This window comes from Aricia agestis, chromosome 1, assembly GCF_905147365.1.
Source record: "Aricia agestis chromosome 1, ilAriAges1.1, whole genome shotgun sequence".
In the NCBI taxonomy this organism is placed as follows: domain Eukaryota; kingdom Metazoa; phylum Arthropoda; class Insecta; order Lepidoptera; family Lycaenidae; genus Aricia; species Aricia agestis.
In genome coordinates, this window is record NC_056406.1 from 3,180,203 (window position 1) to 3,252,291 (window position 72,089).

The 72,089-nt window shown below is 35.7% G+C and overlaps 2 protein-coding genes across 2 annotated transcripts; both read right to left on the reverse strand.

Moving 5' to 3' along the window:
* Positions 1-10,247: 10,247 nt before the first annotated feature.
* Positions 10,248-11,238, reverse strand: LOC121730756 (KRAB-A domain-containing protein 2-like). Its single transcript, XM_042119923.1, is given in 2 exon segments — positions 10,248-10,660; positions 10,663-11,238. Coding segments are annotated over 2 exon segments (918 nt in total). The 5' UTR covers positions 11,168-11,238.
* A 13,735-nt stretch (positions 11,239-24,973) lies between these two features.
* LOC121730765 lies at positions 24,974-26,609 on the reverse strand. Its single transcript, XM_042119936.1, has 2 exons — positions 26,513-26,609; positions 24,974-26,428 (listed from the first exon to the last, which is right to left on the reverse strand). The coding sequence occupies exon 2, from the start codon at positions 26,411-26,413 to the stop codon at positions 24,974-24,976; it is 1,440 nt and encodes a 479-aa protein (XP_041975870.1). The 5' UTR covers positions 26,414-26,428; positions 26,513-26,609.
* Positions 26,610-72,089: the final 45,480 nt, after the last annotated feature.

Sequence of the window (72,089 nt, forward strand, 5' to 3'; positions counted from 1 at the left end):
TTGGATTGTCTTTTGGTCAAAGTGCATACTGATTTGTACTCTGAATCATCGTATGAAGTCTTAAAGAAAAACTTGTTTAGGTTTTCTCTGTCAACTTTTAAAACTTTTATATCTGACCATCTCAACTTTTGTCCATCGTCTGTAACGGCGTAGTTGCCAACACCAAGGGGTTTTAAATCAAAGAAATTGTCGTGTGTCAGCTCTATAACAGTATAAGGTGGGCCTTTTTTCTTGGCCGTTTTTATAAGTGTAACGTACTGATGAGGTAGGATTGGTGTACCAGTCCCAACCAGTTAAGAACAATTTTGTCTTTGAAATGCTCTGACCTTGCATTTAGTAGTTAAAAACTGGAAAATAATATATAAAATTGTTTATAATTTACTAACGTTGTATTATTTACAAATGATTTGGAGCCAAATAATTTATTTTTTTGTATAATTTATAAACAATCCCACAAATATGAATTAGCCTAAATTTGACCAGTACGCTCCAATAAATGACCACTTTTGCCCTGATAGTTGACCCACTTTAAAAAAATAAAGAAAAGGAATCAGAAACAAAAACAAATCACATTTTTTATTAATAATTGACTTTCATATATTTATTTACTTAAAAGTTTATCTTAAAGTATTTTCAATAGTTCAGTCATGGTTACTTCCTAACTGATAAAGATACTATATTAAAATTAGAACTTTATTTCAAAGAGAAACATAACTTTGCATTAAATTATTATCATTAATTAACGAGTATATCACAATTGAGTAGGAACTTAAATCAAATTAATCAGTCTCAACGCTATCTCTGATAAAACTTTATTAGCCTAATAAAAAAAATTGGGCTAATAAAGTTTTATTAAATAATCTTCAAAATCACAAGAAAAGATGACCTGACCAGATAGCAATACAACCAGATCTATGCCCACTGTAAAAATTTGCCCATCTCTTCAACCTTGTAAGAACCTCTGCTGTTTAAAGCAACAGGTTGTTTTATTACCTCCACTATACTGTCACGGTTATACCATATAGTGTCTTCTCTTTCAGGTCATTTGAAAGTGTTTGCTGATGATAACACCATTGTAGACACTTGAGCGTTACATCCATCAATGTCTTTGACTTTCCTAGGGAAGTATTCGCCCTCATACTTCACGATTACGTAATATCCCTTCTCTAAGTTACCTTCAAGGCATGCAGGTGTTTCGGCAAACAAATTTAATGGTATATCATCATCTGACTCAGATTCTATGCTAACATTTTTCTTAATCCGTTTCCGTTTAGGCTGCTCTTTTTTTTCTTTATCCTTTAACATTTTCTTCTCTGCTCGAGCCATTTTTTTCTTTTCCTTTTCTTCCTTTTCTTCTTTTTTTTCATTCCAATACTTCACCCACTCAGCCGCACCAATAGCATTCGGTAATCGCTGCTTTAATGACTTTTTCTTACTAGCTTTTTTTATTGGAGATTCGGTAGGCCACAAAATTGCGTTGGAAAATGCAGGGCTTATTGGCATTTTTGTCAAGTCGGGTCTAGAGTCCAGTTGTTTTGTGGTACCCTTATCTTTTAATGGTGTTACTTCAAGGTAATTCTGTAGGAATACTTCTCTTTCTTTTGGCTGTTGATTTGATGGGCCTGGAACAGAATCAGCTAAATATATTTCCTCTAATAAATTTGGAGAAATAGGACTCGGTGTTCGATGTTCTCTTAAATCTGCACGACTGCACAGAGTATCATTTTCAAGATTGTTCTCATGTTCTTCAGCCCGGTCATTTTCAATAGGTAATGAAACAATGCTGAGGCTATAGATTAGTAAAATCTATAGCCTCAGCATTGAATGGATACAATCCGCATTTGCGAAATCCATTACGTATTATTTCAGGAGTTGCAGATTTCATTGCGATTCTTAGTAACTCTATTTCCAGTCTCGCTTTTCCACTTGTGAACTTCCTTTTTCCATGAATTTTTCAACGGTCTAAAAACAGATACATCAGCTGGTTGAATAATGTGTGTCGCATTAGGATGAAGGGCATACAAAATAATTCGATTTTCAGTACAAATTTCGCTAACTTCGTAGGTAATATGCGACTTGTGACCGTCGATAAGAAACAAAACAGGAAATTTAACATTGGATTTTCGTAGTGCTGGTAGTAATGTATTGGCAATGTAACCATGAAAAACTCTGGATGTCATCCATCCTGTTGGTGATTTTCCGATGGCCCAGCCTTCTGGTATACTTCGCGCTATTTCAAGAGGAACTCTTTCATAAGGGTAAATTATAAGGACGGGTAAAATTTTCCCGGCTGCCGAAAAAGTCTCCAAGACAGTAATGCTTTCTTTTTCCTTATCTTGAATTTCGTATAAATTAGGCATTCCTTTAGGACCCAGCACCAAACCTGAAGATGGACAAATATTGAATCCTGATTCATCAGCATTTATAATTCGATCAGGATCGTCTAGAATATTTACGGCATTTTGGCAAATTAAGAATTCTCTTAATTCAGAGTGCCATTTTCTTAGGCTTTCTTCTGTAACCCTGCTCCGCGCTGTGTTTATAAATTCAGCATGTCGCTGACTTATATCGGAATGCCTTTTCAGAAAACTTTGGAACCATTTTCTTCCAGGTGTCCCATTTTTAAAAGGATTTTTTCGACCGTCTTCTTTTATTATTTGGCTAACAGTTTCCAATAAACGATCCTTTGTGAAAGGAATTCCTTTTTTAGCGTTAGCATTGATCCATCTGGTCAATAGTAATTCTTCTTGTGGAGTCAAAATTGTTGGTGGTCCCATTTTACGCTGCACAGGATGTCTCATTTTCAGTTTGTTTATAACTGTCGAGTGAGGGATTTGATATTTTCGACATGTTGGCCTTATTTTATCGCCTTTACTAATGTCTTCGAGACACTTATGTAAATCTTCCTCACTATATTTGAAAAAGTGTTTTTTAGGCGGCATCTTTCATCTAAAACAATAAAAACTAAAGTTAAACTAAAATCTGGTCATCCTTAGGAGCCACTACATTGTACCAATAGCAAACCAGTGATCAATTACTGGCACACTACAAATGATTTCAATGATAGGCGAGTACAAATCTTTAAATCGTTAAACCAAAGCATCGTTACGAAAAAAATATGAAAAAAATAATAATAACCATAGACCACCAGTCGCAAACCAGCTGGTCAACAATAGGAACCCAAAACAAGTAGAGTTCCAGTAGTTATTGTTACCAACTTCCGGTAATGGTAGGCGGAACTAAGGAGAACTATGGACGTCAATGATTACATTTTAATTATTAATTAATAAGTATGATTAATTTAAACTGGTAATTTAATAAGTTATATCTATCTAAGCTTATATATTTTTTTTGTAGTCTGATTCATTTATGTTATTCTAATAATTTGTTACCAACTTCCGGTAATGGTAAGCGGAACTATTTGCAGTCTGATTCATTTATGTTATTCTAATAATTATTTTTAGAGGATGTTAAATGGTCAATTGATCACTTTTCTAGTATTTAAGAGCTTGCTGTCATGAATTATCGACATTATTGTAACGACTGTTAATGAGAAGTTACTCTGTTCAAATAAATATTGAAATAGTAAAGTACTGTTGTTTAATAATTCAGAAGTGGTGATTTGAAAATGTCCGGACCTTACGCTACCGGTTTGGGTAAGAGGAAAGTGGACAACTATGATGATACTAGTTCGTCAGACGAAAATAGCGATTTTTTTTTCTCAGGTCATAATCAATCGAGGAAGGTGAGAAGGAGACACGTTACTGCTATCGATGCAGAAATAATACCGAAATATCGATCCGAGGACATCGATAGCAATGTGATTGGATGGCTTCACAAGATCGACCAATTAGGAGACATTTACGGTTGGGACGATACTGATCGTATATTTATTATGCAACTCCGACTACGTGGCTCAGCAAGAGATTGGTATGATGACTTAGAAAGCTATGACATGTCATGGGAATCATGGAAGCAAACATTACAACTAGCTTTTCCCCGATCAAGTGATTATGTTGATAAATTAGAGCGAATGCTGGCAAGGAAGAAGGAAGATGCAGAAACCATGACTAAATACTATCACGACAAGTCATCGCTTCTTAAGAAATGTAAAATTGAAGGTCAAAATGCTCTTTCATGCATAATACGTGGCTTACCAGTTGAGCTTAGAGCCAACGCCAAGGCATACAAATGCGAGACCCCGGAGCAGTTGTACTATGGCTACTTATCGGCGCTCGGAGACGTTAAGAAGACTGATCAAAACACTTTGTTGCAAAAATCGACTTGGAGAAGAGGTAACGGCACTCCGAGGAATACTTCAACACAATATCAGTTGCAGCCGAAAATTTGTTATCTCTGTCGTCGGTCGGGCCATGAATCCAAGGATTGCAGACAGCAACTACACTGCGAGTTTTGCCGACGCAACGGTCATACAGCTGCAACGTGCTGGTTTGGTGCGAGCAACGGTACGAGCAGCTCACAACAGCAACAAAAGGTTAGTCGTACTATGCACATAACATACAATATATATGTTGACACTTATAAACGAACGGTGCTGATAAATGGACAACAAATACTAGCATACATAGATACGGGCAGTAAACTCAATATCATTTCTGATTTACGTGCAAAAGATTTGAAACTTATTAGGAAACCTAGCACTACAATTATGAAAGGATTTGGCGGTAGTTGTGTAAACTCTCTTGGTGTATGTCAGCTGTTAGTAGAAATCGATAATATAGAATTAAGAGGTTTAGCTGAAATTGTAAACTGTCTTCCGTCTGATATTGATTTAATTATTGGACAAGCCATGATAAACAGTGAGAATAATAGCTTAGTTACATTTTCATCTACAGTTTGTTTTGTTCACAGTCATAAAATACAAGACTTACTTTGTGACATCAAATTAAGTTCGTCCGATTTTGTTTATAAATATTCAGTGTATCTTAAGAATTCTATAACCATACCCAAACAAAGTCAGGTGTTTACTGAGGTATATATTAATTGTGACTCAGAGGAGTTAATATTTTTGACACATACAGTGTGGATGCAATTAGGTAACGTTACGTATTTTATACCGTCTGCTGTAATTAGGTGTTATAGATCGTATCTGAAAATTCTTAATATGGGCAATACAGACTTTTTGTGGCCTGCTAATAAACTCATAGCTAGAGCCGAGTTAGTGACACTACCCGATTTAGAAAATGAGGCTAGAATCTTGTGCATTAATGAGGCTAAAACTGTCCAAAAACGAATAACTCTTTCAGATATTAATGTAGGTCATCTCCGTGATGATGAAAATAGTGAATTACTAGAACTTTTGAATAAATACTCTCATTCATTTGCTAGTTGTACCAGGGATCTAGGGTGCACCAACCTCATTAAGATGCATATAAGTACTGAAAATAATAAACCTGTGTATTGCAAACCATATAGATTGTCGATTAAGGAAAGTCAAATAGTCAACGATAAAGTGAAGGATTTGTTAGAAGCTGGAATAATAAGGGAGTCGATGTCTGATTATGCGAGCCCTGTAGTATTAGTTAAAAAGAAAGGGGGTGATTATCGACTTTGCGTTGATTATAGGGCTTTAAACTCTATTACTATTAAGGACCGTTATCCATTGCCTCATATAGAGGATCAAGTGAATAAGCTTTCTAATAAATTTTTTTTTACAACGCTAGATCTAGCTCAGGGCTATTATCAGGTAGCACTAGATGATGACTCGATACATAAAACCGCTTTTGTTACCCCGTCTGGGCAATACGAATTCCTAAAAATGCCTTTTGGGCTGGCGAATGCTCCGGCTGTATTTTCTCGACTGATTCAAAAGACATTAGTTAGGGTAGATCAAAGTATTGCATTGTATTTAGATGATATTTTATTACCGACTATATCTGTAGAGGATGGTTTAAGATTACTTGAGAAAGTTTTGAATTTATTAACGAATGCGAACTTAAAATTAAATTTGAGCAAATGTACATTTTTAAAAGATTCTACTACTTATCTCGGTCACGAAATTTCGGCAGGAACGATACAACCGGGCTTAGCTAAAGTTAAATGCGTTTCCGAATATAAAAGGCCCACAAATGTGCATGAAATTAGGCAGTTCATAGGCTTGACGTCTTACTTTAGAAAATTTATTAAAAACTTCGCACTGATAGCACGTCCTTTGACAGAGTTAACCAAAAAAAATGTAGCTTGGCAATGGGGTGATGACCAAGAAAAAAGTTTTGAAAGCCTCAAGCAACGACTAGTAGATAGACCCGTTTTGGCTATATACGATTCGGAAGCCAAAACTGAACTACATACAGATGCATGTAAGATAGGGTTAGGTGGTATTTTATTGCAATATCAAAAAGATAACGTTTTGAAACCTGTAGCATATTTTAGCAGGGTTACAAGTAAGGAGGAACAATACTATCATAGTTACGAGCTTGGAACTCTCGCTGTAGTCGAGTCTCTTAAACGTTTTAGAATTTATTTAATAGGTGTCCCTATTAAGGTAGTGACTGATTGTGCGGCATTAAGAACTACACTTATTAAAAAAGAGTTAATCCCTCGTATTGTACACTAATAAAACACACTTTTCTTGCACTTTTTCACTATATTAAGATATTGTTATAACTTTTAACAAATAACACGACCGGTTTCGAAATTATTCATCATCAGGTGTATATGTTACAGTCAAAACTCATAGCCGGTCAAAACCACTTTTGACTGCAAAAATCAGTCAATAATGGTTTTGACCGATGTCGTTAGTCAAAAACAGTTTTGACTGATTTTGGCAGTCAAAAGTGATTTTAACTGAAGACATTGGTCAAAACCACTTATGACTGCAAAAATATTGGGTAATAGTTATTTTGACTAAGATGTATCGGTCAAAAGTGGTTTTAACCAAAAATGTAAGTCAAAACTACTTGTAACTGAGAATATTAAATAAAAAAATCATAGAAAATGTTTTCGAAATCGTTTATTATTAAAAAATGTAATGAACATTTTAACTAATTGTTAAGAATATTATCTTGAAATAAAACAAATTAGACAAAGCTTTATTTGTCTACTACAACACAAGTAAGAAAATTAAAAGACAAAATAAAAAAAATTATAACTTATAACTGGTGGACTTCGGAACCTATTTGTTTGCACATCCAGAACTGTTATGACACTTCGAATTGCACAGCAAACCTTTTTTCTTGCACAGACATCTGCTGCTCTTACAACCCTTAGAGCACACACATCGTGCAAAACCCTGCCCGGTTCCAATAGCAGATTTCCTTGCAGCAGTTCTTAATGTGATGTTGACGTTTGGCACTTCGTCCAGGCAGATGAATTTTTCACTACATCCGTCAAATTCAGACCTGTAATAAAATATAAAATAAATGTTGTGCTTTTACACCTTCACTTACACTTAAACTCACTCAAACACCTACACACGGGCTCTCTCTCACGCTCCCAAGACTCGCACCCGCACACGTACCCGCATATCCACACACGCACACACACACATCCACACACGCACCTTCATACTCACCCACGCACGCGCTCACACTCACCTACACACCCACACACGCATACACACGCACAAATACGCATCCGCGCCCCACACTCCCATCTTACCCACATACATACACAACACACTACAAAACACACACGCACCCGCTCACTCTGACACACGCTCACACGCACATACACACATCCACACACGCACCTTCATACTCACCCACGCACGCGCTCACACTCACCTACACACCCACACACGCATACACACGCACAAATACGCATCCGCGCGCCACACTCCCATCTTACCCACATACATACACAACACACTACAAAACACACACGCACCCGCTCACTCTGACACACGCTCACACGCACATACACATACTATCATACACCTTGATATAATAATAGGTATTTACCTGCAGTATAATTTATCCAATATGCCGTTCCTTGTTCCAATCTTATATAATTGCTCAGAAGTGATTTCTAGTACTACTCCAAGAATATTACGTAGATCAGCTTTTATTTATTTATTTATAAGGCATGTCAACAAAATGAATACAAGCTTCCTTAAATAACTAACATTTAGGTCCATATTCAGTATTCATGTCAATTAAAGACATGCACAACATTATTTTTTAAAACACAACGCAACATTAGTCAAGACTTAACAACTAGAAAAGTTAATTTACAATTAATTATTACATGAGAGAATGAAAATTTCAAGAAAAATTAGACAATGTCAGAAAAAATTTAATTTACACACAAAAAAAAAAAATGTCCAAAAAATATAAAATGTCCAAATTCACATGTCAATAAATTGCAATTATAATTACAATAGATACTTAAAAAAAATACGTTATTACTCAATAGTTACATACATCAATTAAAGAAATGTCAAATGTCAAAAAAAATAAAATAATAATAAGTATACAATTATTTATAAATTAAAAATGCAATGAATATTTAATAATTTAGCAACATAAAATTTTCTTCCTAAAGGTTGTGGAGCGATCATGAAAAATGTCTAAATCATATACTTTATGCCAGATGTTATATGAATTGATCATTCTTATTATAGGAGCATTCTTGCCGACATTAGTTTTATGCCTGGGAATATTGAAGAAAGGCTTCTGCCTTATCCTAGTATTGGGCCTGGGTACTACTAGTCCTATGGTTTGTAACAGTTCCTGGCAAGGGGTGGAACCTGTGACAAGATCTCTCAGGAATACCAGATCAAGCATGCGTCTACGATCTGATAATTTATCAATTTTAAAAACTGAAAGTCTGCCATTGTATTGCAATTTATTGTTGATCTGCGGGGTTACATATGCCAAGTGTCTCGTAAAAGATCTCTGAATCGATTCGATACGTTGGGAATGGACTTCATAACAGGGGTTCCAAACAATACTCCCGAATTCTAATATGCTGCGTACGAAGTTATTATACAATAGAATTCTAGTGTCAGTGCGCCTAAAGTCCTTTGAGTTACGCTTGACAAACCCTAACATCTTCGATGCTTTCTTTATCATGTCGTCAAAATGTGGCACAAAAGTTAGTTTGGAGTCAATTAGTATTCCTAAGTCGTGAATTTCCGGTGTTTGTGCAATTGAGCAATTGTCTATGTGGTAGCAAGTTGGCAAAACTTTCTTTTTCTTTGAGAATTTGATGTGGCGACATTTGGAGGCATTTAATTCCATTTTGTTGTCAAGACACCACTGGTGGATACGGTCAAGATCTAATTGAATTAAAAAGGAATCGGATGAAGATTTAATAACTCTTGAAATCTTCATATCATCAGCGAACAAAGAACACCGGCAGTGGTGTATACAAGATGCAATATCGTTGATGAACAATAAAAACAATATTGGTCCTAAATGCGAACCTTGAGGAACGCCAGAAGTTGCAAAATATTTTAGAGATTCATGTCCGTTTACCACTACGGTTTGTTCTCTTCCGCCAAGGTAAGAAACGAACCAGTCGAGTAGCCTGCCCCGAATGCCATATTGTTTTTTCAACTTGCAACACAGTAACGCATGATCAACCAAATCAAACGCACTCGCAAAATCGGTATAAACAGAGTCGACTTCGTTCTTATTGTCAATAGCCTCGAAAATGGGTGTCAAATATTCGACTAGGTTGGTAATCACTGATTTTTTCTTTTGGAACCCATGTTGGTAGTCATTGATTAAATTTTTACAATGGTTTGTCAGAAAATCGCAGACCAGAGACTCGAAGATCTTAGCAAATGAAGACAAGATAGCTACAGGCCTATAATTTTTAACGTTTGCCTTTATCTACGTCTGGGATTGGTACGATGACACTATCTCCAACTTTCAATGGCGGATGTGACTGATCACTTATCTTTTTCATTCGTTTCGCCTGTTTTGCCAAATTATAGTGCGCATTTTGTCTGGCGGTCAGTATCAATGATTCCTTGTTATCAAGGATTTTTTCTTGGTCAACGTTGTTCTTCCCTTCATTTCTTTCTTTTTCTACTTTACTCCTTTCATTTTCATCTTTTTCTGCTTGGTTTTCTTCATTTTCATCTTTTTCTGCTTGATTTTCTTCATTTTCATATTCTTCTGGTTCGTGTTCTTCATTATTGTTTTCGTTTTCATTTTGCTCTTGCTCACTTAGGTTGTCTCTATCTTCAAAATTATGACGCATCTCTTTGATTGCTTTTTCCAAGTCCTCCTCATTATTTAGTTTTGTAAGTAATTCAAATGGCAGATTCGATGTTGTCAACCCCTTGCTTGATACGGAGATTGCTTTATTCCTGAGTGCAATGCTCTATTTTTCATGAATTGAACGAACCTCAAGCCATCTGACCATTTAGTTGTTTTGTTATCCTGCATCCAGGAAGCCAGCATCTTTTCCACGTCTTGATTCGCCCTTTCCACCGAACCTTGGCTCTGGCTGTGACGCGGCTTTCCATTTACAAGTTTCAGTTCAGGCCAATAAGATGCTAACTCTTTTATTACCGAATTCACGAATTCCCTTCCATTATCGGAATGAAGAATACATGGGGCTCCAAAAGTTAAAAAAATATCCATCAAATGATACGCCACTTTCGTGGCTCTTTTTGTGGTAAGAGCTCTTAGAATCACAAACTTGGTGAGGTGGTCCTGATACACCATGATGAATTTATGTTCCGATCATCTTGAGACTGCATGTCTATGAGGTCGACTTGGCATCGACTATTCATTTCAGTGTGCAAGATTGGCTTTGAAACCAACCCTCTCCTTTTTTTGCTTTTATTTCTTTGACACACTTCACACATGGAAAGAAAAATATTTATCATTTCTTTTGTGATGTTGGCATATTTCTTTGATGTTTCATTTTTGAGTCTGTCACGGCCTCCATGACCAATCGAAATATGAGCAGCATCAATAATATCGTAGATTTCTTCAGCGGGTACGTAATATTTCATTGGCTCGGTATTCGTAACTAATTTCTTGATACCACATACTTCAATGACATTAAAGCGTTTTAGTCTATTATATTGTACTGGTGTCTTTTTTGCCGCGAATTTTGCCTCTTCCACTTCAGTTAGAAACTTTTCAAATTCTTCTTTCACCATCACATTGTAGTGACTATTTTTCATATCTTCTATAGTACGAAGTCTCAATAAAAAGCGTTCATTCTTTTCATTTCCACTCATTTTGTTTATATTTTTATATCACAAGTCTAAAATTCACTGATCAAATTTAAGAGTCTGATTCTTTTGCTAAAATAAAATAACTTTTATTACACCTACATCAAAATCTCAAAAAAAAAGAAGCCATTGTTTAATTTTGATGTAGATGTATAAAAAGTTATTTTATTTTAGGAACAGAATCAGATCCTCAAGTTTGATTGATGAATTTTGGACCACCCTTTAAGATAAAGGGTGGTTCAAAACTCATCTAACATTAAAGCGTTTTAGTCTATTATATTGTACTGGTGTCTTTTTTGCCGCGAATTTTGCCTCTTCCACTTCAGTTAGAAACTTTTCAAATTCTTCTTTCACCATCACATTGTAGTGACTATTTTTCATATCTTCTATAGTACGAAGTCTCAATAAAAAGCGTTCATTCTTTTCATTTCCACTCATTTTGTTTATATTTTTATATCACAAGTCTAAAATTCACTGATCAAATTTAAGAGTCTGATTCTTTTGCTAAAATAAAATAACTTTTATTACACCTACATCAAAATCTCAAAAAAAAAAGAAGCCATTGTTTAATTTTGATGTAGATGTATAAAAAGTTATTTTATTTTAGGAACAGAATCAGATCCTCAAGTTTGATTGATGAATTTTGGACCACCCTTTAAGATAAAGGGTGGTTCAAAACTCATCTAACATTAAAGCGTTTTAGTCTATTATATTGTACTGGTGTCTTTTTGCCGCGAATTTTGCCTCTTCCACTTCAGTTAGAAACTTTTCAAATTCTTCTTTCACCATCACATTGTAGTGACTATTTTTCATATCTTCTATAGTACGAAGTCTCAATAAAAAGCGTTCATTCTTTTCATTTCCACTCATTTTGTTTATATTTTTATATCACAAGTCTAAAATTCACTGATCAAATTTAAGAGTCTGATTCTTTTGCTAAAATAAAATAACTTTTATTACACCTACATCAAAATCTCAAAAAAAAAGAAGCCATTGTTTAATTTTGATGTAGATGTATAAAAAGTTATTTTATTTTAGGAACAGAATCAGATCCTCAAGTTTGATTGATGAATTTTGGACCACCCTTTAAGATAAAGGGTGGTTCAAAACTCATCTACAGTATCCATGTGAATGGCTAAGGCTACTTAAACGCATTTTCTCTGATGTCAGGGGAAACACGTTTAAGTAGCCATAGTCATTCTCCTGATGTGGACCTGGGCGATACGAAGCGGTATTTTCATACATTTCACAAAAAAACATTTAAGCTTACATTTATCAGAACATACAGGTCCCATTTTTTTAGCTTCAAAAATTTTTTTTAGATTTTGATAAAGAAGTATATGCTTTACCGGAGTATTGTGCGATAGCTCACTGCGGACGCGCGTGTTGTTCTCCGCTCAACTTGTTTTTGTATCTCAGTGCCTACGGACGACGCGATATAAACAAAACATCGGAAACGTAAGAAGGGTATCTCCTGGTAACAGGAGACCCTTTTATTCATTATGTCCTCAAACCCAACGTACTTAAGCAACTCAATGTCACAAACATCCACATCGTCAAACTTACCTACAATGTCCCAGAAAACATCAAGCTATGCAAATGTAACTTCTTCAATGTGCTATCCCAAAAAAGACCAAGCTGTAATATTAGATGCGATTGAGGGAATACCTCTAAGGGATTACATCATGAGCTTATCTTCCGTTACACCTGCTGCGTCTATTAGATTTGTGTCACGAATTTCCAACGCTCGAGTTTGTATTTATCTCGACACCAAGAAAACAGCCGATAACCTAATTGAAGATAAGAAAACAATTAATGTAAAAAACCATATCTTAGCTATAAAACCCTTGGTGACCAAGAATAAAAGAATTGTTTTGTCAAACGTATGTCCCGTTATACCGAATTGTGTGTTACAAAACAAATTTGAAGAATTTGATATTAAATTAATGTCCGAAATATCTGTTATGAAAATTGGTGCCACTGAACCAGGTTTCTCACATATATTGAGCTTCCGAAGACAGCTGTTTATCAGCCCAGAAGACGAAGTTAAACTGCCCGAGTCCTTCCAAGTTACTTTTGAAGACACTAATTATTGGATATATGTGTCAACGGACGCTTTAAAGTGCTTCACCTGCAACAAGATGGGTCATTTAGCCAAAAATTGCACCAAAATTTCTTCCAATATGCAACCCCTAGATATGGAAACCGAAACTGAAAATTATGAAAGTAGAAATCCCGAGAATCTTCTTTTTAGTCCTCCTGTTGTCACATCTCCTATGCCAGAATTAACTCAACTCTCTTCAAATGCTCAACCACCTAACATAAGAAGTGCTAATCAAGAAAGTAGTATCCGTGGCGATCTTTCATTTAGTACTAAGTTTATTACACCACAAGTTCCTGAATCATTTCAGCTCCCGGAAGAAAACCTGAAAGGAATAAAACGAATCCATTCTCCATCAACAAGCGAAATATCTACATTACAAAATAAGAAAAAAGATAATAAAGACGAAGAGAGTGATTATATGGAAGGAGAAACTGATGAATCTAGTTGCAGTAATATTTCAACAGATAAAGAAAAAAAGAAAAGTAAGAAGAAGTTAAAAAGATCCGATTCTAAGAATGAAGAAGATGTTTGGAGAAGTATTGGAAACGATTTTGATGAAATAAAGAAAGACAGTGAGTTTCCTAGTAACCTAGACCAATTCATTAGTTTATTAGACAATTCAAGAGGTAAACAAAATGTTAAAGATCTAGTTCTTTCGTATACTGATAACATAAAAGATCTCATTTATATGTGCAACACATTACACTGTAAAATTAATAAAAGTTTAAAAAATAGATGCTCTAGACTTACAAAAAAACTACATCAAATGTTAGGTAATTCATAGATTATTAAAAAAAAATCAGTTGATACGCTTTTTATTCTTTCTATAAATTTAAAATGAATAATATGGACATTTTACAGTGGAATGTTAACGGCTACTATAGACGATTGGAAAATATACAATTACTTAAAAAAAGATTACTTCCAACTTACATTTGCTTACAAGAGACGAATTTCACAGGAGATCATTGTTCTAATATCAAAGAATACGATTCATTTTACAAAAATAGGGTTACAGGTAACAGGGCTAGTGGTGGAGTCGCAATATTTGTTAAAACTTACACAATTCCAGAAAAAATTAATTTAGTTACAAACCTGGAAGCAGTAGCTATTAAAGTTAAATTGCCTTTCCCTATAACAATATGTAATATATACCTCCCAAATAGTAGAATTCTCAATTTACAAGAATTAAATGATTTACTTGAACAGCTTCCTATTCCTTACATTATAGTAGGCGATTTTAATAGCCACCATTTTTACTGGGGTTCTGAAAAATGTGACTATAGAGGTAAATTAATAGCTGATTGGATTGATGAACATACAGATATGTTAATTTTAAACAACGGCCAACCCACTCATTTTGATTGCAATACTGGTCGCACAAGTAATATAGACTTATCGCTGGCTTCACAAAATATAGTGCCATATTTTGAATGGAATGCTTTGGACGATTTATATGACAGCGACCATTTCCCAATAAGTATTAAAAGTCAAACGACAGTTGATGAATTATCATCTCAAAATATAAAATTTCCATTAAAGTGGAAATTTGATAAAGGTGACTGGGATATGTTTCGTAATGAAATTGATCAAAAGATTAACAATTAAGTATCTCCAAATGGGTTAAGTGAATTTTCTATTAATGAAATTGTTGACAAATTTAACAAATTAGTATACGAAGCAGCAATAAAGGCCATTCCCACAACATCTGGAATATTTAATAAAAAATACTTACCTTGGTGGACAGAAGACTGTAAAATAGCCGTGAAAGAAGCTAAGAAAGCAGTTAGACTTTACAAAAAACATTCCAATAAAGATCAAATTTCAGTTAAATACCAAATAGATTATAAGAAAAAGAGAGCAAAAAGCAGAAGAATTCTTAAGGAACACAGAAAAAAGTATTGGGAAGATTGGGTGTCATCTATTAACTACAGTGCGCCTCTAGCAGATATGTGGAAAAAGATAAACTGTCTTAATAATAGAACCAGAAGAAATAATGGCATATCTTTAGAGAAAGATGATGAATCTTATACATGTAATCCTATCGAAGTCTCTAATATTTTAGCTCGTACTTTTGCCAATAATTCTAACTCGAATAATTATTGCGATGAATTTAGAAATTTAATAAAAAATAATCAATTACAAAATTACAGTTTTGATACATTAGATAATTCTAATTCGATTAATAGTGAAATTTACATGCATGAACTTTTGCTAGTTCTATCAGAAGTAGGAAATTCTAGTCCAGGGCCCGATAATTTACCGAATATTATAATTTAAAACCTACCAAATAGTGGTCTTAATTACTTGCTTTGCATATATAACTTTATATGGAAACAGCAAGTATTCCCGGATATTTGGAAGGAGGCCATAGTTATTCCAATATTAAAACCAGGAAAAATACAATCTTTACCTTCAAGTTATAGACCAATATCGTTAACATGTAATTTATGCAAAATATTAGAAAAAATCATAAGCAAAAGACTTAAGTGGTATCTAGAAGGCATTAATTACCTCTCTCCTAATCAATTTGGTTTTCGGCAGCATCGATCAACCATGGATCATTTAATAAATATAGAAACAGAGGTGCTCGACAATTTTGCAAATGAAAATTATGTAATTATTGTAGCTTTAGATATTGAAAAAGCATATGAAATGGTTTGGAAACCCAGAGTGCTAAAAATACTTCAGGACATAGGTATTAAGGGAAACGTTTTAGGCTTTATTAAAAATTTTCTTTCAAACCGATTTATTAGAGTGCGAATTAATGATATCCTTTCTGACAAAATGTTTATAGAAAATGGCGTTCCTCAAGGCTCCGTGCTTAGTGTAATTTTGTTTTTGTTAACAATAAATAATGTTCTTTCACATATTATTAAACCTGTAAAAGGGTTTCTATTTGCTGATGATTTAACTTTAACTTGCAGTGGTAGAACTTTAAAACCAACTTTAAAATTGTTACAAAATACATTAGATAATCTTTACGAGTGGTCAAATAAGTCAGGATTTAAATTTTCAAAAACCTAAACTGAATTTATGATACTTACCAGAAAAAGAGCTAAAATTAAGAATGCACAGTTAAATTTAAACGGACATAATATAAACGAAGCTAAAAACTTAAAGATATTGGGGCTCATTTTTGATAAAAAGATGTCGTGGATAGATCATATCAATAAACTAAAATCTGAGTGCTATAAGAGGTTAAATATATTAAAAGTATTATCTTCTACTAAATGGGGTGCTGACAGTAGGTGCTTATTAAATTCTTATCGTGCTTTAATTAGACAGAAACTTGATTATGGATCGATTTTATATGATTCTGCAAAAAAACGCACACTTAATTCTCTGGACCCAATACAAAATCAAGCACTTAGACTTTGTATAGGTGCTTTTAGGACTAGCCCAATAATGAGCATCTTGGCAGAAGCTAATGAAGCACCATTAGAGTACAGAAGGAGGGAGTTAGTTTTATCGTATGGCTTTAAATTTACATCTCGGACTGATAGCCCTTTTAAAATTTACTCCCAGTCACTAGCTGTTGATTCCGAATATTTACAACAACCTAAATTATCCCAACCAATACGTATTCGAGCCGCTAAATATATAAAAGATTTAAATATTATTTCACCTCCAATTTTTACTGAACGTTTATCACCTTTTTGCCCGTGGCATAATTATGAGATTCCAGTAAGTTTTGAATTAGTAAACAATGAAGAAATAGCATCTAAAGATTTATTTCATGAATTTATGAATACCTTTTCTGATTACGAAAAGATATATACTTATGGCTTCACCATAAATAGTCAACCAAGCTGTTCTGTTTTAATAAAAAACAAAAAATATATATACAAACTTTTGGACATTTTTTCAGTTTTTAGTTCGGATGCAATGGGTTTGATTAAAACTTTTCAAATCATTTCTGAAAGTTCCTCTCAACAAAAATATATTATTTTTACCACATCAAAATCATGTTTAACTGCTATTTTAAACCTTAAAAACAAGGATCCTATCATCATGGATTTAAAATTTAGGATTATAAGCCTTTTGCAAAATAATTACAATTTTAAAATTATATGGATTCCAAAGTATCTAAAAGTAGAATTAAATTTATATTATAACACAACTAATGAAATAAATATTGAATGTACAAATAAAGTTACATATTCAGACATAAAGAAATATATAAAGTACAAAATTAAAATCAATTGGGACATTAATTGGAAATCAGGCAATGTCTCTAAATTATTTTCTATTAGAAATTCTATATTTGATAAAGTTCCTGCCCACTTTTCGTGTAGAAATGATCAAGTAGTTATAACCAGATTGCGAATTGGACATACAAACATCACCCATATTCACAATATTACTAAGACTGAAAAAAGCAAATGCAAATGTGGATGTTTTCTTTCTGTTTTTCACCTCCTTGTTGAATGTTTATCCTATAATGTTGAAAGAAGCTATTGTAAATTACCTACCGATCTAAAAGAATGTTTAAATGATGAAAATGGATGTATTAAAACTCTACAATTTTTGAAAATGATAAATTTATACAAATGTATTTAAGTCTTCTGTAATGTATTCTTTGTTGTGGTCGCTAATGACCCTGATGTTAAAGCGACCTTAAATAAATAAATAAAAAAAAAATATATGCTTTACCACTATTTTTTAAAAACTTTGTGCGATTTTTTTTCCATAGTTCTGGGTTAGCTCTCCTTTTGCGGTTATTGCTGCTGCACTGAAAACCAGAAGTAACGCAGGGAGATTGTGCATCGACGCTTGATACCTGGATATCGACGTTAACTGGCTGCGAATCTACGATGAGCAACTGACTATCGACGCTGGTGGGTTGGATATCGACATTGGCTGACTGAGCATCTACGTTAAGTTAGTAAGTATCGAGGACGCTGGGTGATTGAATGTCGTTATTGGATTGTTGGAGATCGAAAAAGGTTGCACTATTATTGACTTCACAAAGTTTGTTAATCATGTCGTGTGGTTGTTTGCCAGACGTGAGTGCTTCTCTATCAATGTTGTCTGAAAAAGAAAATAATTACAATTGTAATATTTTAGTACCTACATTTTTTAACGAAATTAGGGGGCAAAAAAGCCATCACCTGCTGGAAATTTTGATGATCTACTGAACGTTGTTGCTTACCTAATCGCGATGACTGTTTAAAAAGAGCTCCAGAAGTCGCAGGTTTTGGCGAAAAATTATCTGAATCTGACTCAATTGAAGAGTTATGTTGGTAGTCGGGATCTTTCGCTGTCTTCTGATGAAAAATCATCGTCTTTTTGACCCAGGCTGCTGCTAGAATCACTCTCTGAACTTGTTTGAGAATCTTTATCAGAGTCTGAGCTACTTTCTTCGATAACTAGATTTGGTTTCTTCAAATTGTCCAACTCAGTTTCAATGTCATCATCAAAAGAGAAGTTAATATCAAGGCCTATCTGACTATCTGGTATAGAATCAGTATCAAACGAATCGTCATGTAAGTTAGTAGGTTCAGAGCCAATAATCACAGAAGAATCATGATTCAGCAAGTGCTGATCACTTGGTAAATTGTGATTTTGAATATGAGAGTCTTCTTCTCATTTTTCCTTTTCAGGTAAAATCATGTTTAAAATCCTGCTACTGCGGCTCATCCTGAAAGTAAAAATGAATACAATGCTCGAGTGGACGTGTGAGTATAATAATAAGTAATCTCATAAATCTCTAAGTATCATGTTATAAAGTTGAGGGAATAATTTCAAGTAAGTCACAGTGGTGTAAGTACTAATATATAAAATTTACAATATTCAAGCTTAGTTATTGCTTTTTATTTCATAAGCTAAATAAAACCCTAAATAAACCTTTTTAAAAATTACATAATAATATATTAACTATATCTTTCACTATAATTTCGATGAATTTTATTCATTTTACTCTTAAATTGACAAGATTAAATAATAGGGCCCCAAGGGCTAATGATTGCTATTAGTACTCAAAAATATTAAGTATAATAATAATTGGTCGCGTAGGTTTGAACGAAGCAAATATGAATACTATAAATAATCAAAATTTAAGAATAAAATTAAAATATATTACTAAGCTTTTTAGCTTAAAAATAAGTCGGGACAATTACTCTAATGTTTTATGCAAAAGAGAAGTTTCGCAGAAACAACTCTTTGGCTTATCACGAAATAATCATATCAAGCATGTTTTAATTGCTAAACAGCCATATTTCAAAACCTGGCACTTTGTCAAAAAAAATTACTTACTTGCATTTGTTATATGCAAAACGGACGTATTCCAAAATGTGGCTCTGTCGCACATAAAACTAATTACAACACCAGTTACTTTTCGCGATGTGGCCTTTTCGCATAGTGAAGACGTGCGCTCGCGCTGACGTTTGGGTCGCAACTAAAATATGGCCGTTTCGCGCCAAACTTCTGCGTCAAAGTTCGAAAATGCCAAAAGGGCGCTTATGTAAATAAGCAATTCAGAGGCCAAATTTGACAGGTGTCTTCGTGAAATATAAAAAAAGGCCTATTTCGGGAACATTTTTCAATTAAAAACGTTTTCAGACTTTTTTGATTTGTGGCGCTTTAGTTTATAAGCAGCGATATAAGTGCACCATTGTGAGGTTGTTTACATTATGCATTCCTTAATCTCAAGTAAGTCCAATCATAGGGTCCAATATAGTTAAAAATGCGAATAAAAATTAAAATAAATGACAGATTTCGGAAAAAACCTACCTTTCCATAAATTCTATTAGCAAACTAAATTGTTCGGGACTCGCACGAAGTCTAGACTCCATAGCACAGTCGTTTAACTAACTTTTTTGTAATAAAACACTTCAATAACTTTCAACAACACTTCTGAGTTTTGAATAATATTCTAAGCGCGCGTTTGCTTTTGACAGTGACAGCTACTGACTCTTTGACAGTTGACATTTGATACACACTATTCCATAGACTAATTATAGAGTGTTTCGGGTAACGCTGCGGAATGGGCGTTCAGCGTTCCATGTGTCACATGTCTACCAATTTCAACACGCTAACGTCAAGTCCTTAGCGTGAGCGGAAAACGCTTCCACTGAAAACGCTTGGATTTTGTCTAGGCCCGCTGTATGCACGAGATACACGGAAGCGTGTACATAGGCAGCGGAAACGTTGACCCACGTAGTCAAATAAATAAATCCGTGCACGTCCACGAGTGCGCCGCGGTGAGTTGGCGCCTTAATCCACATGCCACAATAACAGCTTCATCCATATTATGCTGAATAAATTTATTATTAACCACCGAGTGTGATTTTAAAAGTTTAAATAGTCTTACTCTCCTGATTACCCTCTCAACATGAATACGCAGGCTGGCTACTGCCTTACTTTTTATTGCTTCCTGTTTGGTCATTTTGTTACCGTTTGACAAAATAGGTGGGCGAAGAAGTGCAATGTGCTTTCTGCTCAACAAAGTTTCTATATGTTTATTTATTTATTTTATTTATTTATTTAAATCAGGCATCTTGGCCCATATTATGTATACCTTATAGACTAACTAACATACATAACATATAAACTAAAGCTAACACCATATTATGTATACCTTATAGACTAACTAACATACATAACATATAAACTAAAGCTAACACTAAACACGTATTGTCTGCGACGTGGGGCGCGACGTGTTCGGAAGTCGTCCTCGGAACCTCCTGTAGACGACTCCAATCGGCCAGAATTCCTCCTTCTCCAAGGTCGGTAGATGATGCGTCGGGACCCTCACCACAAAGGAGCTAAAATTGACTTTGTGGCGGGACTCCAAACGCTCAACCCTCAAGACGAAGTGGGTCTTACTCCTGATGTAGTCCACGACCTGCTCGACCGTCGTGGACCAGTGCAGCCTGGACACGTACAGCGGCGTCGCGGGAGTCTCACGCCGCAACAGCTGCTCGGGTCTTTCGGGTGCGGTGCCGCGATGGTTGCGGACGACGGGTTTCTTCTTCTTCCTCTCCACTCTTATAAACCCGTCATCATCGCACTTTCGGTCCTTTTTGGAGAGAGGACACTCTTCTGCGGGGGCCTTCTTTTTCCCTTTGTTTTTTTAACGCGGGGGAGAAGGCGGGGGGCAAGCGGCGACACTTGCGTAGTTCGGCCTCGGCTCCGTTGCAGGCGGGGAGCGAACGGCGGGGGCAGCGGCGGTGGCGGCGATGACGTGCTCGTGCATTCACCCGTCTGAAAGTGCTGACGGGCTGAACGTGACCGCTTGCGCACCACGACGGCGAGTTACGAACGCGGCATCAGGTGACCTACATATTGAATTACCACTCTGTAATTGTGATAATTCATTACGTAGATCGCTGATCGTAGACTCTGATGCCTGCAGTCTACCTCGAACTTCGGCCAACTCTTCTTTCAGGAACCTGATGTCCTTTAAGAGGGTGACGACGTCGACGTGGTCCAGCGTCACGGGGGGCAGCTTGTGCAGTTTTTTCGCCACAAAAGCCGGCACCTCATCCGGATCCGTCTGCTTCAGCAAGGATATTATATCCTGCACGCTTCTTTCAGTTCCATCCCTCCGTCGCGATGGCATATTCGCGCTTTGACCGAGCGTCTCGTACAGCAACTGCTTTCCTTGGGCAATCTCCTCGCTGGTGAACAAGGACTTGCAGATCTGCAGTATACTGATCTCGTCTATTGTGTCGATGGCGTGCTGGATGAACGCCAGCAACTCATTCGCCACGAGCGCCATGGTGACGTGCAGCGGCAATCAGCCGCGCGATTCGCGAAAATATTAATTGATAATTAATATTAGCTGCGTGTGCATAACGTGGAGCGTGACCGTACTCTAGCTCGACACATTACACAATTTAAACCCCCTGTCTGCCAAAAGTGTACAGTTTTCAGGTAGGACTTCCAAAAAACCGCTCTTCTCTACTACTTTTGCATCAGAAATACGACCACCAAATCCAATAGATACAAAGTTAATAAAACCATCTGGAGTTGTGGCTATTAAGTACTTTAGAGTGTTTGCATTCTTGTATTGAGACCATATAAGGGACTGTTGTATTGAATTTGATGGTTTTTCTATTTCTATCTCGAAACAATCTATAATGCAAAACACATTTGAATATTCTTTACTGGTTGTAAAAGATGACGGTAAATGTCTTTTAATGTCCTGTATTTGTGGACAATAAATAAATTGTTGAAAAAACTGTGATAAAATACACAATGTTTTAAAAAATATTCTCCATAATATTGTTGATAACGATACCTGAAACATATAGGCTATTTGATAAAAAGGTATGTTATTTTTAATTTTATACAAGGTTATAATGGTATCTAAAGACATTACTTTAAGTTGTGATTCAAAAAACATTATCAACCAATAATAATTTTCCGGTACACCTATATAAATATGTGTTTTTTTTTTCAATTAATCCGAGCATAAAGCTTTTCCCATGCAGTTCTTTCTCTTCATAAATTTCAGACGTGACTTCTGAAAAGTCAGCGGAGGTAGTACTGCTCTGTGTAGATGGTATTGCCTCTATGCGTTCTACATCAAACAGATCTACATTTTCTTTTTCTGTTTTTTTTTTTTTTTATGTATGTGTAGTGAACAGTAAGTTGCCCGGTCTGCAGTCTGCAGTCAAATAACTCAGTGTTTACCCCATCTCCTGTAGATATGTAACCTACTATATTATAAAATATATTATCTTAGCAGGTGACTCTGGATATCCATGGAGAAATTGGCTTCTAACACCAATCGTTGACACACAACCTGGCAATGCAGAAGATACTTACACAATTATTATGCATTGCCTAACAAGAAACACAGTTGAGAGGCCCGTTGGCGGAGTCGGTTGTCACATAGAGTACTACATTACAATCACCATGTTGTGGCTAAGATTGTTAATGCATGTGCTGTATTACACAACATCACCAACTAGCACAGGCTTCCTGTACCTGAATTACCTTCCAATGATATTCAGACAGCTTAAATGAAGGGTTGGTATCAATTATCAGGTTAAGCTTAGATAATAGATGCTTATATACTAATAAGAAACTATTAATAAAATAGTATCACATTTCACTTTTTTATAGTCTCTATCAACTTGGCCATGAGTTCATAATGCATCTTAGCAAATTCTGCATTTAAGTGAGCAGTTTCTGCATTTATTCGGGAGGCCTCTGCTATTATCATTGCAGCATTGGCTAATTTTTTCCCCTGCTGCGACACGCCTAGACTCTAGTTACACGACCCAAGCAGGTTCCACTTTTGTCCTGTAACATGACAATTAATTTATGTTAAATGTTACAACTATTTCTGCCACAAATTACTAAATAATTACAATATCAGGCACTTTTCCTTTGAGAAGATTGCAATTATATATTGATAAAAATTAAAATAGGACAACATAGAGTTTTTAACTATGAATTTATTTAAAAATTTGGTCAACCATAGATCGATAATCAGCCCCTTACAATAATACTGAAAAAGTCTTACACTTACTTGACTTATTGGAGTTTTTATTAATCTTTGAGTCCTGGAACGGTGAACGCTTCAGAGGCCTGGAGGTAGCGGGGCTTGCCGGTGATGACCGTAGCTGTCTACGTGCGTGCCGCAAACACAGTGGCTAGGCGGAACGTTTTTCGTTCCAGAAATGATCCTGTGTTTTTGGATGGTAGTGCCTGCAGCCAAGCTCCCGACTCCCACCTCTCCGTCGAGCCCGTTCTGCGACGCTGGTAGACGTGATTAAAAGTTTATTACGCACCAGTTCGTAGACGGGCCTGTCCCAGATAGGCTTGCCAGGCCATAAAATGCAAAGGCCGGACTGCGCACTATATAAGGCCGGACATTTTAGCCTAAAAGCCGGACATGTTTTTTTTATTGCCAAACATAATGTTTTTACAGCTGGGCTGTTGAAAAAAGTATTTATACGTGGTGAAAAGTGAGGATATTCGATATTTATTAAAAGATGGACATAATATTTATAATAAAAAAACTCGTTTACGAATTTGAAATGTTTATTAAGTTACACTATTACAGTTTTACTTACAAATGGATCATCAGTCTTTTGTAGATAATTAAATATTATTAAAACTAAAAAACAAATGAATATAGCTCTCTTTTGGCATTCTTAATACTATAAACTAAAAAATATAATAAAACAAATAAAAATAATCATTCTTCTGGAAAGTAACAAAAAGATAATATTAATTTTACGGCTAGGTAAGAATTTACTTTATAGTAGGTATTTATAGAACAATTTAAAATCTTTAAAAAATAACAAAATCTAGTTATATTTGGCACTTGCACCTACTTTGTCAAGAATTTCGTTTTCCTTAGAAATCATATCGTAAAATTCTTTACATGTTAATTTTAAATTGCATAACAAGAACATCATCTTAGCAATTGTATCTGTTTGTAGTCTACTGCGTTCCTTTGTCCACTGGGCGTTTATTAAAGAGAAAACTCTTTCAACGTTGGCATTGTGGCCTGGTATTGCAAAATAATATTCTGCCAACTTAAGCAGTTCCGAATAAAATTCTTCATTATTAAATGATTTAAAATACGAGGTCCACTTCTGATGTGCCAACAGCTTTTTAAAGTCAGAGTCATCTTCGTGTTGCTTTAAAAATTTTATGAAGTTTTGCCACTGATCAAAAAATTTATTGTCATTTAACTGTACATTTTTTCTAGACAAAGTGTCTATCGTTTTTGCCCCTTGTTCCTAGCTTGGAATATTAGCTAAAGTCATCCACTGAAAGTGTTTTAGGTCAGTACAAAATTCACTGGTCCAGGAATTCAGGTAATCTTTGGCAATATTGTACATTCTTCTCATGTTTTGTTTAAAATCTTCTACCTCATCCCGACGAGCCTCCGATAAACGCCGTAAAATTTCGGTCACTTTCATGGGGCAAAAATTTTGTTCCAATCTTTCGTTTATATTTTCCACTACTTGCGAACACTGATCAATTACTTCATTGACAGAAATATCAGCAGTTTCAGTGTGTTTGATTCGGCTTTGGTATATAGACATGAAAGAATGTAAGAGCCATAAATAACACTCAGAGAAGTCATTTTCGAAAAACATTTGCAATGTTCTGGCCGGATAACTCAGTGAAAGAAAGTATGACTTTAATGGCTCGTACATTTGCAAGATTCTCTCTATGGCGGGATAAAGAGATAGCCAGCGGGTTTTTGAATGGCTAAGCATACGTTTAAAATCAATTTCCAATTCTGAACAAACTTTTTTTAAAGCTTCAGTACGAACTGTGAAGCTGGCAAAATGGTTGTGCATTTGCATCACTATGCTGTCTACACAGATTGGTAAAGATTCGATTGCGTGATGTACGGAATTGCTGAAGATATGTGCAATACATCCAACACCGACCATATCATCGTTTTGAGTAGCTGATTTGAGTCTACTGTAGACGCTGTTGGTCCCACTTCTCTCTCTACCGCCAAAGTTAGTATTGGTGTTGTCCGCTGAAAAAGCTATTAATTTATCCAATAAGTTTTTGTCCGTCAAAATGGTGTGTATGTAAGTGGATATTGTTTCAGCAGTCTCGTTCGGTAAGGCCTGTAGCTCCAGTAATTTAACTTGAATTCCTCCCTTTTCAGGGTTGAAATATTGTATAAGCACAGGAAATAGCTTAATAGCACCATGGTTGCTACTATCTGTGGAGACGCTCAAGTATCTGATTTTTGACACTTCTTTTAACATATTTTCTTGGGCAAATGGGCCTAAAACATTTTTTAGGATAGCTTCAGCTTTTGAGCGGGAACAGGTTACATCTTTTGCGATTTTCGAATCTGGATATATACTCTTGCAAAGTGGAGCTGTGCAATCTAGAGAGTTAAATGATTCGTGATGTTTAACGGTATGATAAACCAGAGTAGCTTCTGTGGCCCGAACGCTCCGTTGAAGATTTAAGTTCGCATTGGATTCCATGAAAATATCAATTCTTGATGTAGATGCCGTACTACGAATCTTCATTTTGTGTTTTTCGGTATTTAAATGCTTTTCTAAGTCAGCTTTGCCCTTATTAGCAATGGAAATTATTTGATCACAAATTACACATTTTGCGTCCCATGGCTCTTTGCCAGATTTGAACATCTTGTATTGACTTTTTAAACTGTCAGAAAATATACATTTTCTTTTCGACATGACTAATAGAGAGATCTGAAAGAAAGATGTTGTACTTGTATTTGAGGTTTGTCAATAACACATTAATGCTACAAATAGGAAAATATAAAACTAACTCACCAAAAATACGGTCGCCGCTAACTGAAATACTTAATTGTACGTGAACACACGCCAAGCACGCGCAAACGCCACGCGTTCCTAGGGCAGACTAACGGGCGCGAACCTGTCTGCGGAGGACGGTGCGAGCAGCGGGGCGGGGTAACCACGCTCACGCACGCCACGCGTGACGCGCGGCGCGGCGCGAATCGCGGGCCGGAAGATAGTTTGCTCTCCGCTCGCCCTTGTCCGTTCGGGTCGGGCGCTCGTCCGCCCATCGTCGTACGAATCGCCACTCTGACAAAAAGCCTGACAAAAGCCGGACAGGCCAAACACGTACATATTTGGCCGGACGCGACTGCAAAAAGCCTAACATGTCCGGCTAAAGCCGGACACCTGGCAAGCCTAGTCCCAGAGCCTCTATGAAGATGTATTTTTGGGGACCTCGCTGCCGGCACTAGTGATATTCCAGGCGTCCTTGGCCTCGTCCGCAAAGGGAATGTCTAATGGGCAAGATGAGGGCCCTAAAATTTTGGCTATTATTTGACGATTTGCGTGAACTGAGGACAAGAACGCCGGTAATGCTACGTAAAAAGTTTTCCGTATTCTCAGGCCACCGAACTTTATTGGTAGCGTGACTTGAGTCCAGGAACCTTCATCGATGTTGAAAATTGTGGAGAGCGTATGGTTTAGGGTGTCATCTAAGCTATGGAGAAGTTGTGGGAACTTCCAGAGCTGACAATACCGCAAAACATATGGGGAACGAATAAACAATGCCGAATCAAAGTAAATGCCATGTGACTGTTAATTTGCAGAAGACGGTTCAAACTTTCACTAAAATTTTGTATTTTTTCATTAATATAGTCCGGAAACGAATCAGCTAGAATAGGTGAACCCAAGAGAAAAAGTGAACTCTTCTCAGTCACCGATAATTCTGGGGAGACGGCCTTAAAACTGGATATTATTTCGTCTCTATTCTCGCAATCATCAGGGACGAAGAGCTCACACTCCCTACGTTCAGATTTAGACCTATAATTTTGAATTCGCGAATCAGGGTCTGAAAATCCGAAAGAACTGTAGATGCGTCACTGGCGAGAGTCCCGACATCTAGATACCACACGTTGAATTTGGAATTTAGGAGTTCGATGGCCGGGATAAAAATTGCTGGATCTAGAGGGTCGCCCTGTTGACAGCCAACTTCAAATTGAATTAAATGGTTCCGGTAAATAAGTTTAGTGGGTTCTCGGTAGCACTGTAGCATGGAAGCCAAAATGGTGGGGGCTTTAGTTTTTATCTGTGTCAACATGGCGACCCTCTCTACAGAATTAAAAGCGTTTTTAACATCCACTTTTGAGTATACAGTGTTTTTTGATTTTTTTGAGTTCGAAAAGAGTGAACGGCTGCCTCACAGCCACCTTTGCAGGCAAAAGTAAGTTATTTGGGTTGGAAGTATGATGATAGCGAGTTCATGGATCTGCAGGCTATCTTTGCAGTGAAGCGCCGGTATGTTGAGCCGACCGCGATCGGACGAATAGCACCATCCCTCTTCCTCAGCGCGCAGAGGTTTGCTCCATACAGGATGTCTACGATATCTGATGCAACCTTACCACGAAGCATCAGGTTGCACAGATTCGTGACCTCCTTCAGGAGATTCTCTCCGGCGTCCCCGCAACAACCGCTGGTGAGGTGAGGAGCCCGGAGGAAAAGACATGATAACTCCGCGAACACTATCGACTGATGTTTGAAGGGGTAGTGTTACGTCATAGGCGTCAGAAAAAGGTTGAGATGCCAGTTGTTTTGGGTGTTTGTTTCGTAAGGCCAGAACGGTTTCTGGGGAGTTCGGAGCAATCGTTTTTCTGCAAAAGAGGAATCGCGCAGCGCCCTTAATATCTCCCTCACTAATTTTATTTTCAACATTTTAACTATGTTATTTTTTGTCGAAGGGCCTAAAGAAAAATGTTAATTCAAGTCAATTTCACTGGCGCAGTTCTTTTTGACACGGGAAGTGAGGGAAGCATTATTTTGGGGATCCCTGGTCACGTGAAGAGTGCGGTAGGGAAACGTCAGGAGTTTTTCTCAGGCTTGCCTCGAGAGTCATTTACCGTTTTGTGAATCGTTTCGGCCAGCTTCTGTGCTACGGCTACTCTAGTACCCCTGTACCCGAGTACTGGGACAGATCGTTTTAATCTTGATATTCCTTGCCAAACTGTCTCGCGTACGGTGGAGTTCTGGGAATGTAGAACTGGCGCCTCAGAAGGAGAAGGGAGTACCGGCTGCTTATGGCACTTACCTATGTGGATACGTAGGCCCCTCTCACTTCTGAAGTATCGGGGTTGGGTACATTGGCTACACTGTATTAGGCTTTCCAGCGGCAGGATTGCATGATCACTGGACGTCCCTGCATCTTGAATGTTGCTTAACATGTACATATTTGTACAAATAAAGTTCTAAGAATAGCCGAAAGTAAAACTAAAAAACAAAAATACTATTATAGAAACAGAATAGATAAAAAAAACAATAAAACTATTGAATAGAAGTAGAATCTAATGCGTAGATTGTAGAAGATCAAAGAAGTAGCAAAAACAATAAAACTGTCTAAGAATAAAAGTAAAATACTGAGTAGAAGAGAAGTGGGCATGAAAAGGCCGCGCCGTCTCCTTAAGACGCTCTTAGAGTAAAATTCGCCAATTTTAATTTACGTAGCCGGAGTTTTCTGCAGAACTGGTTGAAGAAAGCGTGCTCACTGCTCATGGTTCACTCTTTGCAATCCTTTGTTGTAACGGATCCATGGTTGTGTAGGAAAATTATGTCGGTTTACATACACACGACTTTGCCCTCTAAGGGTTCGCTAAAATTAATATTGCTGGTAAAGATAATACCTGGGAATTTATTTGCATGCAAATTCAGAAAACGTTGCACCACGCAGCACTGTGCCTCGCGGCGGCGCGGCGTCGCGCACACCGCGACAGTGAAATGTGTATATTTTTAAAGTAGGTAGGTAGGTAGGTCATAATTAATATACAGCAATGTAGGGTGAAATGACTAGTGATTGGACAGTAGAATTAAGAACATTGAAATTATTTATGTTAACCTGCGATCTAATAAAGTTTTGGCCAAGGGAAAACTCTTGAGTCATCAAACTAAATGTCCGAATTATTAATTTGTATTTTTAGTGCGTGCAAAAGCGTGTTTCTTAGTTTTTAGACTATTATTTTATTTCAAATCATTTTCCCGGTCCTAATAGAATTTTTTGGTTGCTTACTTTTTGTACGGTAAACCGATAGCAGTTTGCTTATACTCCTTTTGGTCGTCCTCGTTGTTTCATCGCCGGTTGAATATTATTTTCTAATACTTGTAAATTTTTACCGACGTTGTCCTTATCACACGGTCAAATTAAGTAAAAATTTAAAAGTATAGGATAGAGAAGGACGTCGAGAGACCCAGAGATGACAATGTTACTGTATCTTCTAGAACCTAGATCATCAGTATCGTTGTTCGTCTTAATGCTAATGTCGACAAATAACTCAATTTTTTTTCTATTAGGAGTCTTAGAAGACGATTATAAAGGAGGTAAGGGGAAAGATAATGATGCTCAGCCTGAACGAATTTAAATGCATGTGGGGTTAGAAACTTACGATATTTTTCTTGAGGCGAATTTCCTTTGTTGTCAGTTGTCAATTCTCTCTTCTAATAAATCATAGCTGCCTTATGATCTCGTTTTGAATTTACCCTTTATAAGACTAATCTTAATGTAATCTACTAAAGTAAGTATTGATTAGCATATTTCTATTATGCTCGTCATGTACTATGCTCCTATTATGTCTTCGTCGTATGCCGACTGACATAATGGGTAGAGGAGGTTATTATCTTCAGAATCTGATGATTCAAATCAGATTTGTATTTTGGCATTGAGTTTCTTATTTTTTTACAATTAATATAATACGTAGGTCACACTGAAAGTTTTGCGTAACTTAAAAAAACGACGTGTTATAACCAAAATATTATGTTTATTGCTTTTCAAAATACTCTTCTTTACATTCTAAATATTTTTTTATGCGATCGAACCATTTTTTAAAACAGGAGGACCACAGATCTGAAGGCATGTTTTTTACGTGCTGATTGAACGCTATCACTGCCTCTTCGGAGTTGGTAAAAGTAAAACCTCTCATTAAATCTTTAATTTTGGGAAAAATACAGAAATCACAGGGTGCTAGGTCGGGGCTATGTGCAGGATGGGTGAAGAGTTGTGATTTTTCGGAACCTAAAAATAAGTTTGTTTTGTTGGCCGTGTGTGAAGAGGCGTTGTCATGGTGTAGGAGAATGCGGCTTTTTGGTCGTCTTTCGCGAACCTTTTTTAATATCCTGGGCAAACAAATGGTAGAATACGAATCAGCATTAACACTCTTTTTGTAAGGATGGGTGTTAGCGAGAAATGAAAGATGTGCCTGGTTAAATAGTTGGCTTTATTATGACATAATAATCAAGTGGTTACAGCTTATATACGGTTAAGATATATCAAGATACTACATAGGTATTACTACACTACACCTCCCTTTTTTCAAAAGAAATAAAATAATTAAAAATATACATTATTTTATTTTCTTAACATTAAAACTACTTAAACATCAGTGACATAAGTTCTGTATAATTTTGTTCTGTTCTTGTGAACTATTTCAATTTTACCTTCCTTAAGTATTTTTACATTTGGTGAAATATCTTCTAAAACCTTGAATGGACCAATATAAACATTCTGAAATTTATTACAATTATTATCATTTCGTAAAAGAATTAAATCGTTAGTTTTGTAAAAAGTTGGATTTTTTTTATCATAATTTTGCTTCCTTACTACTTTTGACAATAACAAATTTTCTCTAGCCTGTTCCTGAGATTTTTGAAGTTTAGTAAAGAATTTTATATTTTAAACATAATGGATAGTCGTCGACATTATAAAAAGGATCAACTTGCTGACATAAATTAGTAGGTATTTTACACAGTTTTCGAAAAACCAATTCGTATGGAGTATACTTCGTAGATGTATGTACTAGTATTATAACTAAAAGAACAATATGGAATTCATGTACTCCATTCTCTAGGATTGTTATTACTTTGAATACGGAGATACGCACTTAAATTTTTATGTGTATTTTCAAGCGCACCTATAGATTCATGATGATATGCTGTTGAAAACAACTGTTTGATACCGAGTAATTTACACACTTCACTCATTGTTGATGCTATGAATTCTGAACCTCTATCTGTCGCGATTTCTCGCGGTATACCATACCTTAAAATAAAGTTTTCTACGAACGATTTTGCCACGGTAACGGCGTCCTTACGATCTAAAGGGTATGCTTCTACGAACTTAGTAAGTTCGCACTGAATAGTTAAAATATAAACCTTACCATAATAATCCTCATCTAGGGGCCCCACTAAATCTAAAAATATCTTATCAAATGCGCCTTTAGCAGTGCTCGTTACTACCATAGGCTCTTTAACAAGTAAATAATACTTTTGCATTTGGCATTTCTTACATTTGCTTAAAAAATTCAGTAACGTCACGTTCCATTCCAGGCCAGAAATAAGATTTTTTGATGCTATTTAACATTCTCCTTATTCCTGCATGGCCACTAGTTGATAACAAGTAGTAGTCATTTATTATTACTTTTTTATCGTCATTACAAATGATTCTCCTAACTCCTTTAAGAATATGTAGGCGTGGTCCGGACCATATTTTTTTATTATTTATCTCTTTCGACAACCAGTCGATAAATTCATAATTACTTGCAAGTTTTATAATAAAGATATTTTTAATATCCATTTGCCTACAATACTGCTCCAGTTCACTCACAAATGCGTGTCGCGCGATATATGATCGGAAATCTGGACAAGTATATAATCTCATTTCATGTTTATTATACAAAAAAGAACCAAAATTCTTAAAGTTACTTCTCATACTACACATTTTACTCCGAGAAACCAACAATAATTCTACACAATTTGACGTCCTCGCAGGCGTTTCTACAACTTTCGGTTGATCAGGCCGAACGTCAGTAGAAGTGCTAGGCAAAGTCGACAAATTTTGCTGAACTACTTGTTGACTTTCTAATTTTTTTCGTTGTTTTCTTGTCATTACATTAATAACTCGTTCACTAATTTCTTTCAATTCTTCTGAAGTAACTCGTATCCTAGATAATGCGTCTGCAGCAACATTATCTTTTCCTTTTATATACTCAATCACAAAATCATACTCTTCCAAAATTAAACGAAATTTTGTCAAACGACTCGAAGGATTGTTCATGTTAAATAAATATATTAAAGGTCGGTGATCAGAAAAAATTTTGAACCTTTTCCCAAACAAATAAGGGCGAAAATATTTAATAGACCAAACAATAGCTAACATTTCTTTTTCTATAGTTGGATAATTTAACTCGGCTTTATTAAAAGTACGACTCGTGTACGCAACTGGTCGACCAACGCTATTACATAAAACAGAACCTATTGCAGTACCTGACGCGTGTCTGTTAATAACTGAAATTCATTTTTTTCTGAAAAATCTGGGTACTGTAATAAAGGTGGAGAAACTAAACAATCAATTCAAATGACTTGGCACATTCGGGTGTCCAAATAAAATCTACATTTTTTCTTAATAATTTGTTTAAAGGCAAAACTATTTCTGCGAATTTTTTAATAAAACGCCGATAGTAATTAGAAAAAGCTACGAAACGTCTTACGTCATCAGCATTTTTCGGTATAGGGTAATTTTCAATAATTTTGTTTTTTTCCGGGTCAGGTTTTACTCCGTCTGCGCTAACTACATGACCTAAATATAATAATTCTTTAACAAAAAATTTGCACTTACTTGGATTCAATTTTAAATTAACCTCTCGTAATCTTGTAAAAATTTCAATTAAGTTTTTATTATGGCTTTCTAAATTACGTCCAATACAGACCAAGTCATCCATGTACAAAAGACATTTGTCGTAGTTTAAACCTGATAATGCTATAGACATTGCTCTTGAAAATGCACTGGGACTGGTTTTAAGACCCATTGGAATCCTTTTCATTTGATATTGCTTATCAAAAGTAAAGGCAGAGCATTTTCTACTGCTTGGATCTAATTCAAATTGATAATAGCTGTTCTGGAGGTCGAGGTGACTGAAATAAATTGCACCTGAAACCGAATCTAAAATTTCGACTATATTTGGAAGGGGGAAACAGTCATCCACAATATTTTCGTTTAATTTCCGGTAATCTACTACAAGTCTATACTTTTTATCTTTAGAATCGGACTTTTTCGGAACCAATAAAATAGGACTCGACCATTCGCTTGTTGTTTCTTCGATTATGTCATCCTGTAACATTTTTTTAATTTGATTTTGAATTTCAGCCTTTTGTGACTTTGGTAAACGGTATTGTTTTTTATAAACTGGCACTGTGTGCGGTTTTAATACTTTTGATTGTTTATAAATATTACACGTCGTTAAACTATCACCTTCTAAATGGAAAACGTCGGAAAATTTTGCACAAATTTTCTCTAGTTGTAACTGCTCTTCTTTATGCAAATAATTTAATTTTAACTCATTTAATAACCTTTTCAATCTATTCGCATTATTGTTAGTTTTATCAAAAGTAAGTAATGAATAATCCTTCAAGTTTTCTATTTCAGGACAGAAAAAAATTAAACTTATAGATTCCTCTCGCGTTTTTAATATTTGAATAGGTATTTTACCATTTTTAGGCCTCGCAATACATCCAGCCATAAAAACACCCTTGCACAATTCTTTAGGTAAAACTAAACATTCATCTGTCATACTCATCGATATAAAATGCAAAGATTCACATCTGGGCGATAAGTTAATAAATTTTTCTCCCCTAACACTGGGTTGCAAAGATAATGCAAGCGAACGTCAAGTGTTTTGTTTACAAAACATACAAGTGAATTCTTAGTTATTTATTACAAAAAATGGGCTGGAGTGGTGAGGAAAAGTGGATTTATTGGCTCTGGAAAAGCACTCGAAGCAAACTTTCAAGAAACTTATACGTATGCAGGCAATAAGTGAGTATTCAGTATTATGAGATTTGTTTTCACCGAGGTTGGTTCTTTGAGGTATAAGGTAAGGTGGGGTAAGACTAACATAGTTTATTTCTAGAAATGAAAAATCGGTTCTTACAAATTTCACATCTTACTGATAAATGACTATATACACTTAATTAAGATTTCTTTACTTTTTAACACTAGTATATTGATTTCTACGCAAGTATACTAGAATTAGGTTTATTTAGGGAATTCTAAAGACCATTCGAACTGCTAGTCTTGCCCCAATAAACGGGGTAAGACTAACACTACTTTTTTTCTCTATTAAAACATTACTTTTGTAACTTCTGACAGAAAAACCATTTACTTTAATATTGCCACTTAGATTTTAAACTAAGTGGCAATATTAAAGTTATTATATTAAGTGGCAATTTAGACATAACAGAACAGGGTCTAGTTTTATACTTATTCAGTTTTTTCTTTATTTGGGGGAAGACTAACGCATAACTAAAATCAGAGATGTAGAACCTTTTTTCTTTATTTGGGGGAAGACTATCATATTACTAAAATCTGTATAGAACTCGGGAAATATTTTAATAAAATTACCAAAAAGAGAGTCATTTATTTTATAATAATGACAAAGAAAAAGAAAACAATATTAACCTTAGTAAGTAAAGAAACAAAATTAACATAACATTACGTTTTTGGAATAACAATAGATATGGCACATTTTTAAACCTAATTAAGTATTAACATTTATATTTATCACATAGTAGGTATATTAGAAACAGTTAGTAGGTACCTACTTCACTTTTGCATAAATGTTTTCACGAGAGCTTAAAATATCCACTTAAATAACATTATATATTTTTAAAGGAAATCTTAAAAAATATTGTTAACATAAAACAATGTTAATGTCAGTAAGTAAAAAAAAAAAAAAATTAACGTTGCATTATTTTCTTGGAATAACAATAGGTATGGCACATTTTTAAACCTAATTAAGTATTAACATATTTTATATTTATCACATAGTATATTAGGAACTGTTGGTAGGTACTTCACTTTTGCATTAAATGCTTCAAAGGAAATCTTAAAAAAACTTGTTAACGTAAAAAATGTTAACGTCAGTAAGTAAAGAAACAAAATTAACATAGCATTACATTCTTGGAATAACAATAGGTATGGCACATTTTTAAACCCAATTAAGTATTATCATTTATATTTTTTACATAGTATATTAGGAACTGTTGGTAGGTACTTCACTTTTGCATTAAATGCTTTCACGAGAACTTAAAATATCTACTTAAGTAACATTATATCCTTAAAAGGAAATCTTAAAAAAGATTTTTCCTCTTCGCCCAATTATAGGGTTGGGTAACTTGCACACAATGTCATCAAGATGCCTGAGCTCACAAACGTCAGGTACATCCGGGTATATAAATGCAGTATTATCCTCGCTGTCTCTGCAAGCACTTTTTCTGACGTACTTATAACTATTCCTACATAATGTTTTACGCTTGATTTTGTAGTAAATTTTACCAAAATCCATTGTCCTGCAACAACGGTACTTATGGGCGGATCATCGTAATCATCTGAATTATTTGTTTCTCTTTGTAAATCGACATTGTGATCATTTTCCAAATCACCTAACGTTTCTTCGTAGTTTTCTATAGCCATTTCCTCACCATTTAACATTTCTTTTAAAGTTTCTTCCAATTCACTTTCATCCATTAGTACTAAGTCAGCATCACTTTCGCTGGTTGAAGAATAGACTAGTTTTCTGTTTTTACTGTTTGCCGATGTTCGTCTCTTTACGTTTCCTATAGGTACATTTGTTATTAGGTTCACTGCTTTTGTTGTCCTTCAAGATTTTTACTTTTGTAGTCTTTTTTCCGTCTTCTTCAATAATGGTATTTTTTTTTGCTTTATTTTTCTCTTTACAAGATTTTACATTTATGTCTCTTGCTAATTTTTTCTCCATTTTTTTTTTCATTCTTTCCTCTTTTTCTTTATTTTTTTTCCTCTTTTCTTCTTCAATATGTTTATGCTTTTTAAAAACTTCTTCACTTGTAATTACTTCGGCACCGCTAGCAACTTTTGTACGTTTGTGTTTGTTATGTGGTGAACCTGATCTTATTTTCTGAAGCAACAATTCTTCAAAAGTATACTTACACTTTACTACGCGATTTTCTATAATAGTAATTTTTTTTGCATTGTTATCAACAGACGGTGTAGTTTCAGCAGTTTTAGCGTCAAAAAGATGTTTGTCTTTTACAGAGATTTCTGTATGATGATTATTTACTTTATTCAAGCAGAGGGAAATCAATGAAGGAAATGGCAATGGAACACTAATACGAATGTTGCTCACGGGCGGAATCTCAGTTTCATTCTTGGATAAATCTTTGGCCCTGGAGTTTGCTGAGTACTTTGGTCAAGCTGTTTTTTTTATTCCGCAAATTGGTCTGGGTGAAATTTTTCTTCGGGCACTGCATTATTATTAAAAGGAAAAATACCAGCCTTGCGAAACCCAGCAACACAAACTTTAGGATCTACTTGAGCCCAAATTTCGCCAATAAGTTTTGAGAAGTCTTTTTTAGGCAGCGTTTCACCCAAATGCAATCTTTGCCACTTTACAAGGGCTTGATCCCACTTGTCCTTAAAAGACTTATTAACTGCCAAATCTAGTGGCTGCAGATTGTCGCTGGTGTGTGCTGGGATTTTTAAGATAGTGATATCCACTTCACGTGCCTTTTCTATCATGTTTAATCCTACACGTGTAGCGTGGCCGTCATATATGAGCAATATGGGTCGTTTATCTCCCACTGTCGGCAAAAACACTTTCTCAAAAAAACTCTCAAAGACATCTGCTTCCATCCAACCATTCTTGGTCGCCGCATACCTAGTCCCAGGATAGTCATCCTCAGACGTCCACTGGTCCCAAATGTCTTTTCCTTTGTAAACAATTAGAGGGGGAATTTTGTCTCCAGCGGCACTAATTCCCAGTAAAACCGTAGTGTTGTTTTTGCCAGGTGATGCTATAGTTCTTGTAGAAGCGTATCCTTTCAAACCCACTACCTTGGCTTTACTGGGATCTCTGCAAAAACTTGTTTCATCTAAGTTCCAGATTTGTGAAGGTTTGTCGTGTAATTTCAATAAATCCATTGTGTCTTTCAGCAACTTAAAATAGGTGTATATAATCCAAGGATTGCAGGCTTTTTTCCTAGAATTTTCCACGGCTTGCGGTTTTTTAACAGAGAGATGGTGGCGTTTTTTGAAAGACAAAAACAAGTCTTCTCCTGGGATGCCATTTTTAAATGGATTTTTTATTTCGTTTTTTGTTACGTAGTGGCCAACAAGCTCTATAATTTCTATTCTTGATAAACCGAATCCGTATATTTCCATTTGATGTAAGTTTTCTACCAATTTTCTTTCTATTTCAATCGGAATGACTGTACCTCTTCCTAAAGAATCCGATTTTTTGCCATATCTACCATATACTCTTGCAACTATTGTTGGTCTAGGAATATTATATACAATAGAGGCTCTGTACGCCGTCAATTCACCACTTTTTACTTTTGCAATAGCTTCCAACAAGTCATCATAAAAATAAATAAAAAATACACATCAATATGATGAATATAATTTTAATAGCACTGACCTATTTGACTATTTCTTAAAAAGTTGTCCACTTTCAGAAAATGTTGTTGTCCACTCATGAAAAACGTTATTGGGTCAGGCCGTAGATTTTTCCACTTTTTTCATAACCAGTGAGATTCATACAATATCACAAACAATTTAATATTTTTACCTGCTTTGGTATTTTTATCCTGTTGTATTTTATTAAAGGTAAAAACAACTTTTACGAATTAGCTGTAACTAGAAAAGTTTTTATAAAATTTAATTTCAAAGAGCACAAGGAAATATATTTTCATACAAAAAAAAACTTGTCAATAAATTTAATCATAACTTTAATCAACAAATTTTACGAATATTTATTGAAGTAAGCTGTATTGTATATTACATAATAGAAAAGAAGGAGGTTCGAGCAATTTAACGCAATATCTCTTTATGTTTTAACGCCATTCCATTTATGTTTATCCCAATTTTAAAACATGTCTTTAATTTCTACACTTTTATGTTACTATTTTTATGTTACCAATATCGTGGTTAAATGTAAACTTTGAATAATATTAGGAGAATTGGCATTATAAGACAGGCAACATTGAATAGAAGTATTAGAGTTAAAAAAAAAGACGCCATATTGTTGTCTATGGATTGTGTCAAACAGTGCACGCATTTTTCGTCAGTGAAATTGGAAAACAATTATTGTGATTTTTAAAGGTAAGTACTCGCTGGTTTATGTTAATTGTGTTATTTGTTTGTATGGTAAAGCTTACATTTATGAAAGAAACGTCTTTAAAAGCGCAAATCTTTTTCGTTTCCAAATTATAACCTTTTTTCATCCAAAATATTTCACTTTTGTGTTACTTTATGTTACTCTTATGATACTTTTCTGTTACCGGTAACATAAAATTTTATGTTACGTAACATAAGGGGCCCATAAAGGTCTGCGCATAATAATAATATTATAATAACTTAAAAAGATGGGATTATACATCTCACTCACCCACTTCTCACGCACATTACACACGCACTACACACACTCACAAACACTTATCACTTTCACCTACTGACTCCACACTTCTTTTACTTATGCAATTATGTACTAAGTGCTAGACTAGATATTAAGCTGGAAGAGCGAGGCATTCCCAACAAAAACAAGTGTCTTTTGACTACTCAAAGGGAAGCCCCTGCAACAAATATGTATGGATTTACATAAATAAAGAATTTAATTTATTTATCCATACTAATATTATAAATGCGAAAGTGTGTCTATCTGTCTGTCTGTCTGTCTGTCTGTCTGTCTGTTACCTCTTCACGCCCAAACCGCTAAACCGATATTGCTGAGCATACTAATATTATAAATGCGAAAGTGTATCTGTCTGTCTGTCTGTCAGTCTGTCAGTCTGTCAGTCTGTCAGTCTGTCTGTCTGTCTGTCTGTTACCTCTTCACGCCCAAACCGCTAAATCGATATTGCTGAAATTTGGTATGGATATACTTTAGAGTCCCGGGAATAACATAGGATACATATTATCCTGGAAAAATGTACGCTTCCCGCGCGATAAACGAATTTTGGCGCAACGGAGTTGCGGGCATCATCTAGTATATTATAAATGCGAAAGTTTGTAAGTATGAATGTATGGATGTGTTTGTGACTCTTTCTCGTAAAAAGTACTGGATGGATTTTAATGAAATTTTACAATATTAAAGCGAAATCATCAGAATAACACATAGGCTACTTTTTACCACGGCAAATGTTTTAGTTCCCACGGGAAACCCTATGAGACCGCGGGTGAAATTGCAGGGCAGACAGCTAGTAAAGAATAATCTTAATTTGGTCGCATTTTTTATTTTTGCTCCTTTTTAGGGTTCCGTACACAAAGGGTAAAAACGGGACCCTATTACTGAGACTTCGATGTCTGTCCGTCTGTCTGTCTGTCATCAGGCTGTATCTCAAGTTCTTCTGAAATTTTCACAGATTGCGTATATCTGTTGCCGCTATAACAACAAATACTAAAAATAAAATAAAGTTAATATTTGAGGGGGGGCTCCCATACAAGGAACGTGATTTTTTGGCCTTTTTTGCTCGTAATCAATAATGGTAACAGCTAGGCACTTGAAATTTTCACAAAATCCTAAATTATATTTGTACTTTAATAATTAATAATAAAATTAAATTAAAGTAAATATTTAAGGGGGGCTCCCATACAAAAAACACTATTTTTTGTCTACTTTCGCTCTATACCGGTACGGAACCCTTCGTGCGCGAGTCCGACTCGCATTTGGCCGATTATTTTTATTTATTTTTGCTACTTACTACAGAACTCTGTCATTTGTTAACAGATTTAACTTAATTTACTTTCTTGTAGATGCCGATGACACCTGCTGAAAAACAAAGAAAATATAGGGAAAAAATGAAAACGAATAATCCTGAAAAATATGAAGAAATTAAAAGAAAATCTTCCGAAAATGCTTTAAAGTATTATAGAAATAAAATAAAAAATTACACACCAGAACAAAAAGAAAACCAAAAACGTAAATGGAAAGAAGATAGAAAAAAATCCAAAGCACAGGTGCCATCAACTTCACAAGAAAACAGTGCTGTAGAAGAAGCTCAGAAGATGCGCAACATTCAACGTCGCATTGAATATAAGTTAAAGCTAGAAAACTTGGAATTACGAAACAAAGTATCTAATTTGTTGAAGAGCTTTAAATCCCTGGAAAGAAAATATTATAGACAGCAAAAAAAAATCAACGAAATGAATGAAAAGTTTGAAAATATTATGATTAGATTGAAAACGATTGAAGATAGTAGTAGACCGGATGTGACTGAAGAAACCATAAGACAAAATATAGAATATACGCCTATGAAACGAGTTGAAGAATTTGTAAATGAAAATGTCCCGAATATCGAAACACCAAAGAAAGAAAATATCAAAGAAAAACTACTACAGTTAAACGTGTTGACTGAAACTCTAAAGCAAGAAATGAATAATTCAAACAATTCTGAAAAAAATACCTTAAAAAAATCTTAAATAACGATTTTGTCAAGAAGTACAAACAAAAAAGTAAATTTACGATTTCATTGGGACTAAAAAGTAATTTAAAACAAAAACGCAGGGTACATATACGTAAGTCTGTTCATTTGCGAAATAAAATTGAGGATTTTTATAATAGGGATGATGTTACTCGTGCAACGGCTGGGAAAAAGGAGTACAGAACTCACAAAAAGGTTTCGCGCCAAATAAGATACCAATTAGACAAACTTAAAATTCTTCATCAGAAATTCGTCTCTGAAGTAGGAACCATTAGCTTCAGCACGTTCAAAAAATATAGGCCATTTTATGTCTTACCTCCCAAAATTAAAGACTGCGAAACTTGTGGGTGTGTGAAGCACTCCAATATGCAGTTTATAATTGATGAATTAAAATCACAAGGATTACTTCAACAAGAAAGCATAAATGATATCACAGCTAGCTTTGTTTGTGATTTCAAATCTAAAGAATGTATGTATGGTGAGTGTGGTAGTTGTGCAGATATGAAGTTATATAGTGATGATAAAAAAGAAACAGAAAAAGTTAAGTGGTTTGAATGGACTATGAAAGATTATGAATACGGTCAAGGAGAAAAAGCTAAGAAAATTAAGAGAATGATGAAGATAGCAAACGAAGGTACATTACAAGACTTACTCAACATATTTAATGAAGAAATGAAAAAATTTAAAATACATGTTTTCAACTTTTATCATCAGTATAATAAATACAAATCATGCAGAGATAACTTAAAAAACAATGAGGCTATTATCCATATAGATTTTTGAGAAAATTTCACCTGTAAATACAGGGTGTAACAAAAATAAGTGATAATACTTTAGGGTGTGTACGTGTTCCTTGTAGAGAGTTCACTGTGAAAGTAGCAGTGCTGAAAGACGAAAAAAAATTTTCACTTTTGTATGGGCAACGGCCCGAGCGTCACGAATTTCCCCATACAAAAGTGAAAAAAATTTTTGGTCTTTTAGCGCTGCTACTTTCACAGTGAACTCTCTACAAGGAACACGTACACACCCTAAAGTATTATCACTTATTTTTGTTACACCCTGTATAACAAAGAAGTTCAGGCAACGCATTTTATTAGGGAACAAATAACTTTACACACAGTGGTGTCTTGTACTTAAAAAATGAAAAACCAATATCTTTTTGCTCTATATCCCCAAATAATGAACACAGCCCAGAGGCTATTTGGGCACATCTTGACCCTATTTTAAAATATGTAAAAAGTAATTATCCAAATGTTAGTATCTTACATTTCTGGTCTGACGGGCCGACGACCCAGTATCGTCAAAAAAAAATTTTTTATTTGTTTAGTAAATATATATATGATTATGGCTTCAAACAAGCAACGTGGTCATTCTTTGAGGCAGCTCATGGAAAAGGAGCAGCTGATGGCATTGGAGGGGCCATAAAACGCCAATTGGATAGTAAAATTGCCCACGGACATGATGTGCCCGATGCAATATCAGCTTTTAATCTACTAAATGCTTCTGATACAGCCATAAAAGTGTTTTTCATACCAAGCGAGAGCATAAAACCTTTGGATTTAAATCTGGTTCCCATTAATGGAACCATGAAAATACATCAATTGATGACAGTCGGCATATTAAAAGTCAAATACAGAAATCTTAGCTGCTTTTGCAATGATTTAAACGGTATGTGCGGCTGTTATTCTCCAATGAATCATGAATTTAAGAGTGTACAAGAGACAGAAAAAACTCAAACCAATAAATGTAAGAAACGAAAGACAAGTGAAAAGGAAAACCACAAATACTCTATTGAAACTAAGAAAACAAGAAAAACTCGGAAATTAAGCACATCGTCAGAAGAAGATAGTTTGGATATTGAATATGCGGATAGTGACGTTACATGCTACATGGAAGATTCGAGTGAAGATATACTTGATATTGATATGGAGTTTGATGACAATAAGGACATTCCCAAAATCCCGGAAGATCCAACCAATTTTGAATTGGATGAAAAAACTGGTATTTTAGTAAATTGTAACAAAAAAATCACTATTTTGTCTAATAAAATTCTAAAGAAAACTGAATATAGTAAGAAAAGCAATAATAAGGAAATTAATATAAGAAGTGAAAAAATAAAACATGATAAAAATAAATTCGAAAAACACGACGATAGTGAAAACAGTTTTGTGGGAAATATAAATGAATCTGGAGAAGGTTGCAAGAAAGTAGAAAATGATATAAATAAAGCCGAAAAAGACGCAAAAAAAGCGGAAGATGGAAGTAAAGGCAAAAAAAAACAGAATCAAAATGGAAAAAAACGAAAACAAAGACAATGAAGATAAGATTAGAGCCGAAGAAAACACAAACACAGCCGAGGATGATAAGATTCAGTCTAACGAGGGTTGCAACAAAGCAGAAGAAGATATAAATAAAGCCAAAGAAGACGAAAATAAAGCGGAAGATGGAAAAGAAGATGGGAGTAAAGGCAAAAATGACAAAATCAAAACGGAAAATAACGAAAATAAAGACAATGAAGATAGGAATAGAGCCAAAGAAAACAAGTTAGATGAGGATTACAAGATAAAAGCAAAAGACAAAATTAATAATAAATACAAAATAATTAACGCTGAAATTAGCGGCAGCAAAGATGATGTAGATGAAAATTCTATTCAAAACTTAATGTGTAGTATTTTAAAAATAAATGACACTGTTTTAGTACGCTATTACCAAAAAAAAACTTGGAAATACTATGTTGGCTTTGTAATGAATTTAGAATTAAAGAATAGTGAGCAATATTATAAAATTAAATTCTTAAAAACTATTACAGATTCTTTGAGAAATGTGAAATTTATTATTAAAAAAAAACGAGATGTCGATTTAGTACCTGAAGTATCTATAGTGAAACAGATTAACATTACTCAAGAAAATGATTCCAATGAATATTATCTGTGTGACGAAAGTGACACAGTCTATTTTGTATAAAAGATATTATTTACTTTTTGTTTTATATTATAAAGTTTTTCCTGGCAATTAAAATTAGATTTTAGGGAAAAATACGTTTTAAGTTTGTTACCTAATTGTTATTTCTACATTTTACTGAATTTAGCTCAAGATTTGATTTTATCTAAGTATAAAAATATTAGTAAAGCGATTTTAATTTGTGATTGAAAGAAGCTAAATAAATAAGTATGTGTATTTGAATGTTAGAGAAACAATAACAGTTGTTGTTTACCTTTCGTGAATTTATTTTTGATACTAGATAAGATATTGCTTTAAAAAGCCAAATGAAAATAAGTAAATAATCATGTCGATTCCAATGCACACAATTAAATTTTATTAAAAATAGAAGTGATGCCATCCCTTTCACTCTCATTTCCATTCGTCTGCTTGAGAAAGAGTCAGCATGAATTTTAGTTTTAATAAAATTTAATTATGTACATTGGAATCGACATGAATATCTACGAAATTGAAACGTTGATTGCAGCATTTAACTACTTACTAAGAATTAATAAAATTACATTCAAGTAAGAAGTTGTTTATTTTTATTTGTAAACTGCCTCACATTGTGTCGTTATGTATGCAGCTTTATTATAATTAATGTGACTTTTATGTTACTTTTATGATACTGTAATATAAAAGTTTGTAAGTTACTTTATGTTACAAAGTGGAAAAATCTACGGCCTAACCCTATTATGATTTAAATAAAGCTTCTGATCGGAAGTCGTATTACGCAAATTGTAGTGCGGGTCAATCCTGTTTCTATAAAGACGTTTAAACTCATATGAGTATTAAAACAAATTAAAAAATTATAATTGTTTTGAGCAGTAAAATAGCCGCCCATATAAAAACGATATGTCCCTACCCTACCCCATGATATATACTTAATGTCTTCGTGAAACCTATATTTTCAAATGCTTCTAAAAGGGATTTTTATCTTATCTTCGGTTATATAATATTTGACACTATTTTAAATCACAATCGAGCTTTTGTATACCCTTTCTGATAATTAAAAGTCGAAAACATTAAATGTCCCTCTATTTTTCAATAATTTTCGTGACACATTTCTTGACGCAATTTCCATCACCGGAACCGATTCTCAAGGTAGGAATTTGTACTTTACAAATATGGCAACCCCATTGCATTCCATAGACAATGAGACCATATTGCCGCCATTTTGTATTGGCTCTCAGTTTAGTAAAACTGCCGGAGCGATTGAAGTGATAGTGCTAGAAAAAATATTTCCTGACGTGTTCGACTTAAAAAGTAAGTTACTTATATTATGATCAAATATGTACTAAACTTTCTGGTGAAGGTGATAAATAGTAAGAAACCTTTTGTTGTTGGATCTAATAGGTACTTTCGATGTAGTTACGAAAATACGAAGCGTGTCTGATTTTCCTGACAAAATTTCGTGACGTTTTTCTTGACGTCAAGAAATTTTGGACGTTTCATGCAGTATGTAGTATTCACCAGCATGGATTAAAAATAAATATAGTTTTTTTTTATGTTCGCATTTCCATATAAATCTACCGTGTGACGTCGAATTTGTATGAAAATTTGGAAAAAGAAAATCGAGCTATACAGATACCTATTTATCAATATTTTTTAACCGACTTCCAAAAAGGAGGAAATTATAATATGTTCGGTTGTGTTTAACTCGAATTTGGTACCATGTTCCCAAAAGTAGTGATCTGATTATGGGATCCTTGAGGAATCGAGGGGACCCCTTTAATAGTGCCTTTTTCAGAATTCGTCTAAATCTCAACTATTTCTGTACTTACATACTACAGTCTTCATTACTTTGAAGTCGGTACCAGTCCTAAAAGTTTCAGATATTCTGACATTACTGAACTCACGACTAAATTAGCTGGTACCGACTTCAAAATAATGAAGAGTAGTATGTACAGAAATAGTTGAGATTTAGAAGAAATCTGAAAATGGCACTATTAAAAAATAAAAGTTATTTAATACTTTTTAGTTCATATTGCTATTGTTTTTACCTTGGAAGTCGTTTTAATTTTTTTTTGTTAATAATAATAATGTGAAATTTAATCTAAAACATTTTTTTATAGACTGATTACTTATGGTCTTTATAAATTATGATACAAATGAAAATGAAATAATTTTTAATAAATACAATTTTTAAAGCATGTTGTAATTTGTCGTAGATGCCAATGACAGCTGCAGAACGGCAGAAAAAATATATTGAGAAATTGAAACGAGAGAACCCGGAAAAATTCGAAAATATAAGAAAACAACATTTGCAGAAGGTAAAAGATAAACAAAAAAAGGTCAAAGAATTAACTGATGAAGGAAAGAGAAAAGAGAAGAAAAATGCTGCGAAAATGAAACAGGCAGACTTATCTAAACAACAAGACACGAAACAAGAAAATACACTAAAAGATAACATCGTATTACGTAGGAAGAATTCAGTTTTGGAAAAAAAGATTTTATTACTAAATAAAGAAATCAAAACTCTAAAAAAGAAAGTAAATAGATACAAGTTCAAAGTGAATAACTTACAAAGCCAAATTGAAGCTTACGATGATATACGATCACTAATAAATAACGAACAAGGACAAGTTGCAAACAGAGATAGTGAATTACAACTTGATAATGACACGACGCCGCACATAGGTCGTATTTCATGATTTACGCGGCCAAAATTATTTTTTGTGTTATTCGCTACACAATACGTTATACGATAACATTATAATATGTATATTGGGTTTTCACTGATTTATTGCTCTTATTTTTCTTTTCACGGTGGTTTTTACGAAAAAAAAAAGACTTCGTATCAAAAAAAAATCTTAAACTATTTCTTAAACTTGAAGTTGAAGACACACACACACGTCACAAAACATTTAACCACGTATTACATTCTCAACCCAAATCTCTTTCATTACTTTCATATAACTATCGTTAAAGACTTATGAAGTTTAAATAGAAAAAATCTATTCATCCGAGTAATTAAAAGAAAACAAAGTTTTTTATGCCCAAAGAAATGATTAATTATTAGATTTACATACATTTTTTACACAATATAAGAATATGGTTTAAAAATAGGTATTGTCACAATATATTATTTTTGCTGAAATTATTCATCTACATTTAACATTTCGCAACTTTCATCAATTTCCATTTGTTGATTTGGCTCAGCAGGGATCAGCAACTGCATTGTTTCAGACAAAAACGATTTGGCTGCGGGTCTTTTGGTCTTCCTTGTGGCACTAATTAACGGGTCGGATGTTAATAGTAGCCTATTAAAAACATCCAAATTGCATTTCTCCCTTGAAAACTTACGCGCAAAGCTTAGGCGATAAGATCTGAAATGTTTATTGCGGGCCTCAGCAGCTTCCTCTGACAGATGTCCTATAGGCAACAACGATTTTTCTATTATAGAAGCTCCGTGAATCAACAACTTGTGCATCGTTGGAGTCATTGGATGCCAGCCATATAACTCAACATATATTTTTGCAGTGTCCATTGCGTATTCGTCATATTTTGTAGAGTCGATCTTATGTCCACTTGATATGGCTTCAAGTATCACTTTTAGTCTTAAAATTAAATCAAAACTGATTCCTGTTATATCTGCAGCCAATTCAGGGTTCTCGAAGAATCTTCTACTGGTGTTGCCATCATTTGTATTACCGCAATAACTCTTCGGCATATCAATCAAGAGACCTGTCTCCTCTCTAAATCTTTGCTGAATCTCAAGTTTCTTCTGGTCTTCTAGCTCCTTTTCTTCTTTGGTTCGTCTCGCGCGATATTTTTTTACCGGTAATTTATAGGCTAAATGCAGCACACTTTCGAAAATCCGGATTCTCGCATGTAACACGGAAATGCCAAATTCAAGAGCTTCTGGGCAAACATCATTTTTTTTATAGATTATTAAAATCTTTCGATGTCGATCCACATATATAACATCTGCTGGTAGACTTTGTGTCCGTAGCTGCATTGCAGACCTTTCCGTCGACCATTGTCATTTTAAAATCGTGTTGAAACAAAAAATTCTCACCATTAAGGTTTACTTCTGACGGGTTCAGTGAATTTATGCTATCCTTTATGTAATTGATTTCTTCTTTCGTGATATCCGTAGATTCCTTTATGAACCTAAATCTTATTGGACGACAATATCTAGGTGAAGATGGGGTTGGGTTTTGCCACACGACTTTACTTTTATCTTCACCGCAGACAATTCGTAGCGGCACAAATGAAGTAATAAAAATATTTGCGTCAGAGTCACCCTCATTTGTCAATATTTGCTTGAACTGGGCTTGCTGAGATCCATCACAAGCCCATTTGCAGTATAACAAAAGCGATTTCCTTTCGACTGCACCAAGTGTCAATAAGACTTCTTCTAAGAAGAGGGATAATCTGGTAACAGTGTGATCCAACAAAGATTGCAGGCTGCTTTCCGCGCAGGTAGACGTAACTCGTATTGACTCTTTTGGTGGATAGCATTGTTCCTTAGCCTTCAATAATAGAATTATTATTGAAGGCTAAGGAAGGCTATGAATATAACGAGGATAGAATCTTTTGTTTGTTGCTCGAATAATTTCATACTGCCTTCTTGTCAAATCAGCTTCGACGAACATTTTTAATGCTGCTAAAGGAGTAAGGGGCTCTATTTCACTAGACTTCGAATGTCTTCTTTTACAATCACTTGCAGATTCATTAGAATTTGTAATGTCTTTTAACACAGTAGCGGCGTTTCTTTTTCCCTCTGTATGCAAAATTATTCGTTCCGCGTGGACAATTACGTCTTCGTCGTAAGTGGAGCGAAGTTCTTCAGTTTTTCTTCTCTTTGACCTTTCGCTAGACTCACTAAACGATTGGGATGGGCGTCCCGGCCGTTTATGCGTGTCTACTGGAATTTCAAAAGTTCCTTCTAACCAAGAACTATTAGCCGTCAAAAATTTTTCAAGTATTCTGTGAGCCCCAATCCACCTCTTTGTCAATTCACTTTTCAAATGTGAATACTTTTTCTTTATCTCATTTTTATGTTCTTCTGTGTCCCCGTAACTCGCAAGCAAGTAATTTTCTAAATATGCGAATTTTTCATTTATCGATGATAAGTTTTGCTCGTTCATTTTATCGAAAAGGTATTTTCTGGTCAACACTTTCCCTCCCGAGAAGCCGGATGATCCTCCTGCATAAGAAAAAACATTTCAGCCAAAAAAAAAATATTAGCTTTTTTCAATTTTTTTCCAAAATCATTCAACATAAATTATTTCAGAAAGTAGCAAAAAGTAGCAGCTGATTTTTACCAGTTATGTTCCCGAGACTTCAATGTATGTAATAAGTCCAGAAATTCTACTCGGAAAGGGGCGGAAGTACAGTATTTTAACCATTGAAAATTTTAAAATTCAAAAAAAGTCTTGTTAAAAGGTAAGTTTTACAGAACCATTTTATAAGTCAATGGCAATGCATTGTTATCAAAATTGATATTATTTTAATAAAGGCTTACCTGAATTATTGGTATCCATCACTATCACTAGCAAATAAATAACCAAACATAAAATATTCACTTCAAAGATAGAGAGTATTAAAGCGCGTCGAGAACGTTCACGTGCAGCATGTGCGACATTAAAGTTTCGACTGAGAATACAATGCGCCCGCGCGAGCCAGGGTGTGGGTGGGGATGTTTATTGTTCGTCAGGTACCGTAATATTCCAGGTATATATTCATTTTGCCATTATTCTGTTCTTGGAATTTCTACTTTTGGCCGCCTAAATCGTAAAAAACGACCTATGCGCGCCGCGAACCAAAGCTAGTTTATTCGTTGATGAAGCTCTGCCATCTACTTCAGTTGTAGATAAAGAAAAAATTAAGAAAAAGCTTTTCGAATTAAACCTACTACTAGTCATTCACTAGAAACAGTTTATTCGAATGCAGATTCATATAAAACCAAAGAAGCCTTAAAGAGGGTTGTTGACAATGATGTTTGATGTTTTATACGTGGGAGAGCCATGCTTCGGCACGAATGGGCCGGCTCGACCGGATAAATACCACGTTCTCACAGAAAACCGGCGTGAAACAGCGCTTGCGCTGTGTTTCGCCGAGTGAGTGAGTTTACCGGAGGCCCAATCCCCTAACCCCTACCCTATTCCCTTCCCTACCCTCAACTATTCCCTTCCCTTCCCTTGCCTACCCTCCCCTATTACCCTATTCCCTCTTAAAAGGCCGGCAACGCACTTGCAGCTCTTCTGATGCTGCGAGTGTCCATGGGCGACGGAAGTTGCTTTCCATCAGGTGACCCGTTTGCTCGTTTGCCCCCTTATTTCATAAAAAAAAAAAAATGATATAATTCGTGATGAAAAACAAAATGTCAGCCAAATTGGGTATCAATCGAATCAGAAAAAGAGAACCAATTAACAACATATCGCGAATTCAGACTCTTCATGCCGCAGAAATTGAATCCTTCTTTTGTCGAGATGACGTCAGCAGAGCAACAGCTGGAAAGCAGGAGACCAAGACAAAACACAAAAATAAAAAACAAAAACGCTACCTTATTGATTCCATGCTAAAATTTCATATGAAGTACAAACAAGAAGGAGGGAAACTTTCATATGCAACTTTTACAAGACTGAAACCCTTTTATGTACAAAGACCAAACATCAATGACAGAAACACATGTGCCTGTACCAGACATTCAAATCTGTCTTTTAAAGCCAACAAATGGAAAGTACTTCGTTTAATAGATACCGACAACCTTTCCGAGCTCGTTAAACAAATTGCGTGTGATAGTAGTTCTAAAGATTGCATGCATTCCACGTGTATCACATGAAAAAACAAAGTGATAGATATAAAAAAATTTGATGAAGATAAGCAGGTACAATGGTTTAAATGGGTATTAAAAAAACATTCATACACTAAAGCCACTAAAGAAGGACCTAAAGAAATGATCACCAAGAAAGTGACTAAGGAATTGGTTACTGGCAATATTAATAATAATAATAATAACTTTTATTTCGGATCACAACAAAAATCCATAGTGTTAGTAAATAATATAATTGAGACTTAAACTATGTTAGTACATCACATTATCAAATAACAATAGCAACAATTTGTGTATTAGGAATGGTGAGGCGTTGGAACTTTTAATGAGCCTATTCCTATTTAACGTGAACCTCTATCCAATGCCTTACCAAACCATCAAGATTATCAGTCAATACCCTTAGAATGCTGTTATTACTACTTCTGACACGCTGCATCAATGACGCCACTCTTTTTCTTATTATGGCGTTAAAGCCATCGGTGCGCATTTCTGCAAACATGCCTGAGGCACTATAGTACCTTGGTAGTCCTAACAGCACTCTAAAGATATTATTGTATTGAACACGAAGAGCATTTATCGCGCGCTGGGTGTAGCTCGCCCATAGATTGCATGTGTAAAAGGACTGGCAGTAAGCTTTAAATAAAGTCACTTTTACCTCATCAGAGCATCTTGCAAATCTACGAGCTAACATGTTCCCACGTACGGCCAACGCTCTTCGCTCCCTCTCAATGTCTACATCGTCAACAAGCGTATCAGTTACCCAATGACCCAGGTATTTAAATTTATGGACTCTAGCAAGTGGAACTTCATTAAGAAACACGGGTGGTATTGTGCTAACTTTATGTTCACGGGGTTGGAAAACAAGTAGTTCACTTTTCTTAGAGTTATACCTGAGTCCTTGGGCCTCAGCATACGCTTGACACTTGCCTAGCAGTTTTCTGAGGCCACTGACCGAGGGACTGAGCAGCACCATGTCATCAGCATAACTAATGTTGTTTAGCATCACTCCGCCCATCGAACAACCGACATTAGTGTTGCTCAGCTCCTCGATCAGCTTATTTATGTAAAGGTTGAAGAGACGAGGAGAAGTTAATCCACCCTGTCTAACTCCACACCTTAATTTGTACAGGTTAGAGAGAGCCCCAGACCATTTTACAGCATTTTCCTGGTTCTTGTACCAATAATCAAAAATATTAATAATCTCAATTGGAAGATCCGTCTCATCCAGCAACTTGTTGCGTAGTATCTCATAGGACACCATATCGAAAGCCTTTGAAAGGTCCAGAAAACATGCATATACTGGAGTGCTTCTATCGGTGTAGTATTTGACAGTCTGCTTGAGAGACAGAATTGCAGTTTCTGTAGATAGTCCTGCTCTGAAGCCAAATTGGGCATCGTGCAACTTAAGATGCTTATCTAGATATTGATCAAGCAGACTGTCTAGGACCTTTGCGATTGTTGTGGCTAGCGATATAATATTAAAGAGCTTGTCTCAGATTTTCAACAGGAGCTAAACTTATTCAAAAAACATTACTACAATATACTACACCAGTACGGAGAGTTCAAAAAATGCACTGAGAATCCAAGACATGATGAAATATGTGACTTCTCCGAAAATTATACGTGTAAATTGTCGGAGCAAGTTCAATCAGCACACTTTGGCTCTAGTCAAAATCAATTCAGTTTACATACGGGAGTTATATATTAGGGTGGGCCACGAATGTATGAGATTATTTTTTTTTTACTTTTTCTTTCGGGCACATTGCGGAAAATGTGCCTATTGATGACTAAAAGACATGTGCAAAATATGGTTTTGATCTGACTTCATCTTCTGACTCCGGATTTCGTTTAAAAATTTGATTTTTTTGAAAATCTATCCATACTTGTAAGACACTACAGAAAGGTTAAATGCATGCAAAATTAAAGATTTTTCGAATGAAACACATATTTAGGAGTTGTTTAAATATTTTTTTTATATGAGACATTCAAATAAGAGTTCAAAAAGTAATAAAAAATGTATGAATTATAACAAAAAAATAATCAATTTGCACAAAAATCTTGCTTGCTATCGAATTTGGGCATGATTCGTCGAGATTCAATTTGAGCTTTTATGTAACCCTCTCTAGAGCTCGTTGTGCTTAACTTAGCTGACGCTTCTGTCACAGTCTTCACAGCTCTTTCCACTGCTTGTGAGTGGCATGGCAGACGTAGCAGAGGTATATCACCTTCTCCTTTTTGCTCAATAAACTTTTTGATTTCTTCAGTAGTAATCATTTTTAACAACGGTGGGCTGGTGATTTTTCCTTGCCAGTCAATCAGTTCGATGTACGATGATGCATCGAGATTTATCGAAGGTATTTGGAATAATCTGAGTAGGCTTTCCTCGCTGCTACGAGCTTTCAGAATGCGACGTGGCCCTAGCTCTCGTATATGCTGTTGCGTGTCGGTTAACATTGACAGAAGCAAATTTTCTGGATGGGCAAAGTAGCCATTTCGTTGGATCACTGGGTCTACTACAGCCTGTAGTTGGTCAGGCAAGTACCTAGTGGCAGCAATCAGTTTGTGCAGGTGTCGTGCTCCATCTTTGCAAGTTGGATGCGTCTTTACAGAGAACCAAGTCGGCGCGTACGCCTTGACTACAAAAGTTGCCAAAACTACCAACTTTTCAGAAGGAGATATCGTAGAGACATACAAACGCATCACTCTGTTTGCACGAGTCAGCCACCTTGCGTGGGACATTTTCCCAGGTGATTTGTTCCCTAAATCTGTAGGGAATTCACCGGTTATCACTGCCAACACAATCTGGTACAGATATTTTTGGTCAACGCTTAACTCTTCGACAGTTACATCAGGCAGCTCCCCGCGAATCGGTTGATATTGAACCACAGGTCTCTCTTCACAGTTTTCCAACAGTTTCCCGATTGGCCCAACAAATGTTTGTGGTCCGGAAGTTTTGTCGAAATGTCGAAAGGGCAATTCATTCATGTGAAGGAGACAGACGATCCACTGCAGCGGTCTATTAAAGCGTTTCTCTAGCAGACGAATAATTCCTCCTTGCCTACCAACATTAACATTGGTTCCATCGCATCCTACTGCTACCAAATCATCTGTAGAAATATTTTTCTCCAGGAAATAGTCGACAATTGATTTTTCAACACATTTAGAAGTTCCTGATACTGGTGATATGTAACCTAAGAACTCTGTTCCCGGTTCTTTTATCATGGAAATATGCTCTTCAAGAACAGTGCTTTTATAGATTTTCCCATTCTTCTTTGATAAGACCAAAGTCTTATCTTTTCTTCCGTCAAAGTACAGAGCAGGAACCGATGAAACTTTGGCGCGCTGTATGGCGCACTTCCTTGAGAGTTTGCGCTGGCGGCGAATCTTATTTTTGTCAACAACTTCAGCAGTGGTGGGCTGTAATACTGCAGAAACTATAGCCGCTGCCGCCCTATCTGAGACTCCGAATCTGTCGCATGTCTTTGCAACCAAATCATAGTTAACTTGTTTCTTTTCCAAGGGTTCAGTTTTAACTTTCTTTGTCGGTGAATCGAAGTAGTCATCATGTTCTGATGCAGTGCTTTCTGAATCTGATGGAGACAAAAATAAACGATTTTGTGGTCCATCATATGGCTCTGACAGCAAACTTGACTGACAAGCTTTCCGTTGCAATCCCTTGTTCATTTTTGCTGTAGCAATGGTGTCGACTCCACCTATGAACATTTTTCTAATCGATCTTTGATCAATTAAGAAGTTGTGCTCTCTAGCAGGTACTTTCTTCTGTTTTGGACAAGTACAAAGTGTAATTTCAACACATTTGCAAGTGGAAATATCAAACAAAACTTTACTGGCGTCACGGAACTCTTCCAATTTTTTTGTAGGAATTTTTGGATGAGATTTAAGAATATTCTTGCATTTAAGATGATATGCCTTCAACATCACCTTGATAACTTTCTGCTGAACAGTAGGAATAGAGGCTGAAGTCCATATTTCAGTGATTTTCGGAACAACTATAGCTTCAATCTCCTTGTAGGTAGGTTCTTTCTTGGTATTTTGGTCCGATTTCAGTTTGTGGCGGTTCCACTCGTAACATTTCATAATATCTTCGTATGTTGGCAACATATTGGTTTTTAAATCGCACGGATTACCAAAAAGGGGACATTTCCACTTGTTTCTGGTAGAATCCATCGTAAACTGCACAAAAAATCACAGCACATGCGTCACCTTGAAAGACAATGGCGCGACTGAGTAAATGAGCCACGCGCTGGAATTCCCCTGTCCCCCGCACCTCATCAAAGCACAAATTGTTAAAGTAAGTACCTGATTTGTTATTATTCCTTACATTTACTATGTGTCCGATTTATTTTGATACCAAGAACTGTAAACTACTTCATATTACGTAGCATTTCACCTCACAGAACTTACCTCTAAAAACTCGAAAATTCAAAACTTTGACCCTGATCCGGAGGCAGAGAAACTTATCATATTAAGATAATATTTTACACTCGTTAGTATAAGCCCATTTCACATCTTTTTGCCGATGTGCCCCATCAAAAACAAAAAAAAAAGTGAAAACGGCCCACCCTATTATTTATACCAAAGACAGTCAACCAACATCATTCTATACTATTTCACCATCAACTGCCCACGATCCCGGTGCTATATGGGCCCATTTGAATCTCGTCATTGATTACGCCAAAAGTATTTGCCCCATGTTAAGAGTTATTCATTTTTTCTCGGATGGGCCCACAACCCAATATAGACAAAAGAAGAATATCTTTTTATTGTCTAAAATGATGTCTGAAAGTTTTTTCGAAGCCTCTCATGGCAAGGGGCCTGCGGATGGAGTTGGCGGATCGATCAAAAGAAAACTAGACCAGTTAGTAGCCTATGGCAATGACATACCAGATTCAAAAGCAGCCTACAACATCCTACAAGCACAGAAATCAAAAGTTAAGCTTTTTTACATCACGGAGGAAGCAGTTCGTACCATACAAGAGGCGATACCATTGAGTCTTGTAGCGGTAACAGGCACATTAAACGTTCATCAAATAATTAAAAAAATGAGTACGCTGCAGTATATTACAGATGCGTTTCGTGCTTTTGTGGTCCTGAAATGATGAAAGGACTCTGTAAGTGCCATCAGGTAAAATTGCACCATTTGATTGATAATAAATGTACTGTTACTCAACAAAGAAGACTTGAAGAAAATAAGGGAATAAGCATAAAGAGAAAACGTAAAAAGTCCAATCATACCCAATCAGAATCCTCTGAAAGTGATATTGATATCACATATGCGAGTTCAGACCTCGACGAGGCTGCATTTGACGACGAAAACACATTTTCGGAAGATTCAGAACCAGATCACACTGAAACGAATTATGAAAAAAATACTTCACCATGGAATAGCCAACTTGAAGATAGCAGCCATAAAGAAAACATAGAGCAAAAACCAAAACCAAATACTAGTCACACCAAAGAAAATGTTAGAGTTTCAAAAATTAAAATTCTGTCTAATAGTAATGTAAACGTAATCTTAGACGAAAAAACAGGTAAATTAAAGTTAAAAATGACATCACCAGTTCGGCTGACTACTATACCAGAACAAGAATTGAAAACTAAGACTTTACCAAAGTCAACACAAGAACAGACTGAAACAATTGAAAAGGGAATAAGACTTGAACTGAAGACTGATAAAGAAGAAGGAAGATTACCTGACGAAATAATGAAACACAATGTAAGCGAAATACCTGGATCTGAAAAGAAACAAAGATTTAAAATGAAGACTGAAAAACAAGAAAGAGAACTACCTGACAACAAAATAAAACATAACAAAAGCAGAACACCTGGATCTGAAAAGGAAGAAAAACTTGAAATGGAGATTGATAATGAAGAAAGCGAACTACTTGACGACGTAATGAAACATAATGTAAACGAAATACCTGGATTTGATGAGGAACAAGGACTTGCAATCATGAAGTCCGGAAAATTTGTACTGGCTAGATTTTCCAGTAAGAAAAATAAAGAATATCGTTTTGTTTGCAGGATCGAAGATATGTCACACGGCAAAATTGTAGTGCAAGGGTTTAAGTCGTCCAAAAAGATGAAAAACATTTATGTTGCCATAAAAAATGATATTTCAATAATCGAAAATAGAGATATTGTCGAATTTCTTAGCCAACCAAAAAAAGAAGGAAACTGCTACATTTTTCCTGCTGACATTAATGTAAAAGAAATTTAAATATGTTACCCTGCCTCCTTAGGGTGCGTTGCACCAACTTACTTTAACTATAACTTTAATTATAACTACAGTGCAAAATGTCAAATCTTTGGTTAAGGATGCCATATCTAACGATAACCATTAAAGTTTAATTTTCACAGAGCCAGTACTGGCTGCCAATAAGACTGGCAGCCAGTATTGGCTTGGTATATGCCGCGTGTGAACAGTTTGGCCTGGCTTGAAAAACTGTTCACACGTGGCATATACCAAGTCAATACTGGCTGCCAGTCTTATTGGTTCGAATCCCGCCGGCGGAACAAAAAAGTTTTCAATGTTCCCGGGTCTGGATGTGTATGATATAATAAAAATCTTAAATATATGTATAGTATAAAAGTATTAAATATATTTCCGTTGTCTGGTACCTGTAACACAAGTCCTTTAGGTACTTAGCACGGGGCCAGACTGACGTGGTGTGAAGCGTCCATAGATATTATTATTATTATTATTATTATTCTTTGCCTTTCTTGTCTGGTTTGAGGAAAATGGATGTGCTTTCTCAATATAGAGGGGTGATTTAAGGCCATGGTCACATCTGTAATTGCCTTAGACACGCTGCTCTGACTAAGTCCATGCAAATAGCTCATACCTACAGGTTTTTGATATGAGCCACTTGCATAGAAAGAGAGTGCTGTTAACACCTGCAAAAGTAGTGTATATGTAGGATTATCTACACTTTGCAATTAGGTACTATTAAGGAATATAATGATAATTGGGTATTTACAACTCGGGCGAGTTAACTTGACACCTGGCTTAAATTTTACCCCTCCCTCGCTTCCCCGCGCAGCACCCCGCTCTCGTCGTACGCGTCCAGTAGCGTTAGCATATTATATCTGTTACCGTTACACGTGTGTTATTGAGTTTGCGTTTCGGAGTTATTTGTTAGTAGTTAATGGTTATTGTTTTTGGATTTTTGTTGAGATTTGTTAAGTTTTTGTTATTCGTATTAACGTTTGAACAATGCCGTGCATCTGTGGTATGAATTAGCTACTCACGGAATATATTAATATGAAGCTAGATACAAATTATCGGACGCATCCATAAACCTCGTATTCCTGCTGGGGAACCCTTGGGCGAGTCCAACTCGTACTTGGTTAATACTGTGGTTAGTGTAGCCCTATAAAAATAACTAGTTCCGGTAACGTAATTTTTTTTTGAAATAACTTAAAATAAAAAAACTTTTTTTGCACTCAGTACTTAAGAGAAACGTCAATTGAACCAGGTGTCATGTTAATTCGCCCGAGTTGTACTTACTTTACATTCTACAGTAACTTTTGTTTTCCTACGAGTTCGAGGCAAAAAGGGTTCGAGTTCAGTGCACAATTCAGCGAACAACTCTTTAGTTATCCTGTAATGTGCACTAAAGTTAGGAATCTCCATAGGTCTTGCCTCATTCCTCAATCTTCGTCGTAAACGTCTCACGCGCGTGTTCTCGTCTAATCTATTTTGTGCTTCTAATGCCTCCTGAATGAGAAAAGCACGAGACATATCGAAAGCGTTGTAAACAAATAACCTACAAAAAACAGAAAAGAATGACGAAAGATATTTATGTCAAATATATTGTATGTGAATAATACACAGGAAGTATTAATACACTTCTACACTTTGATTTCAACTTTTGTGTAATAATTAATGCAGAATAAATATCAAAAATACATTAGCAACAACTTAAATGGGCTGTCGCTCTTTGACAATTCAAATTGTTTGCTAGCTGCTCGCTATCTGCTGTCGCGTTGCGATCTCACTCATACGTAATACCGATGTTTTTCATTACAACGAGTTTCGATGCACTTTTAGTTCCTCAATTGTTCGGTTGAGCGCGCTACCATCGATTGTCCGCTATCGCGTCGCTGTTGCTAATAATACAAAAATTATGTTTGACAGCGATATTTGTACGATTTACGCCTGTCGCATCGCATTGCTGTTGCAAGATACATAATCAGCCAGCCGGTTGCAAATCGCTTTATAACCATTTTTTCATTCAACGGCTTAAGAATATTATATTTACTAGTATCACCATCGGCCTGCGAAATGGTCAAGTTAACAAATAAATTCTCAATCTCCTTACCGTAATCCTCGATGTCGCGTTGATTTTGCTTACACCACATCAATTGTTCTTGTAGAGCTGTAAAATACTTTTTGGAAATTAAATATTTTTTCATATCATCAACAAGGAGCAAAGAGCAAAGTACCGTTTCATAATTTTGATTTAGGCGTAATTTCGCATTTTCAGATAACCTAATTTTTAATATAAAATTAATAAGTGTAGGTTTAGATTCGTCATCGAGTAGTGAGCTATATAACTCAATAGCAGAATAAGCTGTTTTGTTACATTTTCTGTATCATCCATGATCGGAAGTAAAGACACAGCCGTTTTTAAACTAAAAGATTCCATTTTGGTACCTTGTTTTATAGATTTACACAAAAATTTTATATCCTCAAATAACTTTTCAATCTGTTTCGTTAATTTATTAATTAAACTTATCTCAGTTTTACTAAACTTTCCTAAATTACTTCTTATATTCAACAACTCAATATCAAAGTTTTCTAAAATTATGTTAGCTTCATTATATTTTTTTAAACAAATAGAGCCTTCACGTCGTCGTGGGCCTATTTTTACAAGATATGTCTTTATTTTAGACAAATAATTAAAATATTCTTCGAACTTTTCTGCCATAAATGTAAAATTAAAAGTAAATTATCATAATTAAAATATAAAGTCCTCTAAATAAGTCCATTATATAATATGCAATATTTCCGTACCGCTACAACAGTGAACCACACTTTATATTATATATTTACCGAAATGCACTTTCACACTTCACTATGTGATTCTCACGCCCGGCTGGTCCTCCTTGGTACGCAAACCCTCGTGACGTCGCCGGAACCAGCTGTTGGATGTTTCGCGAATTTCCCTTCGCATTCCGTTTCTCTGGCAGTTGCGATAAATGCGTATCGCAAGGTACACTACAGCGAGTGCCGTAGAGTAGAGTACGAAGCATATCACCCCCAGTATATAGGTGATGTTGCTGTTATGTTGATGCACCTGCTCCAGCCAGGAAGTGTTGTTACCACCGCTAGCGTTTTGTGCGATGATTACAGTCTGTTCTTTCGACTGTTGCTTACCCATTTTTTGTCGCAAAAATAGTCTTCACGAACACTAAGAAACGTCTATCACGGTTATTAATAGTCAGTAATATTAACGAACACATTGTTTCAACTTAGAGACACTGTTTAAAATACTCTAGTCCTTATAAGGCGATCGGAATGCAGCGCGAACCCGATCGCTTACTGGCAGGGTCGCCATGTAAGGATGGGTGTTAGCGAGAAATGAAAGATGTGCCTGGTTAAATAGTTGGCTTTATTATGACATAATAATCAAGTGGTTACAGCTTATATACGGTTAAGATATATCAAGATACTACATAGGTATCACTACACTACATTTTGATCTCCAAGTGGAATTGTACAAATGGGATCCGTAGTTCTTACCAACGTTTCTCGCCTGCCTCACTTTTGTTGGCTTGTTCTCATTTTCAAACACCCACGCACAAGATTGCTGTTCTTTTTCGGGTTCAAAACAACAAATCCACGTTTCGTCTCCTGTGAAATTGTCATAAACAGCTACTGAAGCACGCCCCCGGACATTCTAGTCCGGGGGCGTGCTTCAGTAGCATCTGTGAGCACCATTCCACGCGAGCCCGCTTCTGCTCCGCTGTCAGTTCATGAGGGGTCCAACGACAACAAAGTCTCCGTACTCACAATTCTTCGTGTATTTTTTTTTTCATTTGGCTCATACCAATCTTCAATAGTCCTCAAATTGTCTCATAGGTAATCTACGGGTTTTCTTCAATTAGCCGCTTAACAGTAGCCACATTAATTTCGTTGACGGCAGTTGAAGGCCGCCCTTCACGAAATTCGTCATGTAAAGAAACTCTACCTCTCTCAAATACTGTATACCATCTCCTCACGATGCTCAAACAAGGTACTTCCCTCCCAAAAGCATTTTGAAGACGAGCAGCACAGTCTTGCGGAGAGAGCTTTTAAAATCATAAAAAATCATCGCTCTAAAATCTTTTCGACCTAATACCAATTTCGTTGCGTACGTAGAACTTTGATGCGTGATAAAAAACAATTGACAAATGATTTCCCGCCAATTTTTTTTATACTGCTAGGAAGGTTGGTACGTTTAAAAAATATAACATTCAAAACTCAAATAGTTCCGATTAGTTAGAAGTGCAAAACTTTTAGTGTGCCCCATGTACATAGGACAGCCATTGAAACAATAGCAGAGTGTACTCTTTTTGGAACTTGTATCTGTCCTAATTTTCCTCGAAACGCAGGAAACCTCCTTTCCCAAGAGCCAAAACTGCGGTGTACAATATTCCTAGTACGAATATGGTGTTCATTATAAATGGATTATGTATAGGTGTGAGCAAAAATGGTTTATTAGCATAACCTATGTCTCCTAACAACCAAAAACCACCATGATTTTGGGCTGTTCAAATGAACGACATGCCTAAAATTCTAGTGTCAAAAATGTAATTTCTGCTCAGGAGTAACTGCAAAGTTTCTGAAAAAAAAATTTTGCTATTTAGTATGAAAACTTAATATTTTTCAATTAATCAATGTAATATAATATAAAATTGTTGTTGTATATTTGAATAATTTGTATACATAATATTATTACCCGAATCAATTTTGTGTTGCTCCTAAAATGTTATTAATAATATATAATTCGATCAGATATTAAATTGTAATTTATTAATTTATTTCTAATTTATGTTCATAATATAATTTATAATTGCTTTTAAATACTATTTAATGTAATTTTGCGTGTTGTTGTTAACACTATACTAATGAATGTTGTGTTGCCTATAAAGGTGTGTGCATCAGGTATTGAAGACTCTAGTACTACACTATCAACTGAGGAGGTGAAGAACAAAACCTCACTTTTCCACTTTTTTTAATATTGAAGAAAACAGTAAAATGTAAATAACTAACTGACTACGACATCTGCGTAGTCAGTCTTGGTTTGATTGTGTCATATTATGCTAGAGTTACAGTCAATCTGATGTGCAAATGGCTGATAAAAATGATAAGAATCTTAGCTAATATTATGAAATGAAATTTGGAAATGTGAGGTTTTGATTAAATATTTTTGGAAAAGTGTGGTTTTGATCAAGACTAGTGGAAAAGCGAGGTATTGATGTTTACCAAAAAAAAAGGTGTGGTTTTGAAAATGATTGAAAAGATAACCTTTTAAAAATATATTTTTGTTCTCCTTACTGTATGAGCACAAACACATTCTTATTTTAATTATCACAATCATTAATCATCAAATTAATATTATTAGCCTTATGACAAAATCTTTCATCACTTTAACCATCACCAATATCAGTATCTAAATCCTAATAATATTAGTATCAGGTTCAAGACAATCACAATCTTCATCTTCACTGACATCTCCAACTTCTATCGTATGTGAAGAATTATTATCCAAGATACCAACATACCATTGAAGCTCTTCAATATCCTTCCACTTATCTCCAAATTGTTTTACCAATAAATTGTCAATGTCTTTCTTTTTAGCATCTGCTATGTCCCGTCCCAGAGATTGTAGTTGTAGCAGTTTAGGATGATTTTTACCTTTTTTCAGTAATATTACTCCGGTGTCGTTGTCAGTCTAATATTTAAATGTTTCAAATAATTTGGTCAAGTAAACTATTCTTTGCCCAGCTCGAGTTTCTTTTAATTCTTTATAAATGCGTATTCTTTTTAAATTTCTGATTTCAGGTACTTTTTTGTAGTCCTTGCATAATTGTTTCAAATCAAACAACTTCCAGTCTTTTCCAAGAAGATTGACATCATCAAATTGTGAGAACTTATCCAAATACTCATCTTTGGATGTAATTACTGGGAATTTTGATATTTATTTTTCCAAGCGACCAAACACTCTATCGGCTGGTAAAAACGAATGGCCTCTGACAGGATAAGTTATTTGAATATCTTCTATTTCGGGAGGGGCATGATTAACCAACCAAAAAATTAATACATGAACAATATGTGAGTTTTTAATTTGCCCGCCACATCCATCACAGAAAAGCCGTACATATTTTTTACCTGTATAATCCTGCTTCATTAAATGTTGCAATAATGCTGATCCAATTTCAGTGGATCCCCGTCCAGATTGATTTTCCGTCCAGCAATAAAAGGTTGGATGTCTTGCTTCCATATCTACAATACATAGATTGTATAAACTTAATTGACGACTGTAAAAAGCATCTTGGATTGGAGTTCGGGGTAAGGGTTGTACTTGCTGAAGATCAAAACAACACCGAAAGATTTGTAGATCATCTACCTTTGTTAAATCATAGAAAGCATTTGCTCGCAATTTGTGAATTCTTTTTTCTGTTATTAATTTTTGTTTTTCCTGAGCATCTTTGCAGTTTTTAATTTTTTTTGCAAGCAGTACACAAGCAGAACATTGATCACTTGTGGGTGCTCTGAATCCAATGTTGAATTTTCCATTAAAAATTCTTCTAAATAGACCACATGATACTTTTAGATCAGTTCCAACAGAGTTGTTATACAGCTTGAACAACTTTTTGATGTTAAGTGAACTGTCCAAATATATTCTCTTTGATTTATTTCGAGAATAATGGCTTTCTTTGGCAGGTAATTTCTCAATAAATTGTATGATACTTTGTCGTTTCTTCTCAAATTTTTTTTCTTTGTGATCTCCACCTCTTCCTTCTTTAGGAAGGGTGCCATTAAAGACATTTTTGCAGATTGTTCTCAACCTAAAACTTTTGATTGAAAAAGTTGCCATGAACAGACTTTTGCAAACTTGAACCAACTTGTTCTTCTGTCCAGTCAAAATAAATAAATAAATAAATATTAAAGCAGATATTAAAGCAGATAAAAATAATTTATGGAAAAGATGTAGGTATGTGATGAGGGTGATAAATGCACTATTAACTGAAGTATGTATGAAATGAAAATCTAGACTTACTGATTTAGCGCACTAAATTGTCCAAGCTTACACACTAGGTTCATATCGATAGCATAAAAGAAGGTGCAGAACAGGAGATGGAAAGCACAGTATGATATAAGCACTAAATGATATGAGTTCAAGCACAGAATAGTGACTTTCCTATTATATACCATTTGTATTTCAATAAAAGGTGCAGGAAAGCCATCACGAAACCAAGATAACACTACCTTATTGCTAGTTATTTTGCACTAGCAATTATAAAAATATTTTAATCTGCCTGCATGTACCTCTATGTCCGAGGGCCTGCACGCTGTGGAGGTTTGTTCCAAACTCTGTTCGGGTTGGAAGTATTCGGATAAGAGTGCTTCTCCTCTGGCTGCTGTAGGGAGTCTTCCTGGCTCCTCCTCGCCCCGCCCCCTGTTCGTCGATTGAGAAGTGCATCTCCAGTTTCCCTGCTGCTTCGAAGATTGAACAGTACATTCTCTGGAAGAAATTTTCGTCTCTGCCCTTTTAATTTGAGAATCATGTTTTTCAATCGCTTTTGAGGCCTTAATGTTCTCTGGCTAGTCTGACCCAAGTAGCATTTCATCTCTTTCAGAATTTTGAATTAAATTAAAAATAAATTATAATCAAAAAACTTTTTGAAAAAAAGCTTTTATTGATATACTCTAAAAAGATTCTTTAAAAATTTAAAGTATATCTCGCGACAAGCTTTTATTATCATGAAAATTGTATTTAAATTTGAGGTTATAACTTAATAGTTTAAATTTTTAAGGAGAAACTTACTTTTTCTTTTTGGAAAATTTACATTTTTTATTTTTTAGTATTTTTTGTAGTAGTATTGTAGTTATTCTGTAGCAAGATATTTTCTTAGTCTGTTTGATTGTAGTTTGTTTTGTTTGAAGAATTTGTACGTACTTGATTTTGATCAGTGAAAAACCGTGTCCATACAATATTATTTTAGCGAGTTGTTATAATATTCCGTTTATTTCCGCATGACTAAAAAGTTAAATTTCACTTAAAACAAAAGTGACCGGATTTAACCAGGTTATAACCCGGTTGGATATAATTTGACATACCATGACACGACACGATACGGCACTGTGGGATATGTGTGTGGAGGCCAAAGGAAGATCTTCCGACCGAGCGAGGTGGTATGCCCGGTCAGGCCGATAATTGACGTGAGGGGACCGTACGCTGCCATCAAAACGGATGCTGCTATAATGAGCCTTATCATAAACAATGATCAGCACGACATTCATAATATTCTACAGATCGTCGATAATCGATATGAATAAACGTTTGCTAACAGTTGTTTAGGCGCGAAACGTCAAATAGGAGTTCGCAAACTTTAGTGAAGCCTCGGACCTACTTTAAGACCATTTTAAGAGATTGAAAATGGACGCAATATCAAATCAAATTATCGCGATTTCCGACATTATTGGAATTTCTGAAGGAATTTCTAGCCGTAGCCGCCCTCGTCGACAAAAAGCATATAAAATTAGAATAAATCCATTTGATTTAACAAAGGACGACTTTCGAAAAAAGTATAGATTTACAAAGGAATCAGCACGATACATTGTGTCGTTAGTGTCGGAGGAACTACAAAAAGATAGGCGAGGCGGCGGCATCACACCTGAACTACAAGTTTTAACTGCACTCAGATGTTGGGGTCGTAGAGAGGTAAGTAAAATAAGCATTTGATGACTATAGAAACCAGAGGCGGCAGTCGGCACAAGGCGTGGGCGGTGTGGGCGACCGCCCACGACCTCGCGGCCTAAGAGGTTTTTTAAAGGTTTTACGAGTTCAGATTCTCAAATATTCATAAATGAATTCATTTTTGATACCCAAAGTTTTATAAATAAAACTTTGGGTATCAAAAATTATTTTTCTCAATAAATCCGTTCTTATGCATCACCCATCAGGGGGCCCTTATATCTTGCATCGCCACTGATAGAATCAATTTCATTAGGAAACTAACTGGTGTACTTTTGTAGTTTCAGGATGATTGTGGCGACCTCCATGGCATGGAGCAATCCACGGTGAGCTTGGTGTGCAATAGAGTGGCACGCGCGATTGCTGGCCTTGCTCACCAATTTATTAAAATGCCCAATGGTATTAGAGAGGAAGAGATTATAATGGATCAGTTCAGGGGGATAGCCAATTTCCCTGGCGTTATAGGTGCACTGGACTGCACCCATATTAAACTTAGAAAAATTCCGGGTGATCAAGCCCAGTATTACATAAATAGAAAGGGATTTTATTCCCTGAATGTACAGGTAAGAACATTTTATAAATTTTATACCTACAGGGAACCTAATAATTTGTCGTCACTTTGTTTACCTAGTCATAAATAAAAATGTGTATACCTTTCAGGCTGTGTGTGATGCGAAACTGCGATTAATGAACGTGGTGGCAAGATGGAGGGGATCCACACATGACAGCAGAATATTTTCCGAGTCCCATCTTAAAACTAGGTTTGACCAAGGACATTTTAGAGGCCGTTTACTTGGTGACTCTGGATATCCTTTGCTGCCATATTTGTTTACCCCCATCTTGAGACCGAACAATGTAAGGGAGGATCGGTACAACAGAGCACATATTAAAACCAGAAACACCATTGAAAGGTGCTTTGGTGTATTAAAACAAAGATTCCAGTGCCTGCTGTTTGGACTAACAGTGTCATTAGAAAATGCGAAAGTGCTAATAGTGGCGCTATCAGTGTTACATAACATTGCTATAAATAGAAACGACGACATTTTAGGTATAAATATTTATTTACTTATTAATAATACACTAGTTTTTGCCAGTGGCTTTGCTCAATATTTATAAAAATACTAGCTGACCCGGTGAACTTCGTGTCACTTTAAAACCTTCCCTGGACTTCTACGAATATTTTAAGACTAAAATTAGCCCAATCCGTTCAGCCGTTTTCGAGTTTTAGCGCGACTAACACATTTGAAAATCCCTTTTTATATATAAGATTTCTTAAAGCAAGTGCTTATCACAGCATAAACCTTATTTTCTGTACAATGTTATACAACATAACATTGCTCACCATATTCTGAAAAAGAAATAAAAATAATTAATAATTAAACACTTGACCGTTATTTGAAGCATAATAATTGAGATAGGCACTTCCGTTTCCGCAGATTTTACCTCCTTTTCTTTCCTGAATGTTGGTAGCTCTGTCAACCTTGGCGCCATCATCGAGCAGGTAGAGGGAGAATTCCCGCTCGACTATGATCATTGGCGTTTTGTTTTCCGCACCGCATAGTCGTGCTCAGAAGTCATTACACCTCCTTATTATATAACTCCCAGTTATATAATTTAAGTATAAAGTGAAATAATTTCAGTGTTGTGTTTTTACCGTTTTTCAAGGTTTTGGTAATTCACGTAAGTTATATTTTTATACATTTTTTCTTTAGAAAAAAATTAACATTTCATATTAATAACGATTTTATCGTTCGTATCGTTACTTTAATAACGAATATAAATTTAAATACTACATTTAAATTTTTAAATATTAATTTTCTAGTTAAGTTCTTGTGTTTGTGTTCTTTCCTAGGTTAAGGTAGCTATTAATAATGAATAACGAATGTGAATTTGTTCATGATTCGGTAGTGACACCAGCTAACGTTAGATTTGAAACTACCCACTAATGTGGTTAATAAAAAAGGCCTTGTTCTCGTGCAAGGTCATCTAGTAGTAGTAGTTGAACAAGTGATTCGAGCTCGTCATCGGCTTCTACTTCACACAGCAAACGTAAATCGAGGCGCCGCCGCCACAAAAAGGGGGGGGGGGGGCAAATACAGACAGCGCTATAACCACCCTTTAGCTAAATTAACTCAAGAGGTTAATGAACTTAACAAAAAGGTTAATTATTTTTACGAAAACCGATCTATTTTTCAAGGTCATGCAATTGCATCGACGATAATGTCAGTCGGGAATTGTATAGCAAATCAAATGAAAATGAAACGACCGTTAGCAATTCTTTATAACCGAATCTTGTTATTGAAATTGAAACAAAACTTAAAGAAACGTCCGTTACGAAAACTTCTCTTTTGGGGGTTTTGGCTATATTAAATAAATATTCAACATAATAACGAATGGTCAGAAGATCGTTATTCTGAAGTTCTAGAATTTTATAATCATATACTAGTTTTGTTGATTTAGAGGTCAATGATGAGCTTAAATATGTAGATTTTCAAAAAAAAAAAAAAAAATCACGTGCACAAATCATACGCGGCATTATTATATTGCGTACTTATGCAGCGCGGAGCATTGAAATCTGCTCTTAAGAAATTGTTATAATGGTCACACGCTTCATGCTTGACCCCTGAAGGTTAAATGAAACCGTTAAGGATTTGTATCACAACGTCAGAGTTACTTCAATTAATTTGTGGTCTGAGCTGGGCTTTGAGATCTGAGGTTTTCAAATGAGACGCAATGCAATTATCAATTTCGTTCATGACCCAGTTCTGGCAATCATTTTATCTAAGTTAATTCCGAGTTGCTGGTGTCACTACTCGAAAAGACTGAGGGAGCTCGCAAAACCTTTGTTGCGAATAGTCAGAATAATGTTGCTGCCGCTGCGCAAGCGGGTTCTAGAGCAACAGATTGACTCGCCGCCCCCCGCAGGGGCAGGCTAAGAGTTATATATCCACGCAGGGTATGTCTCATGGATGTTGTGCTAGCTCGCACATTTCCCATGCTCACCAGTCTGCGCAAGGCTGTTCTAACAATCGTCCCCCGCAGGGACAAACAATAAATTTTGAACCACGGTCAATGCCTAGCAATGCACGAAGTTCTTTTCACTCGAGAGATTAGCCTACCCCCGCAGAGGCAGACTAAGAATTATATACCCGCGCAGGGCATGTCTCATGGATGTTGTGCTAGCTCGCACATTTCCCATGATCACCAGCCTGCGCAAGGCTGTTCATACAATCGTACCCCACGGGGACAAAGAAATAATTTTGAACCACGGTCAATGCCTGGCAATGCACGAAGTTCCTTTCACTCGAGAGGAGCTCGATTGGACAAAAACGTAAGTACTGACAATCAAAAATTCAGAGCGGGTCAAACTTTGAAGTTTTACCGCCGTTTCTCATTGGCAGCGCCTAGATGCTCCAGGTTATTATTATAAAGATTCTAAAAGGGTACCGCATACCATTCATGGAGAAACCACCTCGGTTCATTCCAAAATTAAACCAAAATCATTTTTCTACCACAGAGTCGGAAGATATGTATCTCCAAATTCGACAAATGATATTCCAGGGTGTATTAGAAGTTGCCAGCCCCTTGCCAAGTTTTATTTCGACAATGTTTCTGGTCCCTAAGGTCGACGGGTCCTGCCGTCCTATTTTCAATCTTTCCACTCTATTCGATTATGTTTTGACTCAGCCATTCGGGCTCATAAATGTTCAACTAATGCCAGTTTCGTTTTGCAACCCGACGATTGGCTTTGCAAAATATACCTGTCCCAAGCTTATTTTACCTGGCAGTCGCTCCATCGCACTGACGGCTCCTACCTCTGTATACAAGGGACAGTAGCATGTAAAAAGTCGGTCCTGCGTCTGATCTCTCGCCAGTCGTGTCGGTCGTCCGTCCCACTGGGTTATGAGAGTAAAGGAATAGAGTGCTCTTGTGTACTGCGCACACACTTGGACATTATAAATTACTCCTGCGTAGCTGGCCTGGTTTCAATGAAACCGGCCACCGTCACCGAAACCGGTGTGGGAGCTATTATTATTATTATCTTATTGCTTATTAAAACAAAATCATCCTACAGAAGCATGTCCACATTTTGCTTCAAAGGCTTTACTTACGCCTCAACAAGACCTGGTATTTCTAGGTGTTCGTTGAAACACGTTTCAAAACGAAAAGCTACTTCCAGGCGAGAAAATGTCTAAAATTCATCAAAAAATTTTACCAGTCCTGAGTCCTGACAAAGAGTCTGGTAGATCTAAAGACCTTGCAGAGCATCCTCGGTCTCCTGAACTTCGCCAGTTTCATAGTACCGAAGGCTACATTACCGAGCTCTCTTGTCTCTTCTCATAGACTTGGATAAGTCCGCATTTCCGGATCGCTGCTCTCTACCGAGACAAGCGACGATCTTCGGTGGTGGTTGCAAAGTCATCATCTATCAACTTCCATTCATTGGGGCCCACCATCGCACTGCTTGGCAAAAGATGCGTCGGACCTAGCTTGGGGTGCTCAACTCGACCACCTTTCCTTAACTGGGACATGGTCAGCATAAGAAAATTTCATGCATTACAATCAGAAAGAGCTTCTAGCGCTCTGCTTCTCCGAGGTCAGTAGTCAGCACCAGACTCTCACTCGCTCGACAGTTCTTTGGTAGAGCGACAATCGAACAGCTATAACCTATATTTGGGACGAGGGTCGTACCAGGTCAGATGCCCTGATGGACATAACCATTCAGATTTTTTGAGTTATTGGATCATTCCCAAATCTGTTAACTTCTTGCACGGAGAAGATCAGAAAATGCGGCTTACTTGTGTGACAGATCTATTTGCTTCCGCCGAAGCTCATGTAGTGACTAATTATGTAACTCTCGACTTGACCGATCAAGCAGGTTTATATCACGATGCCTTTTCTCAGGAGTACTCCCTAGCCTAGGTGTTTAATTAATACCCAAAGTCCTGGCTCACCTAAATCAGGCTCAAAGAATTTATCTCCTAGTGGTTCCACGCTGGGAACGAGTATTTTGGCGGGCAGATCTCAAGTCGAGTGCAATAGCAGCACCGTATACGATTCGCGATCTGGAGAAATACACAATCGACATTTCAGCGGTCCCTCTTCCAAAGATCAGGAAATGACCCTGGAAGTATAGAAATGTGGGGGTGGTCGAAAAATTGTAAAATTTCTGAGGCTGAGATGATAACCATTTAAAATTATTGTTATTATCATGGCGACCTTCTACTCTCAAAACTTATAAAGTTGCCTGGTTTAGATGGTTATCCTGGTGTAAGTTTCACAGATGTGATGCTATGATGCTCACAAGCCGACGGCCACAGTCCTTGCAAAATTCTTAGCTTATCTATTTTTAATAGATTAAGCTCTCTTATAACACTATTTTCTTACATAAGTAGATATCTTCCATGTCTGATACAGAGATTTCTGGCCCTTTAAGTTCTTACGGTTTGGTAAAACATGTTAAAATCTATTGCATTGAAAAAGCTTGTACAACATAAATTAAAAACTTATTGAAGTCTTATACTGTTGACGCCAGTTGACGCAAGTAATTTATTTGTATTTTCTAGACATACAGTTATTTTGCTTTTGTTTTCGTCGGGCAGACGTGTACATGATCTTACACACTGTAAGAATAGTGGTTTAAAATTCTTAATGTGATTAATTTATTTAGTCATAACTAAAACGAACAGTTCTGATTCTAGGCAATCTAGCTGGAAGATTTTAAGCAATCCCAGTAATAAGCAACCTTGCTGTTTACTGGCTTAAATTCTGTAATCACTTTTTTCTTCGCATGCGTAGCGATTAGCGAAGCTAAATGTGCAATTTACGAGTTTGCGAGGAAAACCATCTGCCGCCTTTAGCTGGCGGTATCAAAACTAACTTGTCTGAGACAACTGCTCCACCAAGTAACGTCCGCTCAGCTATGGCTGAAATTTGGATAGACAATGTATCCATTCATGAAATACTTTTGGGGCCGTTATTGAAAATCGGTATAAAAAACTAGTACTTTAATCTAATTCTAACGATTTAAGAAATTATTTTGTTCCTTTAGTTGATTTCATTATGTCCATATTAAAGCTTTTACAAGTTTTATTTTTGATTTGTCAATCAGTTTTTGGTGTAATAATTGTGTAAAAAAGTGTTTGAACACTGG

Bases quoted from the DNA above. Each gene is read 5' to 3' on its own strand.
- LOC121730765 (XM_042119936.1), bottom strand. From the start codon at position 26,413: ATGTCGAAAAGAAAATGTATATTTTCTGACAGTTTAAAAAGTCAATAC.